The sequence below is a fragment of the Ruditapes philippinarum genome, unplaced genomic scaffold (genome assembly GCF_026571515.1).
Source record: "Ruditapes philippinarum isolate M1 unplaced genomic scaffold, ASM2657151v2 ctg4312_1_1_1_1, whole genome shotgun sequence".
Taxonomy (NCBI): domain Eukaryota; kingdom Metazoa; phylum Mollusca; class Bivalvia; order Venerida; family Veneridae; genus Ruditapes; species Ruditapes philippinarum.
In genome coordinates this window covers 1-70,831 of record NW_026862290.1, presented here as the reverse complement: position 1 = coordinate 70,831, position 70,831 = coordinate 1, and the positions used below count along the sequence as shown (strand labels likewise).

Sequence of the window (70,831 nt, the reverse complement as noted above, 5' to 3'; positions counted from 1 at the left end):
AAAGGGGGTTTTTTATTATTTTAAAATAATTTTTGATTGTTTGTCAAATTTTCATTATTAGTGTGCTTTTAGAATTTAAGTAATATAAAAAATACTTGAAGGTCAATCAATATGATAAATTTTGTTTCGGTATGAGAGAAAAAACCCTTTATTTTATTATAATGAATATGTGGAGTGTATTAACGTAAGTCGCTAGACAATAGTATAAAGTTCTCATGTGTGCAATGATCGAAAGACTTAAAGACAATCAATCCAATATGTTTTCTAAGACTTATTATCAATCACAGTGAAAACTCTGCTCTTAATTCCTGTCCACCTTTTGATATTTGATAAATATACAATATGTTGATTTCTCGTGACAATATATCACCACTTGACACAATTCCGTCGATATTTTTCAGCAATAAGGTCCAATATGACAAATCAATGTATAAATGGATACAAAAATTCGTATTTGGTTACATTCATTGGTTTTATTTAAGTTATAAATAATTACAGGAATTACTTAAAATTTAAGACTATATTCTCAATTGAAATGAAACAACTAATTTTATGCGCACGCGCAATTTACAGTCTACGATATATTTTGAGATTGGGAAAATTCAATTTAGCCAGTGATATGATAGTACACCTAGTGAATATGATTTATAAATTGTTCTGTTGACAACTGCAATTGCAGCTATATTGAGCTCATATGATAAATCAATATATAAAAATAATACATGTATATACTGCATATACCTTGATAATACATAATGATGTAAAACAATACGGTATCCGCTATATAATGAATTAATCTACATGTATCAAAGTAGTGTTAAATATTTTTTAAATAATATTGGCTGTTTATCCGTTACATGACAATTATGATGAGCAAGAAATAAGTGCATACATATTCAGTGCAAAATGAGATGTAGACTAAACGGACAATCTGATGTTTTAAAACAATGCTTATGCTAAGCAGTGTATTCTTTGGCGCGTGGAGAATTGCTGAGCATGAAATATTGGCAAACAAGAAAATATAGAGAAAAAATGAACATATTCATTGAGTGAAAAGAAAACACAATGTTGTAAGTGATGTCACCAAGTTATGAGGCCATTTTTTAACTTATCCTAACCGATAGGATTAGACTTGTTACGTATTAATTAGGAATGTTTTTAATTAAATAAAATATTGATGGAAAGGACCTTTTGTGTTGGTTGATATCAAATGCAGAAAATGAACTTGTTTGCCTTTTTAATCTAATACTGGGGCACAGATGGAGAATTTTAGATATTTAAATTGTCATCAAAATACTTTTATCCTTTTAAATTTTTAGAAAAAAAGTTAATATATGTATTTGTAATATTTATTAAAAACCAATGTCTTTTATAATGAATGAAGTGAACATAATAAAATAAAATTGATATTATTTGATTTATATGATTTCTTTAAGAACCTCAAGATTATAGAAAATTGCAAAATTTACATACTGATAACATTTACATTAAAAGGTTGGACACTATTTACCGGTAAATGTTATTTATTACCGTGGTATTTAAAATTATAATCACGTAGAATATCTCAGTCAAATTGATATATCATTGGCACCCACTAATGAAACGCTGACATTTATATATAACATTGGACTGCAGTTATTCACAACTTAATATCTTCAGCCAAAATATTACTTGAATTCTTTAAAACAATACTTCAAAAATGGTTGTATGACAACAAATTTGGTCGCATATTGCCTTAAAGGGAATGAGCAAAATAATTGCTAAACTGTTGATAAATTTTATAAAAATATGTAATTTTGCAAACACATTTCCCTTCTTCAAAGAAAATGGAAATACTTTAACAGTGTCAGTAATCGGATTCCGCCTAACACGACCTTGAAATCGACGGTATTCAAATAAACATCCCAGTTAATACGTATTATAAATTGTATGTTAAATACTGTGTTGACATTCAATATCTCAGCAAAGAATGATAAATGGCATTTCTTTATTGGGTTCTTATCGGTTTATAAATGCAACGTTCATCAATTAAAACAAATTCCTCCTTATTTCCTCAATCGATTATTATAGCATTGGTATCCTTTGCAAAAAAGAACTGCAATTATAAACAGTATAAATGGCAGGCTTTAAAAAGAACTGGTGTAATTATTTGTAAAATCGTTTCTTTCCTTTTTTATTGTGATCAAAGTAATAAATCGTGGAAATTCGTAATAACCGTACATTATCAAAGGTTTATACGTAGATGAGTTATTTGTAAAGTGGTGAAGCTAGATTCATTTGTAATATCTGAATGGTTGAAACTATGGAGTACGGAAACATCATTAGGACAATGAACGTCACATACTTGGTTCTAAAACTCTTGTTGTTGAGGACCAATCATTAACTGGAGTATAAAAAACTTTCCTTTCTTTCACATGTGAAATACCGATAAAGACATGTTTTGCAAGAAGTTTTAAGCTAACGTTGTATTATTTCGTTTTCATGATCGATTTGTAGATTTGATATACGTATTATTTTCATTTACCTTAAAGATTATTGTCAAGTTAATATTAAGCAGACACTTGTTAGAAGAACGCTAAGTGCTTGTTTAACCTTCCTTAGAACCAATGCAATTAATATCTGAGAGATACGCCATATATGGTATTGCAATCCATTGTACTGGTTTAGAACGAACAAACAAGAAGGTTTTCCTGAAATGATTATTCTGTTTAACATGATATAATATTTTATAGCGTAGAACACGGATGCAGAATACTAATAATTGTGTATATATGGCTTGGTAAGTTTATATATATTACAAAGTTAAGACAAGACTGTGTTTAAGTGCGTAAACGTATATATCAGTTGCCTATTACTAACTACCTGCTATAGAAAGAATAATTCTGAAATACCGCCTGTATGAAAAACAGATATGTTAGTACATTTCTTTTTGAGCGAATGGCGCATGCGCGATATCATTGCTAAACTGCTAAAATCCTTCTTAAAAAGCAGCATAATATTTAGTTCCTGAACATTTTATTCAAAATAGGCAAACTTTTCAATGTGAGTTTAAAAACATTTAACATTTTATATAAAACTTTTTCGAGTATCAGATATAAGGGTATGGAATTAAAGTAATATTTTCATAATTCATTTATAAATTTTATAAAACATTTAATCAGATATAGCTAATATCAGAAAAATGGTATAAAAACCAAACAATACAAAAATCTTTTCTATCACAAGATGCGTCGATTTTATAAATGATTTCCTCAGATATTAAAGTGTCATTATGCTCACGATTTAGTAAATCTAATATATTGCAAATGATTGTTTGACTTATAGATGATAATGGAGATTTAATATGGTACAAAATATAATGCCCGTTGGTGACATTGCTTATTAGGTATTTTGTCACTGTAAAATATAGAAGTAAGCACAATAACTACAACATGTCAAGTTTATTTATAGTTTACCTGTCTTTTGACCATCTACACTTGAATAGGCATAATGTCACTTTAACTTGGTTGTCGTAATATTTCCAATACAAAAGCAACGACATCTGTTAGCAGACGGCATCAACACGCACATTGTATATCGAACGTTTATTGGCTAAGAAGCTATACTTATAATCAGAAACAGTGTATTTAAAGAAAACCGATTTAGTAACGAAAGTGAATGGTATAGTGTCATTGATATGTTTCAAAGTGTTTTCAATGCTACACATGATATTGAAAGTTGGTGAGACCTGTTGTACGTTGACTTTTTAACTTTAAGAGTTAAATATTCTGTTATCATGATATTGACAGAACTGTGCAAAAAGTTAGGAATTTAAGCGGAAAGGACGAAAGTGTAAGCTCACTGTTGTTGTAATATTTGATGACTCGTTTGAAAAGGACTTCAATGTTTCATAATCGATAACTCGAGGAATTATTAAGGGAAAGAAATTGAAAAATAATGGTTAGCAAAAACGTTTGATAACAAATAATCCTGTCATCTACAAAATGAATGTGAAATGAATTTAACAGAAGCGCCACCTGCTGTTTCACAGAGTTATAGTATAGCATTGTCAGTATTCAGTGTTGTAGCACCTTTGATATTTATCTTGGTTATAATAATGCTTATTCTGTTTTTCTTTGCTCGTATTTTACGATTATAGCAAAAACTCTAGAAAAGCGGATCGTTTTTCTTTATAAAAATGTAATTGTGAAAGTGCATATACGCGCATGAAAATAATTACGTAATTCGGAATATTGTGGATGAATTTATAGACATGTTAACAAATAACATTAATTCCTTGGTTATGCTATACACAAACGTGTTCTCAAAACAAAACTACATTAAAAAATTGTTCAACCAGTTTTGAAATTAGACATTAGATTGAAACTTTAGTAGAAATGAAATAAATTATGAACGGAAATTTGCAGAAATCAAATGCATGTCTTGTCGTCCGCATGGAAGACAAAAATACACGAGGGAAATAGAAGGAAGGTATCAAAGAAATGATTTTTATAATAATAATATAATGATACATGTACTATCATATTTATAAAGAACATAAAGTGCGCGAAAAAGAATGTATCATTTCCATGTGTGGATTATTGTACAATAATAAGAAAGAACGTCTTCATAACTTAATAGAATATTGCATTGGCAAATATCATCTATTTTTATATCATTATATTTGATATTCTTTTGAATGTGATGGCATTTTTGTTAAACGAAGATTTAGAGTCGATCGCGGAAAGACTGTCATGGAACTGAACATATTATTTAACATTTGATGAATTTCTTTAAATATAATATGTGTTTAACCAGCTAAAGCCAAATAAATTATGACATATCCGGAGTATGGGTTATTTTTTACATTAAATTTCTGAATAAAAATGATTCTTGTTTTGGCGAAAAGAAATAATTCATACCTTGGGGGAAAGAGTCTAAATTTAGAATAAACTTAGTTCACATGTTCACATACAAAATTTCATATTGCACATTTATAATCCTAAAATTCATTTTTGTTGAGTACTCGTTTAAGTTCACTATCAAATTTGATATGTTTTTTAAAGGGCAGCAAATCCTGAAAGTCATCTGGCTTTATAAAAATTACTTCCCTTTCATTAAGTCTGATTGACTTTTGCTGAAAAAATGCGCTACAAATATTCATTTCAAACGTGATTTTTTTTTACTATCAAGGGCAAGCCAATAGCGTTTTGTAGAATTCTACTTTCTTTTTATGTTGCTTATGTTTAGGTATCAAGCACTAAGAGCAGTGAAGCATGCAATTCGCAGATTTTTTTTGCTGTTTTAGGTCTGTTGCATGTAATAATAAAGTGTTAGATCTTGTTTTGTGAGACTGAAGTCTATTTGGTAGGACCATTTTTCAAGCGAAGCAGCGTTGAAATCAACTAGGTCGTCTATGATATGGAATCAGCAAGTATATTGTATATCGGAATCTTTCAAAGAGAAAGCTGCACTTATCATGTGATGACTTTTCTTTGAAATTAACGTAATTAGTGCACTATACAATTGTTGGTACGCTGTTTCATAAATGTTTCATATCCGACACATGATATGGTAACATGTTAGGCGCTATTGAGCGATAAATACTTTGGCATTGACTGAAGGGCCTGTATTGATTTCTTCAGAAAATGGAGAAAGGTTGAGGGAAAGAAATGAAAAACGAGTCTGTTAGATTTTTTGAAAGCACACACATTTCAGTATTAATAGTAATAGTAATAAATATATACCCAAATCTATAAATCTAAAATGATTTCATGTAACAAACGTTTAAAATGGATTAAATTACGCATAGCATTTAATTGTCAGAATTCAGATGTGCAATGATAACAACTATATAACTTTTAATCATTATTGTAAAACTATACAGAATGATTATGTAATAGAAAGAGCATCGAAACACGAGGCTATCTGATTCGTAGGAGGGGGCGTAGCCTCCGAGTATATATCAGATTGTCGGGTGTTTGATGTTCTATCTCTTTTGTATCATAGTCAAAAATAAAAGCACTTCCCTTTTTGTCACAATATGAAACCCCAGAAAAAAGTAACCAATGAACGAGCATCTGAATGTGATATTTCTATCGCTATCCTGTTCTCTGTTGTCACAATAAGTAAAGCCCATATTAAAATGAGCCAATCAAAGGGCATGCTCTGGAGTGCGGGAAACTAATACCTGCACTCCAGTTAACGCACTGTGCATGTATTTAATCTTATATGCTTATTGGTATGAATCATGCTGTCATGGATTAAACGTTTACTAAGCAATGTTTATAGTAACAAATCAGTTTAGCCAAGCACAGAAAGACAAAAAAAAAATTATTTGTTGCATGAGATGGAGCCGTTTATAGTCAAATCATAAGGGGCTAGGTATTCCATCTTACAAACATAAGGGTGGACGGCTAATGAAACACGTATACATTTGTTTTATTTCTACTAGTGTAAACTGGCAAACAGTCGATGCGCGCAGGTATACACACGGCACACTAATATCTTAAAGTAACTGTAGTGGGAAAGTCTGGGACATAAAGTTAGAGTTAATTTTGTAATTTTTACCCACACCGAAGTAATAAGAGCATACAAAAGTCGACATTTGTTCATGCAATAAATGCAGTAATAATGCCTATACACCTGGGGTTCAATATGTTACTTCCTGGAATGAGCTTTTATCAGCAATAAACGTCTACTTGTAGCTTATTTTAATTACTCACTCGTTGTAGTAGTTTTGTCAATTAGAGAGTAGTCAAAAGCGTACGTAATGTTTGATAACTTTCTACTTTGCTATTTGTTGTCCTTCCTGAGAAAAGGAGAAACAGATATTTACTATAAAATTTCAAAACAATTTCTCATTTGACAATACCCTTAGACATGCTTTACTTCCATTTCCGTTTGGCAATTAGTTTTAGTGATTTGTACTGCAGACAGTCGAAATAATGCATTGGTTAAATTGTTACTCCTTTAAACAAATCATTTCATTTTCAGAAATGCATTATACTCTAACCTGCTCTAAAAACAATACTTTACATTTATCGAACTTATGCTTGACCATGATTCGGTTCTGAGAAGGCATAATGTGCCTTAAAAACAAAAATGACAGAAACATATCTTTTGTACTTACATCGTTAAACATAACGGAACATACACTTTATGAACGCATGTACTGTATCTTCAAAAACATGGCTAATATATGTTATGATATAGGCAAAAACAGGATGTTGTGCAATTATCACACGGAATAGGTAACTATACTGGCCAATTTGTGATATGTCTTTTGCTTCATTTTATCGCGCGGAAAATGCAAAAAACACAAGGGTACTATAACATTTTTAGAAAATACGAGACATGACGAAGATCAACCGATACCAATTTACACCCAAAGAAATAAAGGCACATTCACTGCGAAAAATGTATGGATATACTGAGGTGTACGGAGTTCGGTACATCATAAATATACGGGTAGAAAAACGGGAATCGTGAAATACAGAGATGTTATGGAAGTCCGTATATGGTTAATATACGGTGATCCGTACATTCGAAATCTGCGGAAATTTGTTGTACGAAGTCTGGTTTTTACTAAAATACGTAATTTTATATACTTATATTACTAAACTACGGAAACGGTATTCTTGAAAATACGGATGGATTTTGTATATAGAAATATAGATCTGAATTGCCCATTCCTTTATACATGTTATAAGGAAATCTAACATGTGTCAGGATAACAAAAATAGTAAATTAAAACTTTAACTCGATGTATATTTGCTGGATTCATTTGCATGCAAAAATATACCGTTATATACAGCGCAAGAAGACGGTATTCTAGCTGAAGGTCACCTGATTTGCTTTGTAGTCAATATTCGGTATGTTTATCTCCTGCAGGCATGTATTTTAACACTTTTAGCATATATCATGCCTTAGAATATTACAGTTCAAAGTAACATGTATGTAAATGACTTGTAAGTAAAACGATATCTGAATGTGTTCCTTCATTCATTCAATTATTCCTTCATTCTGATGATTAATTCAATTCAATCCTTCATTTCTTAAAGGCACATTAATATTATACCACAGAAACGATATAATGTGTCCTTGTTTACAAACATGGCAAATATTACCTTTATAACCTTTAAAAATCATAGTTGTACATCATGATAGATTCGCAACACCTGCAAAATGTAGCGCTGAATGTGATATTGTGTGTCATTAAAGTACAACACTATATTAACAGAACTAATTGCCAGAAAAAACCTACAAAAGCAAATGAAGGTTCAGCTAATAAGCCTGCGAGTTACTTTTTGAAAATTATAAAAGGACATTACAAATAAGAGGTTTTTGAGAAATAAAGATAAAAGCATTACTGAGGCATGAGGTCTCTTAAACGTTACATTAAAATTATAATGAAATACATGTCCGTGCCAGAAGCAATACAAGTTGTATATGTAAAGATGTTTATCGTCCAGCCCACAACCAATGGGGTTTAAACTCGACCAGATAACATATTCTTTATTAAACGAACAACAACTTAAGAAGAACTAGGAACTCCACTAATAAGGATTGGTATTTCATCTCGAATGTTTCAAATTGGTTGATTTCTGTAAGTGTTCTTCCTAATAATATGCCTTGAAGTTTCGGTAACAGTGTTATATTCTTGATATAAAGATATCATATTATATCAAGTATGCGATAAGACTGGTTAGAACAATAGTCAGAACTTTTGCAGACAAATTTATTTATTTTGTTGATTGTTTGTATGAATACGTAAATTAAGATATCCATGTCGCCTGATTTACATATGCGTTATATATATATATATATATATATATATATATATATATATATATATATATATATATATATATATATATATATATATATATATATATATATATATATATATATATATATATATATATATATATATATATATATCGCTTTTTATACATAATTTACATTATTTTACAATTCTCCTTTGCCATGGCGTATATTATTAAGATACTACATGTAATTTTCGGATAAATGATTTGTTTGAATTCAATAACATAAGACCTATAACAACAACTGGAAAGTGATACAAAACATTGCATTACAAGACAGCTTTGTTTCTACAGAATTGTTATGCTGACTTTTGTGGTAATATGTCATATTTTAGAGATTTTGAGCTAAATGTATCAGTATGTGCGACGATAATGAATACAATGATTAATTTCATTAAATTATACATATGTTAACATTTGCTTTAGGTCTGGCCCACTGTCATTGTTATCATATATATATGGAATAGTTAAACAGCCTGATTCTCTTATGTATAAATTGTTAAAGATGTAAGATAGAAATAATCAATATGTTAATAAATGGTCGATTGAGGTTAGAAAATTGTTTCAGAATTTAGGATTTGCTAATATTTTTGATAATCCCAATGTTATTGATTTAAAAACCATCATTCAACGTATATATGATCAATATATTCAACAATGGTTATCGGAAATTAGTAATTCATCAAAATTAGAAACGTTTAAGATTATAAAAGATAGTTTTGATTTTGAAAAATACCTTTCTTTAGTAAAAAATCCAAAGTTTAGAATAGCTTTGTCACGGTTTAGATGCTCAGCACATAGACTTATGATAGAAGAAGGTAGATTTAGGAATATTGACAGAGATCAGAGAATTTGTTTAAAATGTAACATGAATGAAATTGAAACAGAATATCACTTTTTACTAGTTTGTCCTTTTTATAGGGAATTTAGGAAAGAACATTAATCAAAATATTATTGCTCTTGGCCTACCTTAAATAAATTTATATCTTTAATGAAAAATTCTAAGCATGGAACTGTTAATAGATTATGAAAATATATCTACCTTGCAAATGCATTACGTGATATAACGAATGATTGATTGTTTTCAAAACATGATATTGGTATATATAGCATACTATTATTTACAAACATAAATTGAAATACAATGTATAATTATGTGTTCTTTAAAAATAAAAATGTTAATGTAAAAATTATTTGTATACAGTTACATACTTTTCTCATATACTATTTGTAACCGTCATTCTGTTTATAGCGACGGACATTGTAAAATGTTTATGCCTTTTGAAATAAAATCTTGAATCATATCATTTTGAGACAATCGGAGTTCAGACACATTTTGAACAATTTAGTACAATGACAACCACTGTAACGTGCTAAGGACAATAAGCCAGAGGAAAAGCGTTGATTTCTCTAATATGTTACTAATTGATTGACGTCATAGTTGCGTGACATCCTTTTTCATAATTATATATAACATTGTATTCTTACGGTAATGTTTTTCCTTTCTTTTAAATATTTTGTTTTATCCGAGAAAATAGTATTTAGGTAACAAACATTATGCACTGACGCAGAAATATATGATTCTTTTACATAAATAAATATGTGTGATACTTTGTGAAAACAAGTTCCTCTAACACAGCAAGTCATACTGCTAAATGTTTTGCCACTGAAATAAACATGCTTTAAGATTATGTTAATGTCTGCGCATTAATTCTATTCTAACGTCTACGGAAAGGAGACTACTCACTTTCAACGATAAATAAATTCTGTTTTGATGAAGTCCCTTAGAATATAATTATGTTTTTTACTTTGTTTCGGTTTAGTTATTCATGTTATATTCATATATACATATCGATCCTGATAAATAATGTTAAATAATATTAACTGCAAGATTTAATAGTTTTCTGCATATTCAATTTTATATAATCATAAAAAATTTCTCATCTGTATTTGTACAACTTCTTTGTCAATATTTGAAATATCGTGAAATGGTTGCATACGTGTTCAAGCGAGCAAAATGGTTTCAAATCTGATAAAATGAGCACCGAGTCATGAAAAATGTATATTACAGTATTCAGTCCTACGCATTAACCCAAGATTTCCAGTTTTATAAATAAAGGCATATTATGTCTCATCCATTAATATTTTTTTTCTTTTTTTATAGAAGGTGCAAAATAATGTTTAGTAATAAAAATGGGTTCAAAGCATTATTGATGCTTATCATTCAATTTGGTAGAAAAAAGAGCTCTGATCGTAAAAAAACGTAAAAAATGTAGCAGAATGTAAACAAAGTAGTATTTTGACTTCCGTACAAAATACTAAATCATTTTAACTATACCAATTGCCAGAGAGCAAACAATAGTAAACAATTAATGACAGTTAAGTTATTTTTAAGAAACCATAACTGGACACCAAAAGTAACAAGAGCTGCTAGATAGGACAGGACAGGACAAGACAAGCTTGGCTAATTAAATACTAGACACAGTAACGGAAGACCAAACTGTGAAAAAAATACTCAAATAGGATAAGCTATAGATTTTTTCCTGTATCAGTAACGAGAAAACACTCAAATGTTGAATATTTTTGCACCTCATAATAAAATTTGACCATGTCATTATATGTTAAACAGACATGGCCATGCTCTAATGGAAAAGACAATAATTTGAAATCTGAAAACTATTCCTTCAGTGAAAGAAAATAATTAGAGAAAAAAGTATATTAATTTAAAGTAAAAAGTATATAAATTTAAAGTAAAGTTAATAACTTATAATATAAGTTCAAAGAGGAAATATCTCTTGAAATGAACATGCTAGAGTTATGAACCTTGTCAGACATGATGTAAGTAATGACAAAGAACACTTATTTTAAGTCAAGTATAATAACAAAGATAATACTTAGAAATATATGAATTTTCACTGAATCCAAAGTTCAAAAATGAAATGGAGATAATTCTAGAAATACAGGAGCTAGAGTCATAAATCTATTCGCACCTGATATAGGTGTTAAGAAACATATTTTGAAGTCTTAATTTAATGCGGAAAATTCTAAGTATAAAGGGCTGATGATTCAGAAAAGATTGATGCTAGAGTTATGAAGCTTGTCATGTTATTGTTTAAAATTACAAGTAAATTATTTTATAAATAAAGAAGTTAGAGTAAATAATATCAATATATAAAAATAATATATAAAAAAAACATCTAAGTTCAAAGGGAAATAATTCTGGAAATATTCATGCTAAAGTTATGAATCTTGTCACACATGTATAAGGAACATATATTTTAAGTAAGAAATAGATACCTTAAGAAATAAAAAAGTGAGTAAAAAGTAACATTTTGAAAAAAAAAATGATTCTGAAAAACTATTGGTGCTAGAGTTTTCAAAAATTGTCACATATAATGTAGTTGATGGTAAGGTACACATATTTGAAGTTTTAAGTCAGTCCCTTATTATGAAATGAAGATGTAAGAGTAAAAATAACATTAAATTATGGAAAACTATATGTTCAATTTTTCTTTGAACACCTTTGGTAGAGCTTTATGCAAGGAACATTCCTGCAAAAGTTTAAACAAATTTGACTTGCGTGGTTAAGGAGAAGAAGTTGTTATAAGAAATTTTTGACTCATGGACATTGTCCTCAGGTGAGCTAATAAAAAAGTTGGAGATAAAAAAATACTGCACATATGCATTAATAAAAAATTTACTGCACATATGCATTAATTTAAAGTATGTACGCTGGCGCCGACTTACAAACCGAGGCGAGTAGGACAGCTCTCCATATACTTTATATAGTCGAGCTAATAATAAAATATCACTTACCTGGTCACTAAGTTAAGAGTCTTGCACTTTGCAGTAAACAAATATATCTGTAACAATGTTTTTTTTCTGTTTTTTTTAGCGTTTTTTTTTTATTTTTTTTTTTTTTTTTTTTTTTTTTGGGGGGGGGGGGCGTGGGTGGGGCAGTTCACTCAGTAACATGAGTGACAGTGACACTTAACTATGGAAGTTTATTAATTAAAAAGATGATTATCACTTATAAAGGTATATCCCAACATATAATTCATTTAGTTGCATCTTGTGATATAAGTTCATTTTATCCCAATGTACATATCCAGGCGGTGAGTGGGGCGACTTGTAACTTATTTTGGAGGTGCAGTAATCAAAAAAGGGACAAATTCCTTAAACAAACAAACTTTAAACCTTCTAAGTAATTGTTCCGTGGTATACTTCTTTTCACTCGACATACCACCTTTTATTTGACCCATTTGTATAATGAGCATTTACTAGATTATTTTATTACGTCTCCTTGTGTTAAGCAGAGAATGATCTGTGAATATGAAAAAATGGTATTGTTCAAGTGTATTTCGCAGAGTGTACGTTGAAATCTTTGTTATGAATGAATTAAACACAAATTTTATATTTAAGTATTTTTATTGCAATTATGTTTTTAATAGTTCAAGAAATAGATGTTTATGTATGACAGCCCAAATCCAATGTTTTGTATGACAGCCCAGACCTTAGCGTAGCATTGGAAATTGTGAATTATTTCATGTATTTGATTATATTTTAATGCAGAATTAACTTAGACCAGGGGTCAAGATTATAGCCGAGGGCTTGTTATTCAATTTCTGATATGAATTTGTTTCTTCATGTATATTTATATGAAGACAGTGTTGTCTTTTTTGTATTCTTATAGAAACATCATAATTTGAAAGTTTGTTTTCTTGGCCATGTGTTATTATTTATTGATTGCATATCTTTCATTAATAATTAATGAAAGATATGCAATCAATAAATACACGTTTTAGGCTTATATTCATAGTCCAATTTAATTGATTATGTTCTTAGGTTTTTATTTGTACAACAATTCATGTCAGGACACTTACGGAGTGTGGCTTATCTTGACTCATTGTTTCATACTACGAACCCCCTCACACGTAGGGTTGCGTAGCCGACTCATAGCATACTGACTGGGGAAGTACAAAATAATTTAGCTGACACTCCTGTAAATTATCAAAATATTTGCATTTTGTGTTAAATAGCAGATAATGAACATTGAAATATATTTTTATAATACAGTTAAAATTATGATTATGTTTCATTGCTAATGTGTGATAGATAACCTGCAATGCATGTAACATGAAATATAGCAAATATGAATTTGTTTCAAGTATTACGTTTTATAATTACAGTACATTAAAACGATCTACACCAAGGCTCATCTACTTAACAAAAATAGTCGGGAGTTAAGTATGGGGGAGACAAAGCTTTGAATTTTCTAATAAGGGAGTGACTGTTGTTTAATCTCTCCTTGTTTATTCTCGATATTGAAACAATGCGAATACCTATTCTTGTGTTGTTGTGTAACCTGCACTCTCACAACTCTTATAGGTTATAAATGATTACTTTCGTTTTAGCCAAGAAAATTACAAAGTAAAGGACTATAATATCATTATGGCGGGGGTATACTCTTCATTTAAGCAGTTAATTATAAAATTCAAATAACTTTACATTTTCTTTTTGATAAAAAGTCACTCTTCATTAAAATAGAATGTAGAATATATCTACCAGCAAGACAAGTTTTATACAGGGAAATAACCGTGTATGTTGTATGTATTTCAAATGCCTACTTATTGATCGTTTTGTCTCCCTCCACAAATATTAAATAGTTCACATATTTAAATACTATACGATTAACTAGGTGCAATATATCAATATCCATACGGAACATCTCGGATTTTATTAATAATAACCTTGACCGAAGTTTTACGGAAAGGACCGAGAAGATTCAATTGGATCATAAACTTTTATCTGATTTACAACAACCCGTCAGTGTTATTTGTGTTAAATACTTTATCTTGAGTGTTTAACTTTACGTGTTGAATGATATACTTAAGGTTAGAATACATAAAACTGCCTGAAGTATTTAGTTACCCATATAAAGCTATATTTCAAAATGTCTTGGATTTAAAATTGGATATGAATTAATTCGAAATGAAACCAAAAGAGGTTAGTTCTTTAGAAACTTGTTGCAATATATATATGCAAGAGTCATATGATTATTGTTAAAAATTCATTTTTGAATTTTCTTTTTTATACAGGAATTTAATGTCAAATTTTGACCTGGATTGCTAAAGGACGATATTCATAGAAACCATTAATTTGTTGCAAGTATCAAGAACTTATAAAATTAAATAGTCTTCATAGAATTTTAATTGGTCGACTACCGATAAGTAGATATATTAAACATCAGGTACATTATCCCTTTAAGCGCCCCGCAGTACTGCGGCGATTCAAATCGATAGTGTAATATATAAATTTGGATATAATGGTAGGATACTACGTAATCGCGCACCTGCTGAATGCCTGTTATTTATCTTTTCCACACCGTATTACCGGCGGCAGTGATGACAGATCACTGCAGTGATGGCAGATAGATAAAAAATTTACCGCTCGGTACAGGTAAGTTATAAATTTGGTTGGTATTATTATATTACAATAAATACGGCCCATTTCATTGCTATGAAACTTTTGTCCATTGACTGGAGATACTATTAGGAGGTTAATTTGGACTCGTTTTTCCTGTTTTAGACTATTTTGAGCTGGTTAAAAGTGGCAGCTTCGGAAAAATCCATGAAAATGTCTGTTTTTTGTTCAAAATATCTCAAGTTTTAACTAAATGGCAGGATTTCGTGTTATAAATATAGACGTTCATCCATTGGGGTCACGCAAGCCAAATATCTACCCCGCCAGTCTTTTCTTGAAAGTTTTACATACGTTCAATCTGGTCCGGTCGAAGAAAAAATGCTATCGTTGTAGGCAGATACTTTATTTTAAATGCTGCCGTCGATGGCAGAAATACCATGAAAGTGGCTAACATTCTGGCAGAAAATCAAGGTCAATCTTTTATCAATTCCTCTTTTCTTTGCGTCCTTTTAGTCGGAATTGAGACGTTAAACTATCATTTCTAATATTTTCTCAAGAAAGAAAAGTTATTAATGCGGTATGTGCATCGAAAAAGCTTTTTAGCAACACGCAGATACAATACAAATTGTGATGATTCAGTACGACCAAATTGCACTTTAAATAGAGCAATTAAGATGAAGAAATTCAGTTTTCTATAGTCATGCATGTGAGCTTGATCTGTTGTGTCTGTCAGTTACATGCATACAATACCATATATATCTTAAGTTTAGCAGCGCATAATTCACTGCCTTTTCAAACACAAGTTGACGGTATTGGCCTTCTGCAAATGGAAAATTAATACCGAAAAATTAATTACCAGTCCCGATATGCCAAAAAACGCAATGGAGTTCTATTAATATGAAGGAAGCAGGCTAAAATTAAATTATTCATAAACACGTAGTCTCTACATAAAGGGGTTACATTTTGTATCGGACAAATTTAAGGATCGATATTATAGCTGTTGCATTGCATTTTCATAAAGCATCTCAATTTTTCAATCTGTTTTTTTTTTTTTTTTTTTTTTTTTTTTTACTTTTAAACGCTAAGAAACAAGTTTGTTTAAAAAGAATTTAAATGTAGATCTACAAATATTTTTTTTTTTTTCGTGATTATTTGAATAGTGATATGCGGACATACTGGTAGTTTAGGCTTGAAAAACTTTAATAACCGCCTTTTACGAGGGATGTCCGGAAAAAACATATACCTCTTCAATTCTTACTCTAAAAAAATACAAACCTCGTACAAATTTTGTCAAAAAATATACATTTCTAGCGAACACATGTTTAAAAAAACCGACCTGTGATTTACGATTGTACTTTGAAAAAAGATAATAAAAGTAAAAAGAAATAAAATATAAAGTAAGCCTAATAAAAGTATTACCCATTTTGGGATTTGAACGTACGACCTTCCGCATGCAAAACGACACCATAACCACTACACTTACAGGCTATATAACATTATTTCAACTGTTTGTGCGTTTTCGAATAATATTATAGCCTATTCCTGCCACCCCTGTGTATCTTAAATTTAAGATTTCCCATTCTCGATCAAATTTAAGTCGACAGTATTATTTGGCAATATTGACCTGAGCCATTTGAACATTCAATGACCTTTCGTCGTTAATATTAAATAAATAATCGGATTCCGAAGTAAAACGTATAACATAACGGTATACATGGTTCATGTCAAGTAAGGAGTTAAAACTCTGTGTTTATAATTCAATGTTGTAGGTTCGAATTTTAATGAAAAATTATTTTTATGATTTGTTTTTAATTAAATTTTTCGAAACTTGACTATAACTAAGTTTTTTTGCCTTCCAATCACCCAATTGAACGACTGTACAAATTGAAACACTGAAAAATTACATATACATCAATTTCTGTATTTTAATGTAAGTATTTTCTTTTAAGCAAAGACATAAGAGACTAAAGAATTTATTCATCCACTAATGCTGCATATGACAAAATATAATCAAAGCAATTTGAAAAAGAAAATTGAAGGTTTGAACTTGCAACTTATCGATTGCTTTGCTATCAAACTTTCAACCAGGCCATCGGAACGCAAGTATAAAGTACCGAGAACTTTTTTAATCTCAAAATCAGTTAGTAAATCGTAGTAAATTACGGAAACACACGAAAAGAGCTCCCGAAAATTAATGAGTCTCGCGTTAATGTCGCCAAACAATACATTTAGAATAATTATTGGTGCATTTAAATAAAGTCTTTATATATTGTGAAATACGATACATTAATTAACGTCATTATTCACTTATTTTATACCTGAACTTTAAGCCGAACTCGATTGGTGTACATTAATAGTTTGTACCAGTATAATAAAATTGGTGGTTAACGTTCTCCAATTATTACATTTTGAATTTTTTTTGCAAAAAAGAAGAATAAGTATAGATATGGACACGTAAACCCGAGAAGCGTATTGGAAAGAGTTTAGATAATGAAGAACTCAGGTTATAAAGAAACATGTTATTTTCGAGTTTGAGTTCAAATCTACAACACATGCACATGCTTACTTTCAGGAGTGTGTCACGTAACTTTTCATTTTAACACTTTAAAGTTAAACTTATGACGGTTAAGCAAAATTTAATGTACTTTATTTGTCATTGAACAGATTTAATAGATAAGTATCATCAATGTCATTCTGTTTGAAACACTGAATTACATTCGCCACATTTTTAACAGTTTTGGCTCAATAATTTGTACTTATATGTTTCTTCTATTGTTCATTTTTCACCCTAATCACGACTGTGCTGTTTTGTCTTATACTTAACCTGTTGTATGTGAATATGTTTCTGAAATATCATTGTCTGAATGTGATTATATGGTATCAAAATTTCAATTCGTTAAAATAAAAACGAAAAGAAAGGAAAAATGCCTTTACCCAGATTTGATCCATGGGCTGTACACTCAAAGAGCGAATATTCTACCACTGCGCTATATATTATGCTAAATGCATAATAACTAGTAATTGATAAGGTAGTTAAAGATTTAGGCTATAGATATTATACTTTTAGATAAGGAATATTGACACCCCTATACTGGTATCGAAGCAGTTTCCGATAAAAATATGAGGTTATTGAAAAATTTCTCAATAACAACGTCTCCAATTTAAATAAACTTTTGATATGACTAAATACAGGTCATGCATTGTTATTGTAAATAAAAACCGGATTACTGAGTAAGACATGCGCATCAAAAATGGGGCTCCAACTGGAGGTGTAAATTAGCCGTAATTGCCTCGCTACAGAAGCAGTTTCCGACACTTTTTTTTTAATCATCGATTTTGCGGGTTTATAAATCGGTATCGATGTTTTTGTTATAATAAGACTTTTTGAAGGCCTCTTTAGACAAATAATATTGCTTTATTTAGGGTTTTAATCGTAATAATTCAGAAAACCTGGTAGACATAATATGACATATGCAGTGATTTTTACCGAGATTATTATCAGACCGGTTCCGGCGCACTGACCAGTTCCGAACAATCAAGCGAGCCATTCACGTAACCGACAATAAATATAGAAAATATAGAAAATATTCACTGGTTTTGTAGTTTATTGACATTAACAAATAAATAATTAAATCATCATTCTATTTCGGCTTCTTATTTATAATTTTCGTCTGATTTAGGCAAAAATGCTAAATTTCATCTCGCCAATCTTATTGGTATTGGTATATCGGTACTGTAAAACTGAAAGAAAGGGACACAGTTTATATATTGAAGGAAAAGTTGTTATCTGCCTTACAACTTCATCCAAAAATATTTGCAAAAATTTAACATAAAGATATTCATACCTGTTTAAACTAGGAGACCTTATTTAACTACATGTAGTTCCGAAGCATGTATTTTTAATGACAGGATTTCTGTCAATGAACATTTTTCCATGTGTTCTTATTAGAAATAAAATGTTATTTGATAATGGAATTTATGAAAGAGTGTGTAAAAAAAGTTTGCCAACAACTTTGTTGAGATAAACATCTTTTGAAGTAAAAGCATAATCATTTATTTAAAAAGCGCTAACTGTTTAAAATAGTAGGATCGAGTCTTTAAGATACGCTATGCTCTTATTTATGGAAAGCACATCTACGTGTAGTGTAATTAATATACATTTAACCTCTGAAAACTAAATGATAAGATAACATGCAGAAGAAAGAACAAATAAATATCGATTTCTATGTCAGTGTTAACAGTTATTACTTGATCTAAAAATTGTTGTTAACATATCTGTTTTATGGATAAAATCTGGGACAGAAGATCGTTCTGTCCCAGATAAAATCAACAGTAAATAATAAGATTATCTATAGAAGGTATTTATCACTAATGGGACTGGAATAAATATTGTTCGAGCACAATCGCAAAACAAAATTCTATTTTTTATCTTGACCATGTCACGATTTTGTGATACGTACGGCCAACTGGGCAGGTCCTAGGGCTTGAGGGGGGATACTCGGAAGAACAAATTTTCGTTCAGCGATGCTCCAAGAAGCGTTTTCCGGTGTATTTTGCACCGTGTAAAATCTGCAACTAGTGAATATTATTTTGGCATATGTAAATAAGTTTTTACAACGATCGTGCATCATAAACTTAATTAAGGGTAAAAGGTTGACTTTTAAAGATCGTATATGGTAAGGACAGTTGTCATATATTACGTGCAAGAACAGAAGTACGAAGGTTGTGTTCACACGTTGGTTAAAGCTAATCAATGGTCGATCATATGTGGTGCAAACAGTACATTATAAGTCAATCACTTTCGTTTAGCAATTGTTTGTATTTTGTTCCAACCAATTTATTTACAGCAATGTTCTTGTATTTTGTTCGCAAGAGTTTATCTTACACAGCGCAGAGTCTGAGTTCATGTTATTTTTTTCAAAACACATCGCCGTCGTTTTCTGGTAGTATTGAACTCCCCTCGGCCATAACTGAACCATGTAAGTTTAGTAAAACTGCCGGGTATACGCAATTTAATGATAAGATTGTTCAAAGGCAGGTCTGTACTTATTCTTGTACTCTTTTTAGGTAATATTACAAAAGGTTTGTTGGTAATATTACAAATGGTTTGTTATGTGCACCGGAACTGGTAAACCTCCGGAACTGGTGAAAACAATCAGATTAAATGAAGCGGTGTTCTTATTAGAAAAAAAGGTTTGAAGTGGAATCAAATATCTACTAGCAAGTACATTTGGTCTTGAAACAATTTGTTAATTTGTATGCAGACAACAAAGTTGACAACCTGTGTCGGAACCGGTCAAACAACTGTACGAATTTTAATGTCTATTTGAATACAGACATTTTTGATGTGAACATTTGTACAAAAGAAAATAAAAAGAAGGAAAAAAATGAATTTTTTTATCACGGTCATTGGTCAAAACTCGACTTTTTACATTTCACGGACATATCGTATGCTTGTACCACGAGACTTATTGAATTCATAACACATTAATTTCAAGTACGAAAATACATAAACGAAATTATGTAAAATTATTCTAAACACCCCATAAGGTGCCCCATAATAAAAATAGCCTTCTATACGGGAAACAACCTACTGTTAGAATATAGACTATAATAAACAGTATTGCCTCCCTTGGTTAGAAGAAAATTGCTGCGGGTTTCCCATTTCTGCCATTTTTGCTTTTATTTCAATATTTGTTGAATAAAAATATCAACAACACATAGCTCTAGCTTATATTTATTGACTTTTATGAAATTTGAATGATAATTAGCGACTTTTGAAATGTCGTCTGTATTCGCTTGCAAAGGGGGCAAACTTGTCTTAATTTGTGCCTAATGGAGTTATCATTTGCGCATGCGCAACAGTAGCACGTGAAATCCCTCATGCGGAAAATGTAAACACACCTGCTTGTAAAATATAAAGGTGAGAACGATATATTAAATGTTTAATTTAGATTGAAGAAATTCTGTCGAACGTTTTCCTTGAATGATATTGTTCTCAAAAAACTCACCTTCAATTTTGAAGAGTTGCAGTAAACGAACATAACCGTATTGTCGGGTACTACTAGCCGACGGATACTGCTTCGATACCAGTACATAAATATTGATGTAAACAGATCATGAAAAGAAAAGCGCATTCAAGTTGTAGCATATAACCTATTCCAGTGAAAATATATTTGATAAGACTATTTTGATCAAAACAGACTAGTTCATGGTTAAATAGCATAGTTCTCGTTAATGTGACATTATGGTCATTTTTGATATGCCAAGTTCAGATGAAATTAATACATAGTTCAAACGAATGAATAAAATAGTAAGTGACAAACAATAGATTTTAGGAAATGTTTAGGATAAAATATAAATTTGCCTTAAATATAAAAAGACTGCCCCACTCATTTTATTTATTGAACATAACAAGTAGTTTCCGATAAATATTTAAAAAATGTCGTTGGCCATGTGAGTGAATAATCGTGCATGCGAAGTTAGCTATAAAATTGTAAAATATAATGGCAAAATGTAAAATTATTTTGACCTTCACCTGTTCACTAACCATATATCCTTGGCTAGGCATTATGTCACTATAAACAGTTATAATAAGTGCTTAAAATGTAGTAATATTAGTAAATAATGTTATTGTCGTTTAAAATGATTTTTAAGCTACAGAAAAACGGAAAATAGATTAACGTAATTATATCAAGCTGTGTGGATTTCAGAATATCTTCTGTCATTATAAATGAAATTCAAAGTTAAACATATATGCCTATATTGAAAGAGCCTCAATTGAAACTATTTATATTTTTAGACATTTAATAACTGCATGTTAATTTCTTTAGAAACAATCACTATTATCTTAAAGAGTATGAAAGCAATTGCATTAATTAACAATGCAGTACATAATGTATATAAAAACCTTGAATACATATCTAAATTAAATTGTATTGCATTACACCTTTAAATGATAGTGAAAGATCGCTCTTGAAATGTAATAATATACTATGACATTGTACATAATTATATTTTCAGGTTTACCTCAGAGCTTAGCTTACAAGACACGCCAGTGTATATAATTCTTTAAGTTGGAAAGACATAAAGTTTGCAAGTAATGGCTTCTTATAGACCTAAACTTTTAGAAAAGAAATACAATAACTGGGTTAAAGCTCAGTTAGCAGTGTTGTTTACTAAAGAAGGTATTGAACCTTTTGTTTGTAATGAGATCAAGCAATTTCAATTGCAATGCTTAGATGATATATGTTACCAAAATGGACTATTAAGCGGGACTTTGTGTTCAAATTGCCGTACGGAAAATGTTATTAAATGTCCAACAAAAAGAATATGTAATGTTGGACCTGGAAAATGCAGTTATCATCGAAATGCTGCAACAAGGTATAACCCTGCCGGCTGCCCTTACAAGATATGTAATAATTTTACAACTGAGATACAAAATGTACATAGGTACTCTGGTCCATCTTACAAAAACACTGATGCTACCAAGTGGTGTAGTAATTCATGGGAAGTGGCGAAATGCTTCATGCCTCCAGATGGGTATAAAAATAAAGCATCTGCAGCAGAAACAGATTTCAATGGTATAATCAGCATTATTCTCAATTACAAAGACTTCCAGGGGAAAATACACGAGAACCTGAATAATAAGAGGAATATGTTTGAGGAGGTAAACAATATTTAGATAATATTTAGGAAGACCTACGTTTGGTCCTTTTTTACCAAAAACGACATTTATATATTTCAGTGACGTTAAGTAAAATACAAAAGTATTGTATGATAGATATAATAAACTTAGATTGTTGTTATGCTTTCTGAAAACAAAGCACATTGTTACATTTGGGATTGTCGGTAAGAAGGATTTGTAGGTGATCATTAATAATTTATTCTGCTCGCAACGTCTGTGTTTTTAGGAATGTTTACCTTCTTAGCAATTTTAAACTTAATTTAAAAGAAATATAACTACAAAGTATCAAGATACCTATTGAGATGGTTTCGTGATAAAAAGTATTAAGGGCGGAATAGTGATTTTTTACCCCAAATTAATATTCTGAATATAGAGAAATGATCTTCAGTAGGTATTAACTCCTTATCTGGTCATGGGGATTACACGGTGCATATCCATATCGGTACCCTCGTTGCGAAATCTGCTCAAACGGTACCCTCTTTGAACATGCACAGGTCATTCTCTGCTAAAAACAAACCAGCGATGGATAACAATCCAGTAAAATGTCATTATAATAAGGAAAGGAGGTATGACACGTAGTATGTCGCTGAGTATGTAATATTTACATAAAAGTAAAGAATATTACATACATACTGAACAAATAACGCAAATAAAAGCATATGTCGTGCTTTGAAGGTACCTATGTGTTAAAAAATGAGAGGGTTCCTCTGATATAAAACTTCAAATGAAGAGAGGTAGCCCGTGCCGCTGCAAAACCGAAAGTAGGGTGTTTTTATGAATTTTTTATTTATTTTTGACAATATACTGTCATTTGTCCGAGGATGATATTTATATGAACATATTAAATATGTATGATGCATATATAATAAAGCCACTGGTTCATTTCAGCCCGAAAAATATGTCGAGGTGATGGGCGCGGCAAGACATGTCGATATTTTGTAGCTTATTGTGAAGTTGCAGTACATGAAAATCGGGCACATGACAAATCAGCACATAAGTAAAACATTAGAGTGTTCCGTGGTATACATCTTTTCTACGTGTCATACCTCCTTTCCTTATTACAATTACATTTTACTGGATTGTTATCCACCGCTGGTTTGTTTTTAGCATAGAATGACCTGTGCATGTTCAAAGAGGGTACCGTTTGAGCAGATTTCGCAAAGAGGGTACCGATATGGATATGCACCGTGGATTAAACCAAATTCATCTGAGCCTTTGTGCATCTGAGCCTTTGTGCATCCTAATTATTTTTCGGTAAATTATGGCCCATTGTATTTTTTTCTTTTTTGTTACATTTTTCCTTGTAAGCAAGCACTTATTCATTCCTCCGTACGTTTTTTTACGGAATGTCCATTTTTGAGACAATTTTTATATCGATTTTGATATCATAATTGTATTAACCCATTACTTCATGAGCATTTTGTGAAAATTGGCTGTTTTCATTGAAAAGTCTCCCGTTACAAGTTCAAATTGCTATAATACTATAAAAACTGCTTCAACACTAATCAAACTTGGCACAAATGTTGACTGGACCATTGCCCTTGTAAAAACATGCTCAGACTTAAATTTTCTGTTACCAAGGCAACGAGGGGACATCTCAAAATTGCCAAAAATCATTATTTTGCGTTGATTTTTTCCATCAAAATTGATTTCAAAGTGCTGCAACTTCTCAATGGATTGAGATAGAGTCAAATGCTTTTCAGCGTTGGTTACACGTTACCTTATGATCAATCTGGGGTCATTTATAGCCTCTCACAAGTCCAAACGTTTCTTGGCGATGAGGGGGACTCCGCCCCCCTTCATACCACCCCAAACAGAAGGGGTCATACCCCCCTTCTGGCAACCCACTGATGTATCTTTTGGTTGGGGGGCCGCGCCGAAAAAGAGGTCACTTTTTTAACAACATTTCTCAAACAAAAACAAGTGTTGGGGGCCTAAATAAGGCATTTTTTCACCATTTGAGACAACAAAATTAGGAGGGGGGTGAAAAAGGCGTTAAAAGGCGTGTATATAACGTAATGGGTTAAAGAGGGATACTGGTGCGTAAGACTACACAATTATTAATACTCTAGGGAAAATATGACAACGACCCTTCGCAGACGGGAGTGGTAAATGCAACCAGTAGACTTTTCCCTAGAAGAAAACTCATCTATCAAACCACTCCCCTAGCACACAACACCCCTAGCAGACCACACCTCTAGATACGACACAGCTCTTATCGTGTTGGCAATTCATTATATGTACAAGTTCCAGTCAGTATTTTTTTCTACATGTATAACGTAGTAGTTTCTCAGTAAACGTATATTTTATACTCAACCTATAGGTTTTAGGTAAAAGTAAATAAGAATTCTTATTCAATTTTGACCAGGCAAGAGAAATTGGAAGAGAAGTGCGACATTCTTCAACACTTGAAGTAGAGGATATAGATCTTCAAAAATACTTCAAATTATTACAGAAACTACTTTCTGATCGAGTATATTTAGCTACAGACACACATGCGCAGAATGCTAAAAAGAAATTGACAGAGGTAAACACTGCTACTTCTACTATTACTACTTGCGACTTATTCTTACTACTACAATTACAACTGCTACTTACTATTACTACTACTACTACTACTACTACTACTACTACTACTACTGCTACTGCTACTGCTACTGCTACTGCTACTGCTACTGCTACTGCTACTACTACTGATACTGTTACTGCTACTGCTACTGCTACTGCTGCTACCACTACAACAACTACTACCACTACAACCGCCACCATTACCATCACTACCAATACTACCACTACTACTACTACTACAATTACAACTGCTTCTTACTACTGCTATTTACAACTAATACAACTACTTCTACTACTTCTTTAACTGCTACTGCTACAGCAAGTGCTTCTGCTTCTTCTGCTGCTACTGCTGCTGCTACTGCTACTACCACTACTACTTCTACTACTACTAATCAAATTGTTCATATTGCATATTTGCATTGTATTTATAATTACAGTTAGAAAATGACACTTTAGTCATTGGTAAAGATGATATAAGAAAAGTACTAGACGATGTGGCAAAGGCAATTCAAGACAAGATGAAGGCTGGATTAGAAGAGAAATATGACAGAATTAAACTAGATATGATAGAAAGAAAACAAGAAGATCTTCTATATCTTCAGTCAGAAATCAGCGACGGAGTGACACAATTAAAATATGAAGCTGGTGCGTCTGTAAAAAGACTGCATGAAGAATGCGACAAAGAAGTTCGAAAAATCCGTGAACAAGGAGATAAAGAACGAGCAGACCTGGCTGGGTTAGGAGAGTCGTCACATAAAAAAATGAAAACAGCAAGTAAAGACGGGAAAGAAAAAGAATATATTGATTCTAAACAAAGTAAGTGATATTAATCACATGACTTCATTTGTTTTAGTTGATCCAATCCAATTGTTCTCATTTTCATTTCTCGAGTCCAGAAGTTTGTATCACATTCATATTGTACGCAATCTAGCCTCGCTTTTATCCCCCAAAAATATAATCAAACCATGTTATCTACCTCTAGACTCATTATCACTTTCTGTGTCAAAAACGGTCATATCAAAAAAAAATTCATATTGTACTCAATTTGTCTACATCGTAATAGATATTTATACCCCCAAAAACGAAGTTTGGGGGGGGGGGATATAGGAGTCACCAGGTGGTCGGTCGGTCGCTCGGTCCAGACGTCCGTTGCATTTTCCTTGTCCGGTGCATAACTTGAAAACTAATGGTTGGAATTTAATATAACTACATACAATGGTCAAGCACATTGAGAGGAAGTGCAGTGCACAAGAACCATAACTGTATCTTGACTAATTACAGAGTTATTGCCCTTGTTACTTTTCCTTGTCCGGGGCATAACTTGAAAACTACTGGTTGGAATTCAAAACAACTTCATACAATTGTCAAACACAATAAGGAGAAGTGCAGTGCACAAGAACCATAACTCGATCTAAAGTAATTACCGAGTTATTGCCCTTTGTTGCTTTTCCATTGCTTTTTTTGTCCGTTGCATTTTCCTTGTCCGGAGCATAACTTGAAGACTAATGGTTGGAATTCAATATAACTACATACAATGGTCAAGCACATTGAGAGGAAGAGCAGTGCGTAAGAAACATAACTCTATCTTGACTAATAATAGAGTTATTGCCCTTTGTTACTTTTCCTTGTCGGTGGCATAACTTGAAAACTACTGGTTGGAATTCAAAACAACTTCATACAATTGTCAAACACAATAAGGGGAAGTGCAGTGCACAAGAACCATAACCCTACCTAAAGTAATTACAGAGTTATTGCCCTTTATTACTTTTCCATTGCTTTCTTTTGTCCGGACCATAACTTGAAGACTAATTGTTGGAATTCATTAAACCTTATACAATGGTTCAGCACATTGAGAGGAAGTGCCGTGCACAAAAAACCATAACTCCATTTTGACTTATTACAGAGTTACTGCCCTTTGTTTCTTTTCCTTGTCCAGAGCATGACTTTAAAACAACTGGTTGGAATTCAAAACAACTTCATACAACAGTCAAGTACAATAAGGGGAAGTGCAGTGCACTAGAACCATAGCTCAATCTTGACTAATTACAGAGTTATAGCCCTTTGTTACTTTTCCATTGCTTTCTGTTGTCCGGACCATAACTTGAAGACTTATTGTTGGAATTCATTATAACTTTATACAATGGTCAAGCACATTGAGAGGAAGTGCAGTGCATAAGAACCATAACCCCATCTTGACTAATTACAGAGTTACTGCCCTTTGTTACTTTTCCTTGTCCAGAGCATGATTTGAAAACTACTGGTTGGAATTCAAAACAACTTCATACAATGGTCAAGCACAATAAGGGGAAGTGCAGTGCACAAGAACTATAACTCCATCTTGACTAATTACAGAGTTATTGCCCTTTGTTACTTTTCCTTGTCGAAAACTACTGTTTGGAATTCAGTACAACTTCAGACAGTTGTCAAGGACATTCAAAGGAAGTGCAGTGCACAAGAGCTATAACTGCATTTTGACAAAATGCAGAGTTACTGCCCTTTGATACTTTTCCTTGTCCGGAGCATAACTTAAAACGTACTGGTTGGAATTCAAAACAACTTCATACAATGGTCAAGCACATTAAAAGGAAGTGCAGTGCACAAGAACTATAACTCTATCTTCAGTATTTTTAGAGTTATTGCCCTTTGTTCTTTTTCTTTGTCTTTCTGGACTTATTACAGAGTAATTCAATTAAACTTCATCAATGGCCAACCACATTGAAAGGAAATGCAACATACATGAACCACAATTATCTTTAATTGCCCATTACCATAACTCTATGTTTCAATTCTTTTACAAGGTATTCTGTTACTAGTAACATCCTCATTTCTGAAGCAGACTTGTGGGGGTATTAATCACATTTAGTGATAGTTCTAGTTATGTAATACTGAAACACCGTAATTGTTGATCATGAGTATTTTTTTAAATTTAATGTGTTTTTACCCTTAGGTGTTAGGTGCTTTCACCCCCCCCCCCCACACACTACACACCACCCACTCTACAAGCATCCTACCTCTTAAATCCATTTAAACTGCAGTATTTTACATTTGAAACATGTTTTGATATTTTGTAAATGTTTTTAATTCAATTTCCTTCACTTCCCACAAAAACATATACAGATACATATATATTTAGTAAAGGTATGCAACTCGCCGCTCATTTTTCAGCACTCATCTTAATATTAACTCCATAACTCCAACAGTTTGTCATCATGGTACCAGATGGTAGGAAATTGATTACTCTTGAAGAGATAAAGCTGTCATTACAATCATTTTAAATTATAAGAAGCTATGTAATCTCGAAGTCACCGCAAGTGTAAGAGACCTGATTGCAGGTGTTTGTCAAAATTACCCGACTAAACGGCAGTTTATTCAAATTTTTGCATTGCGCATATAAATATGATAAAATTATATTATTGTTTGTAATAAATGTTCAATCAAAACATCATATGAAACTATAACGAACCGTGTTTTCCGATTTGCCAAATTCACAATCCAAAAATGAGAGTAATATGAAAACCTTAGACGAATGAAAATATTCCGTACAAAAAGGGGCACTCTGCAGAACCCGATAATGGCTATTTGACATATCGGAATCACAGTGCTGAAGGCACTGCAGTCGAGACGATCTTGAAGGATCAAAAATACCATTTCGGGGGCAGATAATTCAATGAGTGAAGAGTGTTGTCGGTTGATAAATATAAAGTGCACAATTTAGTAAATGAACAGTAGTTGATACAATTATTCTATGATATACATGTTCAAATATAAAATATATGTAGGTCCATCACAGACTATTATAGGCCGTTTTTGACAAGAGCAACAAGTGAAATAAGAGCTGCCGGAGGAAACTGTAAGCTCGACTTTTTTAACACATGCCATAATAAAGGGAGACAAAACTATGAAAAAATAGTAAATTATCAAGTACCAAGTATCAAGATAACACTCAAATTGTCAATATTTTTGCATCACATTATATGAATGTGACCATGTCATTAAAACTGATGACGACTTTTGTACACTGCACCTCTCATGCTTATCTCTTTCACTGTGTGAAGTTTTAGTCAAATTTCTTCAATTTTTTTAATCCTTTCTCTTAATAAGTTTCATGAAATAATATAAACGGAGATAATTCAAAAACCAAGCAATGTAAAATTTTGGTTATTTGACACACCACTTCAGCTCACTAGTCTCTACAATTGTGTTGAGTTTAAGTGAAATATCATTGAAAATATATACATCAGACAACAAATATGTTAAATTTTTGTATTATAAGAGATGATAATTGTAGAATTAGGCTATAAAAAAATTCTAGTTCTTTGAAACAACACTTCCTTTCACTTGGATGTTTTCGCTGTGTAAAATTTAAATAAAATTCCATCAACTCAAGTATTTCTCTGGACAGGCATTATAAAGTACATGTATTATAAAGAGAGATAATTAAAAGACTACGGAATGTAGTAATGGTTCCTTGACATTTTGATAAATTCGAGTTTGTACAAATGGGTGTAGTTTCAGTGATATTTTGGAAGTAAAACTCCAAATAAGTATTTTTAACCTAAGGGAGTTACTTAAAACATTAAGCAAGGTAGAGTTATGTTTCTTGAACACTGCACTTCCTCTCAAATGTCTCTTTCTCTTTGTGAAGTTTACATGAAATCCCTTCAATAGTTATCTAGTTATATTCATATTCTGGACAAGAGTGTGAGTCTACCTACGTTCAGAATGTGGGTTTTTTTCTTTATTCATCTAACATATCAAAAACATCATAAGAAACATATTTTCCTCCCATGAGCAACCTTTTTCCCCAAAAAGAACATACCTGTAAGGAATGAACACAGATATGTATCTATAATAATACTTGAGTTCATACAGGCAGATGGTTAAAGCAGCAACTGTATTCTCTTCCTTTTGGGAGCATAAATTGTAATAACATGCTAAATCTCTATATGGTGTATGTCATGTATGATGAACCTTGCTTTTGTTCCTTTTGAGTTATATCAGAAATCAGATTTCATTGACATACAGAAAGGAGTCAGCCTTTAGTCCCCTCTTGGTGAAAATGGAAGGGGACTTATTACAATACTTTATTCTAGTTTTAATTCTCAGGTTTATTACTTTCCATTAAACCAAGCAAGCTAAGATACATGTAATAACTTATGAAGTATGCTAGCTCTGAATGTATTCATTGCTAAACACTACACAACTTTGCTAAACATTACACAAAATTTTAATAATTGGAATGTGCAGTCATATGTTACACAATCCCAGAAGCTTCAATTCACGGAAGCTTTTGGTTAAATCAGTCAAAATATCACCATTGATTTAATTTATCACTGCTGGGACTGCTGGGTAAGTGTGATGGTTTTGTTTGAAACCAAATCAGCTAGATTAAACATTTTCCTTCAACACAATGCTATACTATAGATAGTGAATTCAACTGAAGTGCTAACTCGGACTGTCCCTCTAAAATAGTCCAACTATTCCCAAGTTTTCATGGTTAAACAGTTATTTAGCTTATACAGTTATGATCACACTGTACAGTTATACATCTGGAAACTGGAGATTCTCACAGACTGTAATGCTAATCTTCACTTGATTGACAGTGATGCATGACCACCTTAAAAATGCATTAACAATTATATGAAGTTCAATAATTTGCAAAAATGCTTTATCTTATTTGTCTTTTCTTACATTTATAATGCAGACCACTAGATTTGTGTGTCTGTCATACAAAATGACTTTCAATAACACTATCTTAATATATTTCAAATACAATTTCTTTTAATAAGTATTCATAGTAATACTAAATTACTTTTTTGTGATATTTTTTTCTGTCACATAGGTACAGACAGTATACAATTTATTTGTTTAGATCTTTTGGCACAATTGTAAATAATAAATGGTAAGAAATGGTTAGTTTAATAACCAATATGAATGTTTAAAGATTATACCTTCAAACTTTACAAACAGCCTGTCAATTAAGCAGATCTTAGCAATTGAGGCGCACTGAGCAGGAAAAAGGTCAACCGAAGAGTAGGTCAACATTTTATACATATGTAAATCATTTGGTAAAGAAACAATCACTTGAGTCTCAAGGCGTCGACATTAGCGATGGTCCATTGGTCCGAGACCACCTGATTTTGGCAAGGACCACCTAATTTTACAGGCAACTGTGTCGTTAGACCACATCTGGGAGAATGGTTATTTGGTCGAAAATGTGGTCTATAGTTGTTGTTTAAAACCATTTCTCCGATGTACAGGTATATGTTCATTCATCTCATTAGTTCAAAAAGATCTTAAGACATCCATAACTTTTTATTAACTCGCTAACAGTGTGGTTAAAGAAATAGAAAATTATTTTGATAATTAAAGTATAAAATTCATTCAAATGTCTCTAGTACTGCATTGAATGCATAACATTGTATCACTATCGGATATCGGATAATAATGGTGCACACAAAGGCAAAGGAAAAATTAAATATCTAGTAATCTTTGGCTATTTTTTTAAATGATCAGAGATCCATTTTTTCTTATTTAAAGTACTTTAAAAGGTTATAAATACATGTACTTTGTCAAAAATAAATATATTTCAACAAACAAGCATGTATAATAAATCTGTGAGGAAGATAAGTTCAATTTTAATGTAGGAATTTTTCTGATTATCAATAATATTTCATAGCAAAAATGTCAATCTATAAAAAGCAATTATTTTTCCTATAAGATGTACCAGGAAACAGCAATGAGTATTTCAATAACATTCAGGAAATAAGTCATTCACAAATGGTTTCACTATTCTCTAACTTGAGTTGCGAAAGAAGTCACTTTACCGAAAAATGAGTTATGTCATGTATTTCTCAATTAGATATGGATACTAAATAGGATTACAATGACTTACTATTTGATTAGATTGAAATAGAAAAAAAATACATGTTTTCTTCAGTTGTTATAAATTTAATTATTAATATGTCTCTGTCACCAATTTTAAGTGTACTTCTATATCTGAAGTTTCCTTAAAAACAAATGAATACAAAAAGATGGACCACCTGTGTTCAGAAAGGACCACCTGAATTTTGGATCCAGTGGTCTAGCATACCACCTGCTGAAAAAGTTAGTGTCGAGACCTGACGTCACATCTGTGTTTTGCTATTGAATGTTTTCATTTGTTTCAATCTTGAATAAACAAAATGTAAACAATGTTCATAAGGATTTACTGTATTGTAAATTTTGCATACATTTTGAGGACTGTCTTCATATCAAAATACAACTAACCTCTTCATAAAACTGAACCACCAATGTAAATCGTGGATTCTGAATTGCTTTTATCTCGTCAAATGCTGCTTGCAATATGTTTTCCCTGTCATTGTGGATAAAAGTTGTTTCTATGTTTTCTGCAGTTGAATCAATATAAAGCGTCCTGCTTTTTACAAAAGCTGACTGCAAATATCTCAGGATTTCAATTGGATTTTCAATTTTTCAATAAGAATATGTTCAATTGCATGTACAAAAACAAACTTTATAAATCAGCAGATTGCAAATTTAATACACCATAATTGTATTTATCATCAGACTGATCTACAGTGATTTCAATATGAGATGAATTAATCATATCAAGTAGTTGAAGACAAGTACAAAAATAGATCAATTCGCCGTATAAAGCGAAAATAAGATGGGGGTCTACAAAAATAGGATTTATTTTGGATATAATGTATTAAAATGTTTTTTATTATTATATGAAATAATAAAGAATGAAATGTTTAAAATATTAGACGTTTGCGCGGTAGATATGGTAAATATGTACATTGTCCCATGCTTTTTACACAAGTTAATTCAGTATGTTGAACCTACGTGTTGATTGAGTTGTCTTGGACTTGGGTGAGTTGATCAATCTCTCACACTCTCTCCCTAGTCTTACTCTGTCCCCAATTGCTGGTACTCCTACATGGGATAATTCCGTATCTAACAGAGACAATTATGTCTCGAATTCCACTCGTTGAAATTTAAAATTGTCAAAAAGAACGTGGAGGCCAACTTCATGTAGCACCGCTTCCACGTTTTTCTGAGACGCCATTTTCAGTAAAGTTGGTAACCTCGATTAAGACTATTCACTTAAATATGCAAAGCATAATCAAGAGATACAGTCTTAAACTGATTTCGACCATCGTATATTAAAATATGCACATCATCAAACAATTTATCACATAAATCGCGGCGCGGGAGTGTAATTAAAACCATTTTTTAATAAAACGATATTACACTAGTGTAATAACACTTTGACGTGACGCCATTTGCGCTATATATGAACATAGCGTTAAAGCGCGCTATTGTTAGCGTTACACTATAGGCGCGTCAATGAAAATTGATTCATTTTTAACAGTTTACCGTTTGTATTTATATTATGTGATAAATAGAATAGGATATTTGTGCAGATTCAATACTTAATTTATTGAACTCGAGTATAAAACAAAGATTTTGCTCGCCAGAGGCTCGCAAAATATGACTTTATTCAACTCGTTCAATCAATTTAGTATTAAACCTACACTCATTCAATATCCTCTATGTCTCGGCATCTAAGCATACCGTATTATTATAAAAGACGACAATTTGTCACCATATAATTGCCAAAAGAACGTTTGAAGAAAAATAATGACAAATTGACATAATACAATGCAAAATGAACAGTATGTTATAACAAACACATATGCTATAGTGTGAATTGATAGGTAAACTATTGACATTTTATAATAAAATGTTTACAGTAGAAAAGGATAACTCGCAAACATGTATGAGAAAATGATAAATGTAGTTAAAGATTTGTACTTCAATGTACTTTTTAGTTATGTTTAGGAAATAGATATCAATTCGGAGTGCATTGTTGTAGAATAATGCACGGTTTGAGTTCAAATGCGTATTTATATAATCACAAAGGCCCATAGGCCTGATGATATATGCAAAAAAATAGTGTTTTTTTACCAAAGAAAAAATCTTAATGAAGCTTAGTGATTAATTTATCACTTGAGATAAGGAATTTGAAAATGTACGAAGAAAAAGGCTTATACGAGGGATGATCAAAAATTAACCGGACTTTGTAAATGATTCTTTACCCGTTAAATGAATTTACATAAAAATACACGGAAAATAAATCGGAATATATCCCCTGAATGATACAAAAAATACCAACAAGAAATATTAACAAAGGAAAAAGTTGTGCTGTTATTGGCATGTATATGTCAAGCAATGCGGCGCACGGTATAACTTTAAAATTGACGTTAACGACGTCACAAGCGTATTGTCCATAACAGAGCAGCTTTTTACTCATTCACGGAGTAGGCCAATATGTGGTACAGTCATGTTGTTGATGCGGCGGATCCACTGCCTATATATATATCTGTACAAGTGGGTATCATATTGTATTGTAAAAGAATGGATGATGATAAAGAGCTCATGTAATGACGCAAACTTCCGTTCTTTCCTTCTGTAACTTGATTGTTGGAAAAATCGCACATGCAATAAACTATATTATGTATTACAAATAATGTAAAATAATGTTGCTGAATGTATCATACATAAGAAAAAATAGAAGAATAATTCAACTATGAACAAAATTGTCATTATTTTAAAATAAATAAAACGCATTGCCGATTTTGAACAGTGACTGTCTAATTGTTGACACAATTTCTCCTTAAAACTTCTGCGTAAAATAAGAAAATAATTGAATACAATTGTTAACCAAGAATACAATATATGTTATTATTGCATTAATTATTATCATTTTAAAATCCTTAGAGTTGACTGCACCGTCCCGTAGCTACTGTCGAACATCGTTGACAATGTCCGCAGTCAATCGACTGCCATTTTTCAACGTCTTGGAGATTGACGTCACCAATGTCCTTGATTTTTTTTTGTCTCTCCCTTACTTGTTTTCTATTTTTCTATTGCCGTTTCTTAATTCTTTATGCCAATCAAAAAATATGCTGTGGCTTTCTGGGACTTTTCCCTTGATAGCCATAATCTTTTTCTTCGTTTTAAACAGTTTCTCGTCTTACTTTTGACAAATTTTTCTTATTGATCGATTTTCTAGACATGCCGACGACATAATTTTAACGGGAGTATTTCATTAACATGTGACGTTTGAATTATGATAGCAAATATAAATATAGTTTAAATGAAGTCATTTTTACTGACACTGTAAAAGATATGGTTCCTGACGTTTTGGCGTATTTTGAAATCTAGTTGAGCCATATTGTAAAATATACGCAGCTTAAAGCGCCTGATGTCTAGGCGAATTTACGCACTGCGCCGGGTGTGCGTTACCATGGTTTTTGAATTCGCTGTAACGGACAACCTGTTTGCGTTATCAGATTAGATAAGGCATTAGTTTACAGATATTGTTTTCCAATTAAGTGTGATATATAACAATAAGTGAAAGGTTGAAAATTCTTCAAGTGACAGTCACAGTCCGGTTTATTTTTGATCATCCCTCGTAATTTCAAAACAGTTGATAACAGAAATTCAAATTTGAACTAAGGGGAAGAGTTTATTATGTAAACTACAACTCCGCGAGTCGGATGTGTCGCCTTGTGAACAATGTACATGTAGTTTAGGAGAAATGGCCAGGACAAAAATGAAATATGAAAAATAACAAAGGGCAATAACTAAAAAGATAATAAGTGCATAGCAGCAGTCTCTGCGCACTGCACTTCTTATCAATAAGATCTATCATTCTATGATGTTTCAAGTCCATAGCTTTCATACTTCAGGAGAAATGACCTGGACAAAAATAAAGTAAGAAAATCAACAAAGGGCAATAACTCAAAAAGTAAAAAATGCAGTGTATCAGTTGTTATATGCACTGCACTTTTTCTTAATGAGATCTATCATCCTATGAAGTTTTAAGTCCATAACTTTTATACTTTCGGAGAAATGGCCTGGACAAAAATTAAGTATGAAAATTAACAAAGGGCCATAACTCAAAAATTAAAAAATGCAAAGTATTGATTCTTGTGCACTGCACTTCTTCCTCATGGGATCTATCATCCTATGAAGTTTCAAGTCCATAGCTTTTATACTTAAGGAGAAATGGCCCGGACAAAATTAAAGTATGAAAATAAACAAAGGGCAATAACTAAAAAAAAAAAAGAAATGCAGAGTACCTGTTCTTGTGATCTGCACTTCTTCTTAATGAGACCTATCATCCTATGAAGTTTCAAGTCCATTGCTTTTATACATTAGGAGAAATGGCCCGGACAAAAATAAAGTATGAAAATTAACAAACTAAAGGACAATAACTCAAAAATTAGGAAGTGCAGAGTACCGGTTCTTGTGCACTGCACTTCTTCTAAATGAGATCTATCATTCCATGAAGTTTCAAGTCAATAGCTTTTTTAGTTTAAAAGAAATGGCCCGGACAAAATTAAAGTATGAAAATTAACAAAGGGCAATAACTCAAAAAAATAAGAGCTGCAGAGTACCGGTCCTTGTGCACTGCACTTCGGGTTATTGAAAGTAGCATGCATACCAAGTTTAAAGTCAATCAGACTTATAGTGACTGAGTTATGCTCCGGACAAGCTTAAGGGGACGCCGACAACGACGCCGACAACGACACAGACGCCGCCGACGCCGCTGACAAATGTAACCCCTATATGTCACCTTCTCAAGGTAAACAAAGCAATGTGATCACATGGCAATCCATGCACATGCAATATGGAAATCAATGTGTTACTTACTTGATATAACAGTTTTTCTGAGTTTTGCCATAAATCCAAATTTGAATCTTACTAATTGTAGAACAGCTATTAAAAGTTCATAAATCCAGTAAATTTCACAACGAAAACAAACAAAAATAACTATTTACTCTTTGACTGTATTTCTCACTTTTGTAAGTTATCAAATTCACAGCACATTATATTCAAGTAATAAATTGTACTTTTTCCATTTTAATGGCTAAGGTCACCAAAAGTGTCCAGTGTAGGGTTGTCCTGATGGATTAGGATACCTTTCCCTTACTTAAGTTAAAACACAATCGGGCATTATGTCTCGTTGGACAAAAACAGTGCTCTCGTCAATTCTTCCAAGAAGTCGAGCTTTTTTTCTCAGGTACTTTCTTTAACGCCAAGCATTTCTTCTTTCCAACATTGACAAAAAATTTTTGTATCTGATTTTTCTTGAAATCCTATTTGTTGTATTTGACCTTGACCCCTTTCCCATCCAGGACTGTTCATTTGCAGTTACACAAGGAGAACAAAAACAGTATTCACACGATTTATCATCTGTGGAATCAGAAACTGATTCACTATTTTCCACTGATCTTTGCCTTGTATCAGTACTTGTTCAAGCTGTCTCTTTGTCAGTGCTATCTATATGTCCAGTTTCCTGTGATATGTTGTGAGCTTCGTCAGTGTCCTCATTTCTCTCCTTTGTTGGTGAAACTGTTATAAAATTCAATTATTGTTGTTGAAAAGAGCTTCAATTGTAAGTTTTTGCTCTTCAGTGACAACGTAAGGCAAAATTGGATTTATGTGTCAAAATGAGCAGAAAAAGCAGGATATTTTGGACTTTGTTAGATATATAAAACCACATTTAGGTGAAGGAAATCCTAACAATGTAACATCAAAACAGTTATTGTTAGAAGTTTTGAGTTCGTACAAGGCTCGATATATTGAGACCAATCAATCAACATCTGAGAGTCAAGAGAATCAAAAGGGTGACAGCTATTACGATACTTCGTTTCAAAGTATTAATGAAGACTATGGTGAAGATCGGTTCTTTCTTAAATCTTCAAGCAACATAGATAATTTAATAAAGCGTGTTGTAACTCACTCAAAATCATGTGAGTAACAGCTCATATTATCCTCTACCAATTACTTTGGACCTGTGGGTGTCCTAAAATTTACATGCAAAAGCAAACATAGTTTGACATGGAGTAGTTGGGACAGAAATATTTGGCTAATTTTAGAATGCTGCATGGATACTTCGTGTCAGGAATATTTCCTAATCAGTTCTGTAGATTGTCATCAGCTGCTGGTATAGGCTGTCTTAGAGAAAGCTGCATTAATGAAGTGTTTTCGAAATACAGCAATGTTGTACGTGAAATGACAGAAGAAGCATGTGATCTTGCAATAAAGTCAGAAATACAATCAAATGCAGGAGAGGAATTCATTAACATGATGACTGATGCACGACATGGCACAAGAAAGAATTCATACAACACAGATGTTGTGTGTATAGGAGCAAATACACACCGAGTCCTTAAAACTGTACCTGTAACAAATAAAGATTCACAGTCATCTCAAAAACATGAACTAATAGGAACCCAAAAATTATATGATTATTTTGATCGGTATATATACTAAGACAAAAGCATACAAGTAACACTACATTGCCAAGACAAAAATGCAAGTGTGAACAGATTTATCAAAACAGAACTCTGTGGAACAACATCAACGAATGATACCTGGCATGGAACAAAAAACCTTACAAAACAAGTCAAAACTGTTTGTTCAGGTCCAAAATATAAAGAAGGTTCAACTTGGCACCAAGAATTATCAGACAAAGCTGCCAGCATCAAAACGCATGTCTACTGGGCCATGAAAAACTGTGATGGTAAAGAAGAAAACCTAAAAGCTAGCATACTAAACATTGTTGAACATTATAAAGGCAACCACAAGAATTGTCATGAAACATCAGATGCAAAACAGATAGAAATTAAGAAAAATTACTGACCCAAAAGCTGAAAAACTTTTGAAAACTGTTCTTACAAACATTCAAATCTATAAAACTGCAAAAGATTATATACATTGCATTGATACATATTATGTAGTAAGTTTCAATAATGCATTGTTGCAATATCATGATAAACGAATAAACTTTTCTGAAAAAGTGTACAGGTTTAGAATAAACATTGCAACACTTGACTGGAATGAACATGTAAACAGAAAAGTGACATCAGAGAAGGATATAACTGACCCTTTGACATCAAGGAGAAAAGTTAAAACTCAAGTCCTAAAACGGAAAACATACAACTGGTGGTCAGAAATTTGGTTAAATTTTGTTGACTCTTTGAGAGAAATGCAATAAACATCTACATGCAGACATGTGATTATTAAAGTTAGATTTATTTTTTTGTAAAAACCCATCGTCTGCTTCAGCTATTTTTAGATATACTACAATGAGTCAGAATAGCTGTGAGAAAGAGTCCGATAGTCTGATCGGATGTTGGGGGGTTTAAAGGCTGTTCCAGTAGGTTGGAAAAAAATATCGTAAAATCTACCGTGTGTAGAAACATTTTAAGAATAACGAATTTTGAAAACGTTGATACAACTTTGTTTGTTTATTTAATTTCACTCTATAATTTTTCAAGCGAAATACAAATTATTAAAAGTGAAATAAAATGTAAAATTCAACTCGTTTGCGACAGTAAAATCGCGTACTTGATTTGATTGTTTTGCACGTTGTCAGAATAATCATACAGTTTCGCTGTATATAGTTTTTTTACAACGAGTCAGCGATACACTGAAGTTGATCAGATTTCAATGTACAGTTTTATTTATAAACCTGTTGCTGGGAGTATAAAATATATCTACATGTAAAGGTCAAATCGTTTAAGCTAGTAAATATGCGAGGTTTGAGAGAGATTTTACATCAGTTTAGGAAAGACACGCTGATAGCGTGTAGCGTTTATTTTTTGTTGATATTTTGAAGGTTTGTTGAAGTTGGTTGAATGTAATTGTGGTGATCTTAATTGATCATGGTTTATTGGTTGTAATTAGTTGTATTGGTGGTTGAGTTATATCTGTTTGTGAAGATATAATTGGTTGATATTGGTTGTATTTTTGTCTGGTCAAGATTATTTTAGTTGATGCTTTGTTTTGAGGATATATGTAAATATTGGGTGCTTTAGTTTGCTTTTCTGATGCTGATTAGATTGTGAGTAGTAAATATTGTTGGATGAATGTTTGTGGTTTATACCGTATCTTAGAGTTGTGGTCGAGGGGTTAGAGTCGATGACTTCTAATCAAGTTACCTCTCTTGCGTGGGTTCAATCCCCGGGTGATACTTTGGTAGTTTAGCGCGGAGGAAGGTGGTCTAGTACTGGTGTAACTCTCATGGAACGATGGATAGGAAACTATCCGCCTATATGACTGAAATACTGTTGGAAAAAGGCGTAAAATGAAACAAACAAACAAACAGAGTTGTAAAAATAGTCATTTCTGTGTTATTCATTTTGTGGTGATTTTATTGTTTTGTTTGATCATAAGTTGTTTAGAGCTTGGGCTCGCCAGGTGTCTAGTATTGTTTCGTATAAAAGACGTATACGTGAAAAGATATTTCGTATAAGTGGCTGATAAATTACGTGTGTTTTGGGTGTAAATAATGACCAAAGTTCTTTGTTGTGGGTGTAAATAATAATCATAGTTTCTTGTTTAAATGTATAAATTGATTTGAGATGGAAACAGATAAAAAAAACTAAAAATAGTGTTAACTAAACAAATACATGCTAGTTTTCCAACTGAGAATATTTCACTTTCATGTCAGGTGGTGCTGCCCAGCCCCCATATCTTGGAAATTGCTTCTAGTATTTATTACTGAATTTTCCTTAGATTAAATACCATCAAGGCAGACATTTCTCCTGACACACGTGCTGTTTGGCGCTACATTGTGACGTCACGTAAACAACACTTAAAACGTCTGTAAACGACTGAATAAAAGATACTGGTGTTCGGATTGTTTTTCTCAGTTAGTGCATTTTCTTTCATTCTAGATATAGCTTAGTAGGAACGAAGGCCTACGATGCATGTCAGGAAGGTTTTTTTAAACCAGGCTTATTATGTTCTTGAATGTCTAAATTTGAAAAAAATCTATGTTCCCAGAAAATCAAGGGTTCCCACGTTGTCCAAATTCAAGATGGCCGCCAAGATGGCCGCCAAAAATTAAAGAAAATACCATTTTTGCTTAAAATACAAATACAACACTCTTTTTTCACCGTTTGAATTCATTTTTTTATCAAAATGATCGGAACCGCGTAGAATTTCGGATATATAAGCAAAGTTTCACTATAAAAAGCGTAACTTTTTGAAAAATGCCTTAAAATATGCCAAAAAGGGGGTAAAAACGTGTCTTTTTTGGCATCTGGCTGCTTCCAATTCGGCTCAGAAACTTATTTTACCTCTTATACTATATTTTTTCACATTTATTTACAGATATATGTTGACCAAGTACAAAGAAAAACATAAAGTTCAGATATGAAAGGAAATATGAATTTAAGGGACTCTCAATATAAGTCGGGTAATTACCTGAAAATACCCGAAAATTACCTGAATAATACATGATGTATATATAATAATTTATTTCTATATATATAAGAGTTTTATTATAACTACAAAACATGTATGTTGTCATTGTATTTCTCTTTTAGTATTGTCTCGATATAAAAGTAAGTCAAAGCCATTTTTATAGATGGAAGGTAGATTCACAAATTACGCAGTTACTCCCCTTTGATATAATTAAGCCATGAAATCATCTGAAAGTTTCCAATGTCATTGAAGAACACACGAAGTTTACCGACGAATTTGCACAGATTTTTAGAGTAGATTGTACCAGAAGGTATGAAACATTAAAAGCCCAGTATTTAATCTTTAATTCTCAAAGAATTTCTTATAATTTATTATTATAAAATGTCAGATTTTAATGTAGAAAGAAATGCACCAGAACTTCACATAAACAAAAGCTTTTGAGCGGTTGAAATGCTGCAAATTTGTAAAAATATTTGAGTATTAATGTTTATAGCTATGATGTATTATAAATAATCATTTTTGTAAAAATATGGACATTCTCTAAGAGGATCCCTGTTTAATTTTCTTAAAAAACTTGAGTAGTAGTCGGATGCATACAATATCCGGATAATTTGTTTTTTGCCCTCTTTAACAATCTGAAGGGGTTTGAAGACATATCATGTCAAGGTTTACATGTTTTTTTTGTTTTCAGGCAATGATTGAGGATAGCTATTCATACTGATAATTAATCTGACAAGTGGCTGTAGAGTCCCAATGCACCACCATGTTGACATGGTACGTGCCATAAATGCATTATAATTTATTCTCATCTGTTTAGAAGGTATGTTGTGTACCTTGTTATTTTTATTAAATTAGATTACCCCTAAACATTGATAATTATTATTAACAAGCATAAAATAATTGCATTTACAACATAGAAGTTATTTGAATATAACATATATAATCATTTATATTTATCAATGCATGTACATGTAGGTAATGATAAAACTATTTATGTGGGACATTTCATATTCTTTATATATTTTAATGTAACAGTATTTTAAATTGAATTTATACAAATATTTACTGTATAAAATATATTTGACATACTTGAAAACCATTCTGTCAGAATTACTTTATTTCAGACACTTCATTTGGCTTAGTCAGAATGGGACCTTAAATGAAGATGCATTATTGTACCGTATATGAAACAACACAAGAATGATCCAGAAGGTCTGTGTTTTTCAAATGTGTAATGTCAATAACTTTTTCTTTAACTGTACAAATATAAATATTGTAGGTTTCTTTTCCTGAGGTGTTAGTATTAGACTTATATAAAAGAATAAAAGATAATTTACATATTATTGCTATTTTATACCAAAATAAAACCCTAAATTCCTATTTTTTTTTGCTTTTAGAAGTAAAACTACTCTGCACATACTCCACTACTGAGCCCTGCCTTACAGGCCTTGTTCCCAAGCTAATGCCAGCTGAGCTGTGGATACACCAGTAAGTTTGAACATAAAATGTGTAATTCAACCATTGGAAGTGTGGGTTGGTTGATGTTGTCTCGCTCTCAGACAGTTTTAATAATTTATTAGAAATGTGAAAAATGTGCATTGAAATAAAATTCTTTATGCATTAAATTTGTAGAAATAATTGTTTTACCACGAAACAGGTGCAATTTAAGTCCACAATGCTAATTACTATACTTAACAGTGTCACAAAAACTAATTTAACTTTGTATTCAATGTATTCAATGATTAAAATACGTTTATTTTGGATTTTAATTTTGAATTTCCTAAGTAAAAAATAATTTTTGTTTTTTAGATATGTGGAATGCCTTCATCATCAATGACGTGTAGTGTTAAATATTAAACAAATGAGAAAATGTCCAATAGTAAAAAACGGAAGTACGACGAGCAGCTGAATATACCCACAGACTTTAGGTGCATTATTCACAACAGTGGACTTAGCAATCATGGTGACTGTGTAACACTAAATTCTACAAAATTAAAAGTCTCTGCTGAACAAAAACTAGATCAGCTGCACTCAATTCGCAACAAGCGATTAGCTGAACCATGTGACTCACCACATCGCATGCATGACATATGCAAGAGCATTCCTGCCTCATTATGTGGAATAGACCTGAACATCACTGGTTACCACCGTGGGTGCTACCAGGCCTTTACCAAAAACCTAGATAGGTTAGGTAAAGCAGAATGTACAAAACATTCTCAAAAACACCATTCACCAAGAATTTTTGCTAACTGTAGTAATCAGTTTCCACCAGAATGCATCTTCTGTAAAAAGTTGGAAGTGAAACCAAAGAAACATGCAAATACAGAGCGGTGTGTTCAATTCACAAACACAACATGGCAACAAATTGAGTCGCAGGCTTTTGAGGTGGGCGATTTTGCCTTATATCGATTAGTACAAGGTGAAGACCTGGTGGCCAGAGAGGCAATGTTTCATACTTCATGTCGGAAGGATTTTGAATTGAAAGTGTTGGTGGGAAAGGAAGCCAAGCAAAGATTCATAGCCGAAAGACTTACACACGGAGCATCGCCTATCAAGTTCTTTGACCCGATACCGAAGTCAAAATTAAAGTCAATGGAAGCTTCGAACAAGACAGTGAAACTTACTGCTCCCCAGGGAAAAGTAATAACTACGTCTTTCAAAATTTCTTTTGTGTCTCGTATTAAATTATTAAATTTTAAAATGTAAGTGTCGAATTACGCTGAACCATGAGCTAGGCGGAGAAGGATTGACAGCTGTCAGCCTCTTAAACCAGAACAATCAAAGCGTTCTGGTGACATTTTCATATATCTGTTGGGTGTCATTGTTTAGATTGTTTTGCTACATTATTTGTTGATACATAAAGTTGACTTGTTTTACTTGTTTTATTTTAGATTTAATTATTTGTAATATATCCATTACAGGTGATTCAGTATCAAGAACAGAGCAACATAGCATTTATGCTTTTGGTAAAAGCTCAATCGTTGAACGAACAGTTGGACCTTGAAGAACTGATGCGGTTTCCTTTGACTCCCGTACCTCATAGCCTTGGTACAAGGCGGCTTTAATGAATGCCATATTGCAGGATGTGCCACAAGCGACAACTCCTTCAGAATCCACCATTTACATCCAAGATGGTAATGCTCTCTTTCATGAGCTTACAAACCTTGCACCAACGTTTGGCGGAATATGTCTGCAGATTCTGGACATCATGGTTGCAAGGAAGAACTTTATTTTTTCGACGGACAGCTACTTCCCGAACTCTATAAAGGCACAGGAGAGAGTGCGCAGAGGCTGCAGTCGAAAATTCATCGTTGATGGACCTGCAACCCGTAGACCAGCGGACTTTAAAGAATTCCTATCCAACGATGACAATAAGACACAATTATGCAATCTTATTCTGCGTGTTTGGGGCAGTGAGTCAGCAGCATCCAGACTAGATTGATGTGGAACAGCAGTGGTGGTCGTTGGTGGAAGGGCTTACCAGTTAAAAAAGACAAATGGTGATGTAAGTTACAATAATGTTAAGCTTTATACCACAGTCTACATAAATTGTAATGTTACCTACTAATATTTTAGTTATTGTATACAAAAAATATTTTATCCAGGCAAAAATCTAGTGGTCGTTTTGTTTTCGTTTGCTTCAGGTGAGAACGGAGGAGATCTTCAGTTTAGTGTCCAACCAAGAAGAGACAGATACCAGAGTAGTTTTGTACATGCACTACGCATCAACGATTGGCTACCAGTCAGCTATTGTGCGTACACCCGTGAGACTCTACTAGGACTGCATGTGTTCACCGGTGAAGATGTCACAAGTGCATTTAAGGGCAAGGGAAAGGTCACACCGCTCAGAAAGCTGCAGAGTAATCCTAAATACCACAAAACATTCAGGTAAAATGTTTGTAACTGATTAAAAAAATGAATTGTCTGAAACAGTAACACATTTCTAACAAATTATGACAGTAAATAAAAGTATAATAGTCATTATTTTTAACTGATATGTCTGTAGGATGCTGGGTGATACTTGGACAGTTGAAGAAGATGTTATGCAGATGTTAGAAGCGTTTGTCTGTGTGATGTATGGGTGTCCAAGGGAGAGGTCTGTGAACACATGTAGGGCAGTTCTTTTGAAGAAAATGGTAGGAGACGACGAACAGCTGACCATGAAGTCAAAGGTGGAATTATCCAAACTGCCACCTTGCCAGGATAATTTATGCCAACACATCAGAAGAGTCAACCATCGTCTCGGCATCTTGAAAAATGCTCATACACCAGTGATAGAACATCCGGAACCACATGATGAAGGGCAAGGGTGGACCAAAAAGAACGAAGTGTTAGAACCATTGTGGGCTGAGGGTCCCATTCTTCCACCAACGTTAGTTGACCTAGTCGAAAATGTTCAAGCAGAGATGGAAGAAGAAGATGATGATGGTTGTCTAGAAATTTCAGTGTCAGATGATGATGAGTGACATTCAGTAACCGTAAACTTTTGTGGGAGATTAGTTATGTAGTGAGATGATTGGTGATAGTTATACTTCCAATTGAGTTGATTGTGTTTTTATAAATCTGTGGATTTGTATTTATTGTCTGTCTTTTCAGACGAATGAATATAGCTGTCATAATCAGAATGTATGGCATGTTAATGAATTCTTTGTTTCTACTCAGTGTATTTGTAAGATATTGTGTTATGCTGAGTCAACATCGTACTGATATTAATTACTATAGTTATAATCCGAACGTTTCAGAAATAGATTTTGATCCCCATGAATGTAATTATATAATGCAACTGAGGGTATTTTCTATTATTTTTTTTACAATGTGTCAACATTACATTTAATTATTAAAAAGTTCACGTAAATTGATAAGTTCCTAAATCCTCACAAAACGAAATGAGGAAAATGTAGTTTGTATAATATCCCTCGCACTATTAATACTAAAGTATACAAACATGTGAACTAATGGTCAAAAGCATCATTGTGAATTGTTCGAGAATAACTGTGTATCTATGTATTTATTTCATTGGTGATTATTGCCCCACCCACTTTTAGAGATGGGCATTGTGAACAGTTAAATGTGACATATTCTGTTGTTTAAGAATGTCTTAAGAATGTCTTTTCTTCATTTTATTGTTGTATGTTCACATTGGACGATATATGGAAGAACATTTTGAGAGTTACGGTAAATTAAGAAATAAGTCGTTCCCGCGATTAAGAGACATTTACCATAAAAATGTGTTTTTGCCAATTTTGCTGCAAAACGTTAACCTTAAGTTTTAAAAAAAAATTGTTACTTCTAATAAATTACTGAGAAAATATGGAAATGTCACAAGAAAGATAAATAATGTTTTGGAATTGACAGAGAAGACTTCCATAACTTGTATATATAATTATGCAGGTTTTGACTTTTTTTCATGTAATTGTATGTAATTACCCCACCCACTTTTTATGCTGCACTTTGTTAAATCTGACATCTGTACTTTTAAAAATATTTATATCTTTGTATGCTATTGTATTTTGATGATTAAAGATAAACTCAACAATTTAATGAGCATTTATGCAATTTTAAGGTAAGATTGAGATGGGCTTTTCATTAAAAAATGAAATTTTCGGCCATTTTTAAGGCAAAAAGTTCACCTTAATGTGTGAAAAAATAAGTTTGCACCCTTTAATTACTAAAAAATAGATTAGGAAATCTCAAGAATGATTAAAACCATGCATAGAAATTGCTGTAGAAGACCTATATACTTTTTGATGTATTTTAAGTACATGGCGTATTTTTCACAAAATGGATGGCACTTACCCCACCCACTTAAATAGTCCCTTAAACTAAAATTTAACTTTTTATCTAGACTTAAATATTTTTTTTCAAATTCTTTATCATGTATCTGTAAAAAAATGTGAAAAAATATTGTATAAGAGGTTAAATAATTTTCTGAGCCGAATTGGAACCAGCCAAATGCAAAAAAAAACACGTTTTTTACCCTTTTTAAGCATATTTTAAGGCAATTTTCAAAAAGTTATGCTTTTAAAGTAAAAAAATTGCTTATATATCAGGAATTCTATGTAATTCCGATCATCTTGATGAATAAATGAATTTAAAATGTGAAAATGAAGTGTTGTATTTGTATTTTAAGTAAAAATGGTATTTTCTTAAATTTTTGGCGGCCATCTTGGCGGCCATCTTGAATTTGGACAACGTGGGAACCCTTGATTTTCTGGGAACATAAATTTTTTTCAAATTTAGACATTCAAAAACAAAATGAGCCTGGTTTAAAAAAACCTTCCTGACATGCATCGTAGGCCTTCGTTCCTACTAAGCTAATAGTTTTCACAACAAATTCGACAAAAATTGTTTTTGATTTATCAGATTTGTCAAACAAAATGGCGCCCTCAATGTGAAAATACACAGGGTGATAATAAGAACGGCGAGTACATTGTTGTAGAATAATGGACGCTTCGGGCCTTCTTCGTTTATATAGAAAAAAATCCGATAGTGTTACAATTAGCATATTGAAAAGTATGCTCATGGTACAAATACAAATAATGTAAAATCATTGACCAATCAATAACTTGATAGATGGCACTTTTAAAGGCAGATAAAGTAGAGGCATCCTTGTACTAAGGCACAAGTAAAGTTAATTAGGAAAATTCATATAAATCGTGTAATCTGATTGGTTATTTATCTCGTGCACACGATTTAACTATCCTGTTCCAACAACTTACATGTAGTAACTCGTGACCACTACATAGTATCTCGTTCCCACGATTTAACTATCTCGTAGCCACGACTAAATAACTCGTTGCCATAACTTAGTAACTCGTGGCCACGACATAGTATCACGTTTCTAAGTAACCCAATAACTCGTGGCCACGACATAGTATCTTGTGCGCATGACATAAATAATACACACACATGTCACCTTTGTGTCCCCGCAACAAGATTATATTCGGCCGAGATTCTTTCTAAAACATATTGCTTGTTTCTTCAAAAGTAAAAAATAAAATACATTATCATGGAACGCCATAGCCGCTTCCTATATACATTCTAAAGTGTAGATGTAATTTTGATAAAAGATGTTGTGATTTTGCTAATTTGTGATGTGGTTATGGTCGGAGGTGATATATCTATCCTTATATGGTGCCGTCGTTTGGATAGATGGTGCTATCGTTTTCATATATGGTGATGTCGGTTTGATAGATTGTGATGTTATTAAATCATAATTATGTTGCTGTCATTTTATAGATGGTGCTGCGGCTTTAATTATAGATGGTGATGTCGTTTCAATATATAGTGATGTCATTTTGTTTGATGGTGATGGAGTTTCCATAGATTGTGCTGTGGTTGTGATATAGTGTGATGCGGTTCTGCTACATGGTGCTGTGGTTTTATTAGATCTAATGCTGTTGTTTCGGTGAATGGAGATGTCATTTGGAACCATATATATGACAACGGAACCATATATAAAAATCACAGAACAATATATCAAAATGAAATTACCAAAATTACGAAAATGATAGCATGATCTATTAAGACCAGAATGCCATTTTATCGGAAACATATCACCATCTTTTAAAACGGCATCGACTTAATTAAAATGACATAACCTTATACCAAAATGACATCACAGTATATGAAAAGAGAGCACCATGTATATACATAATGACAGCCACAATCTATCTAAACGACAGTACCAAAACTACTTCACCATATATCATAACCACGTCACTGTATATGAAAACGACATCATCACCTTTCAAAATCATATAGCACCAGATCCATAAAAGCAACATTAATTACTATTTATCATAACCACAGCACCATTTATCTAAAAGATGCTACCAATTTAGAAATGTATATATACTGAGTTCTTATAATATCACGGGTTCTATGATATCACGGTATTTACATTTTTTCTGCAACTGCTAGTACAAACAAAATATGACATAGCCCAACAAATTATGCGCTTTAAAAGGATTATTATTATATAAACGATGGTTGCCTCTCGTAAAGAACAACATTTGTGCCATGTATCAATTTGTAAATTGAATCCCTAAATAAAGCCCAACACGGCAAAATTGTAAAATGTTGCAGGCTCGGTTTGATTGAGCTTGTCCATAGACGGTACTGTAAAAATTGCAAGTAAACGTCCACGACCCCTAGCACCGGCTTATGCATAATTCAACATTTAAACACACAGATGGTGACATTTTGAATTTAGAAACATCAGCAGATGTGTTCATACGGCGGTTATCATGGAACCTTCAATGTGACACAGTAGTGTCATTCCATGAAAAGCGGCGTATGGTGTCGAATTAAAAAAAAGCGTATGCCCTAAACAAGACAACAATTGGCGGAAATAAATAAAATGGCATTTTGAAAGGGGATCTGAGGTAATGAAGCCTATATATCACAGACAAGGCGTCAAAAGACAAATTTAAAAAGCAGGCAACATATCCTAAGGGTGATTATACAGTATTTAGGTAGGAATACTTGAAGGTAGGAATACTGGTACCGCCCAAGTTGAAACAGAAGAAGTAGAAGAAACTAAAAATACCATCTTAAATGTATACACAACAATAATGTCGTGCTGAACGATCTTGAAGGATCGAAAATATAACATCATTGATTAAATGTACGGGGATAATTTTTACAGCCGCCACATGGCCTTAAATAACACGGATGTGACAATAAAATATAGAAAAACAGAATCGACACGGCAAAATTGTTAAATGTTGCAGGCTCGGTTTGATTGAGCCTGTTCTTGGACCGTACTTGAAAGTGCAAGTAAACGTCCACGTCCCCTAGCACCGGCCTAAGTAGAATTTATCATTTAAACACAAAAATGGTGTTATCTGAATTTAGAAACATCCGCATAAGTGTTCATACGGTGGATATCATGGAACCTTCAACGTGACACAGTAGTGTCATTCCATGAAAAGCGGCGTAAGGTCCCCAAGTAAATGTAAAAGAATGCTTGTGCCCTAAACGAGAAAACAATGGTCGGAACTAAAGAAAATGGAATTCTGAAAGGGGATCTGAGGTTATTGAGCCTGCATATCACAGAAAAGACGTCAAAAGACAAATTTAAAAAGTAGGCAACATATCCTGAGGGTGATTTTACACTATTTAAGTAGGAAATAGAGAATAGTTGAATACTTGAATGTAGGAATACTGGAACCACGTCGCTTGGTCTTGCAGCCGAATTATTCAGATTACATATGACAATGCTATTACTTTTAAAACTGTCACATAAAATTCCACAGCATCTGCCAATAAATTCAATTTTGTGAATTATGAATATTCGGGGACATAAACGTTTTGAAAAAATGTCCATATATGACTACCGTATCCCTATATTGTTATTATGTAATAATCCAACATACTGGCATATCATCTATTCGTATAGCTTGAATTTTATAGTATTTTTGGGGAAAACTGTGAACCGTACTAACCTCCTCTGAAATCACCCAAAATGGTAATCGCAACGTTTTTGCCCTTTCCGTCAATCTTGGGATTTAGACCTCGAACACACTTGTACGGATATGGTATTTGATATGGTATAACTTACGCTAAAAAAACTAAATATGTAACAAATAGTATTTTAATGATGGGAGTTGATGACAAGCCAATTTCCAATTTTGGAAGTAAAAGTCCACCTAAAAAAACAAAAGCAAAAACTACATTATTTATATATTTATTATTTTTGTTGTAGTAACAGACAGTACAAAATGTTAACCTGTTGACATTGAGTCGGATTTGTTTAAATTGTACAGCATTGGGTATTTCTACATTTAAGATGGTCCTCCTATATTTTTTCAATCATAATTGTACCGAAACAGACTTTATGTTTCTTTGGATGTCAAATATAGAAAAAAACACCCTCTGTGTTTGTTAATATCTGAAACCACGTGGTAGAACTAATTTCAATTCGTATTAACTCCGAGGTTATAATTGATTATAGCCGAGGATGCTCCGATTGCCAAAATGACAAACAATAGAAATAGTTTGTTTTTAAAAGACAATTTATAACTAATACGTTGATATAGACTTTGGCAAAGAGTTTTGGAAAAGGATCACTTATTAGAATGAGGAAAAATCTCATTCATGTATGATTTATATAATATTATATATTTTTCCGATAAACGTTAAGTACCATGGCCCGGGCTATAAGGCAATTATAGTGTTCCATAGATATCTTTCGGCAGTCCTTGACACCTGTCAACTGTGCATAGTTACTATTAATATTAATAGCTTAATGTTCATTACAGTTAAGCTAGTGCATTTCAAATTTAATATTGACCGAGGCAACCAGAAAGTGACTTTTTTATAGAAAGGTTGCATAGAGAAAAATATCATGTGACATGCTCAGTGAATACAGCAAAAAGGTATACTTGAGACATTTTGTGTGAATTTCAGTTATATATTTCGTACAAATTATTAAAAAAGTGTGTTCGTCTGCTATCTAGTTGAAAAAAAGGCAGACGAATACAATTGGTATCAATTTCAACATTTTTGTATGTCCTATTTATTTAGAATCTAATATAAAGTTATGTTAAGGAATAGTTTCATGGAAGAACATTTTTTAACATTTTGTTTCTGAACGATTTTGTTCGCTTTTCTTTTCTTTAATAGTGGGATTAATTGTATTTTAATATATATGTTTTATAATAGATATGTACACACTGATACCATTACAATTAATTAATCATATCAGTGTTTGTTTTTATTTCATCACCTAGATCAGGGTTTTTCCTGCCTAAATAAAAAATAATATTATTTCTATTTCAGATCTTAAGGATGAACTTATAGCATGGTACACCACAAATCAGAGTACAGTTCCTCTTTCACCACTTACAGATGATTTCCATACCCCTCTAGCTGGGTTCTACATTATGCCAGAAATGGACATACAGACTTATCTGCCAGGTGGAAGGAAAGAAACAACTAGAGTTAAGTCGTTAAAGGACCTGTTTACTCCCAGGAAAGAGGTTTCACGCGAAATATATTTATCAGCGGCCGCTGGATTTGGAAAAACATCTTTTTCAAAATATTTCGCCATCACATGGTGTCAAGCTCATAAAAATGATGAAAATTATAGCAATTTTAAAGATAAAGAATTAGAGGCTTTATCTTGCTTTGAGTTTTTATTTCTGGTGCAGTTGAGAGATTCAACTAAAGTCTGTGATGTCGACGACATGATTGAACAACAAGTCATACAATATCTTGCGTGCTCATCTTCAATGCCGAAAGGTATTTTGAAGGACATTTTACGTGAAGAAAACTGTCTTGTTATATTAGATGGACTAGATGAATGGACTCATCCTGAAAACGATTGTACAAGACTTCCAAAAAGTATACCGCATCGATATGCACGTGAAAAGTGTGTAATCTTAACAACAACCCGCCCATGGAAGCTTGGAATGTCAAACTTGAAGACTAATCAAATAGACAAAACAGTAGAGCTAGTTAAAATAGATAAACAAAATGTAAGGCAGTTTTCCCTAAACGCAATGAAAATATTGAAAGGCAACATTGAAGAAGAAAAACTGATCTATGAAGTTTGTAGATTTGAAGAGGAAATTAGACACCATGACCTTGATGAGATGGAGTCTACTCCTCTCCTTTTACTATATCTTATATGTTTATGGACTGCAAAAATTCCAATAGGAAAATCAGCAGTAGAATTATATACTGGCATTATTGAGCTCCTTCTATCTAGAACTGAAAAGTTACATGGAATGTTTCATTCATGGTGTAAAACATCTCCAAGTAACATTCCCGTATGCTTTAGAATGCATCAACATTTCTGTAGTTACTACACATTTCTGATGACCATTGGGAAACTAGCTTTTTATACATTGTTCAGTAAGAAAAAGGAGCACACATTAGTTTTTGATAAAAATGTTGCTGAAAAATATCTTAACCAAGAGGATTTAAAATCAAGCTGTCTATCAGGAATATTATCAGAAAGTAAAGTGAAAACGTTAATAAATGAAAGTTCTAAAATATCATTTTCACATAAAACAGTGCAAGAATACTTTTCAGCATTATTCATAAGTTTTCAAAATACAAATGATGTTCAAAAAATCATCTTTGAAGAGTGCAACTGTTTACAAAATATTCTAGACATGTCAAAAGTGTTTGTCTTCATCAGTAACATGAACCCTGAATTAATGTCTGCAATATCAACTGATTTGATGCCTGTAATAAACAATGATGACAAAACAAGCAAATACAGAACTTTGACATATTATGATTACATGCACATTAAGCCATTACAAGACATACAAGACATGTACATTTCTTGTGTCAAAGAAGGAAAGGAAAACAAAGAACTTAAATTGTGTTTACAAGATTTAATCATTGATGAAAAATGTCAACAAGAAAACTACTTCAAACAATTACAACATCTGTGTCAACAAAATAAAGAAAATATAAAGTCAATAATGATACGAAATGAAGGTATTTGTAGTTTACAAAAAATTGTCAATTTGTTTACACTCTCTGATCTTCCACAGATAGAAAAATTATTCTATTATGGAGAAATTGTAAAAAAAGAAATGATGAGCTTGTTGTTGAACCCTTTAAAATGTTTAACTGTGTTATCAAGTAAATGGGAAAATCATCAATTTGTAGAAAATAGTTGCCGGCTGTCTGCAGTGATAAATAGACGACTGGTACAATTACATCACCTGGAGGTTTTAAATATACATTGTTTCACTATGACCCACAAGGTAATGAAGACATTGTTAAATTTCCTCACTAGTAAAAAAACAATGAAAGAAATAAGATTGTACGGTTTATACTGTAGTGATCACAAGAATACTTCATGTAGGGGATTCAACATTGACCTGTCTCAACATTCAAAACTAAGATGTTTAGGATTTGGCGAGATACCTGTTTCACAATTAAACATGGATGTATCGTTGTTAGAGGAGTGTGATGTAGGTAATTTATATAAACCTGGTGTTGTGTCATCTTATCTCAGTCAACTAACAGCTGCCAATAAACTACAGTCATTTGAATGTAGTTATCTAGAATCTTCTAGTGACATAGACACAATGCTTCAAACATTACCATTTTTATATCACATAAAAGATGTTAGGTTACAGAGAATGAATCTAGGTGAAAGATCATTAACACTGACACCTAAAATGAACAATATTGAATTTGTTAACTTGTGTTATATAACAATGTTTTGTTCAGCGTTATATGGTCTCATTACTGTTATAAACAAACTACCACATACAGTGACAGTATATGTGAGAGGTTGTGATATAAAAACAGAAGCAGAATTTAAAGAGTTTAAAACATTTATAAAAAAAAAATCAGACAATTTTGTGGTCATACGTGATGGCAATTTGAAGTCTGGAGTGTACGTGTTTGAATTCAAAACAACAACAACAAAGTACTGAACTTGGAAATAGATTATGAAATAGACATCATTTGTTATTATTAATCAAATATTTACTGCAGTAGATAGATAAGGAAAAGCTTTAAATGTGCACATAATTAGACACCTTGGATTATCTTATGGAAGTGTTATGGATGGAGTGATGTTTCTGTATATAAAAAATAAGTTATAAAAACTAAATAGCACTAATGCGTATTCTAAAACCTCTGCCTCCGAAAAAGACATTGTAAACAATCATATTACTAATATTTCCAATCTTAAAGTCCAAATTAATGAAAAAGAACTCAAACTTCCTATTATGTATTGGATTCCTAAATTACATAAAAAACCTTACAAAGCCAGATTTATTGCTAATTCTACATCTTGCACTACAAGTAAACTTTCTATTTTATTGACGTCTTGTTTGACTGCCATTAAAACACATGTAATTAGATATTGTGATAAAGTCTATGAAAACACAGGCAAAAATCTCCTTTGGTCAATTAAAAATTCTGTTGAAATCTTGGATAAATTCAAAATTAATAACTTTCAAGCTTCAACTGTCAGTACATACGATTTTTCTACACTTTATACAACTTTGCCACATAAATTAATCAATGATAAACTAATTTCCCTAATTCAGAAAACTTTTGCACGGGAAAAAGTTACCTTTCTAGCATGTAATTCGAACAAAGCTTTTTTTACTAACGGTATTGTTAAACATTATACTATGTGGACCTGTGACGAAGTTTGTAGAGCACTCTCTTTTCTTTTAGACAACATTTATGTCAGGTTTGGTAATACCCTATTTAAACAGATCATAGGAATTCCTATGGGTACTAATTGTGCACCCCTGGTCGCCGATTTGTTTTGTACTGCTATGAAAGAGACTTTATGTTGAGTCTCTCTGAAGAGAAACAACAAGATGTTATAGTCGCATTTAATAATACTTCCAGATACCTTGATGATATTTTTAATTTAGATAATCCTTATTTTGATCAAATGGTGTCTGACATTTATCCGCATGAACTACAACTTAATAAAACGAACTCTTGAAATTTTAGTACATCATTTTTGGATCTTCATATTACTATCAACAACAATTCTATTCACACGAAAATTTATGATAAAAGAGATGACTTTGACTTTTGTATAGTTAATTATCCACATTTGGATGGAGACGTACCCCATGCAACATCCTACGGGGTTTATGTTTCTCAGTTAATTAGATTCGCTAGAGCTTGTAACAACGTTAAGGATTTCAACGAGCGGAATATTTTTATTACCAGCAAGCTTCTAAAACAGGGCTACCGCTATCATAAATTACGGAAATATTTTACTAAATTTTACAATCGTAACTTTGATTCAATTTCTAAATTCAATAGTGATTTAAAAACTCTTCTGCGACAAGGGATTAGCCAGCCTGGTCTTTATGGCGATGTGGTTTACAACTTCGTAAGATTTTGGGTCATGGTAATTTTTCTGCTGTTTTTACTAAAATTATTAAACGTTTTATTAAAAGAGGTTATGACCCTACTATTTTAAGACATACTGCATGTTTAGTGTTCAACCCTTTACAGTTGGACACTACGCTTTCCTCTTTTGATTGCATCTGACGGACCAAGTGGGAGACTCTATGATGGATAGTTCGTAAAGCCCTTTGGACTGAATTGTCTTAATGTTCGTCTTCTGCCTTGCTTCGTCGGGCCCTTGTAGGTGATTTTCTTGTTGCTCTGTCTTCCTTTAGGACATTGAGTACTTTTTGTTATGGTCATTGGGTTTACTTTTATATGTTTCTACATGATCATTTTAGTGTTTTACTTATTTAACCTTTTGTAACCATGACAACTGTTAGAATTTCACTTGGCGGGGATTCATTTTATTTACACTGTCTCGTTTATAGGAAAATGGTTGGGCTAAGAGCGAGGTTTGGTGCACCATTAACCGGTTTAAACTCCCCAGCAGTCATTATTATGCTGCTGACCGTTCCAAGGCGGCGCCCCACTGTGTTCCTCAGATGTATGTCTGTGTTGTTTCATACTGTTTTGGTGACACTTTTGCTTGTGTCCCTTGTTGTTTTCTCGTCTGCGGTAAGTGTCTTCCCCATTGCCTCTAGTTTTTATTTCTTTGATTAACCCCCCCCCCCCTTCCCCCGGTCTCCTGTCCCCTTCCCCTTTGTGGGCCTATTATTATTTTCTTTGAATTCCTAATCAGTTACAAATTATTTATCATTTAATGATTAACGTGTCGTTGCCCTGTCCTTTTTATGTTTGGGGTCCGCCTGGGCTCCTTGCCATTGGTTCTTGTTGCTGGGTCATATGGGGGTTGCGTTCATTGAACGCCGCCTTTCCTTGTTGATCTTGTTTTTCATATTTTATCTATTTTTATTTTCTTATTATTATTTTAAACTTGGTACATTTTTATGCAGCAACAATAAATACAATTGATTTAATGTTTTATCTTTCCGTACTAATTATAACTCCATAGTTTTTTCATCAATCTTCAGCACGCCTGGCAAACTGTCGCTCCACTTCAAAATTGTGGTGTACGGTAAAACGAGCGAACGGCATTTCCGAGATAGAGCGGAAGGCCGATTTACACAGATAATTGTATGTGTTGTTTATGTTTTTGTCTTGTTATTCATTTAAGTTGTATTTTTTCGAAAAACGGAAAATGTAGTTTCGTGTAAGATTGTTTTAGGCTTTCAATGATCTAAGCTGTTACATATCATACAATACCATACCATACCATACCATACTATACTAAACTATACTATATACTATATACTATACAATATACTATATTACTCTTTAATACTAGTATACTAGCTATACTATATACTATATTACATGTATTATACTATATACTTTATTATACTATACTATACTAACAAAAAAGCTATACTATACTATACATGTATACACTACACTACACTTGATAATAATAAGAATGATTACTGTTCCTTTGAAATGCTGTAAGATTGGCATTATTGTATCTTACATTATTATTATGTATCCCATAATTTTTTGGAGACATATATTGTTTTTGTCTTCGCCTCTGTCTGTCCGTTCAAACCTTAAGGTACTTGTGTGACTTGGAGATCAATAGGTAACAGTAAATTCTCTTTGTTTCTATTCATTCCGTTTTTACTTGTGTGTTTTATTATGCCTTGTGTGACTAAATATGGCTCAAAATATCAAAGGAAAAGTAACATAAGTACCATTTCGTCAATACGTTCGTCTGTCCGTCCGTCGGCATTAAGCTTGTCCGCCCTTCACAGGTCGAGCTAATAGTGGGATTTCAACCAAACTTTACAGGGGTAATCAGGAACATCCCTAGTTGTGTAAATCACCGTTACGTTTAGCTTCGCTGCCACCAGATCTAAAAATTGAACAATCTTGTCCGCCCTTCACAGGGCAAACTTCTGGCGGGAATTCAACCAAACATTACAGGAATGATCAGTACCATGCCTAGTTGTACACGTCACCGGCAAAGTCTGCTTCGCTGCACAAAATGGCTGCCAGAGCTGAAAATAGAAAAATCTTGTCTGGCCTTCAGAGGTAAAACTTCTAGTGGGATTTCAACCAAACTTTACAGGAGTAATCAGTACCATTCCTAGTGGTGTACATCACCGGTATATTTTGCTTCGCTGCACAAAATTGCCGCCAGAGCTAAAAATAGAAAAATCTTGTCCAGCCTCCACAGGTCAAAATACTGGTGGAATTCCAACCAAACTTTTTAGGAGTGATCAGTACCATCCCTACATGTGCACATCACTTTCATATTCCGTTTCGCTGCACAAATTTGCCGCCAGAGCTAAAAATAGAAAAATCTTGTCCGACATTTACAGGTCAAACATTTGGTGGGATTTCAACCAAACTTTACAGGAATGATCTGTACTAACCCTTATTGTGCACTTTACCGGCATTTCCCGCTTTGCTGCACAAAATGGCCGTTAGAGCTATAAATTGAAAAATCTTGTCTGGCTTTCACAGGTCAAGCTACTGGTTGAATTTCAACGAAACTTCACATGATTGACCATACATCGTTTTGGAAGACATATGTTTTTGTGACATTTTAAAACCCTTCTAGTTTAATATATTAATATCTAAATTTAGGCACTGTACAGTATGCTTTACCAATGAAAGCTATGCAGTTAATTACATTGTATCTGAGATAATATGATATTGTATAAATAATCAATATATATTTTTTATATTTAGGTATGGGTTTTTTTAATCGGACTTTAGAGCGATTATTGATAGAAATTATTTCAAGCTTCTGTGGTTCTGTATATAGGGTCAAGATTAAGGTTTAAATAGACATGCAAAGAACAATGCTAATTGACACTATACATGTATAATAATATATATATATATATATGATCTTAAGCAAAGATATTTGACATGATGCGGTGTCTAGTTGTATGAGCTTAACAATTTATAGTAATTTCAAAATGTCTGTGCCTTAGGTCAAAATTTCCCCACCCCTTGGTCAGATTTGTTACACCCATTTGTAAGAGGACTTAAGGTCTAGAATATTTTCCTTCTAGACATTAGTGATCAGAATTTAGATATGTAACACTTATAAGGGCCTATGGATCTCTGCAAAGTCTATGAATATTGGTTCCAGGAATTATTTTCTCTGCCCTGGGGTCACTTCATAGTTAACGTATATACAATTCATATACGTATATGTAAAATATTATAAACCTTATTCTCAAATTGTCTTGTCAAAGAGCTTAATGTTTGACACTTAGATCTTTTATTGCCTTATGGACCTCAACCAAATTAATAGGAATTATTCTACCATGATCGCAGTGTTTTTTATTGGTACAGACTGGTGAACGTTTCTTTTGTCTAAAATAGCGTTTTTCTTGCGTGCGTTTTTCGTAATACTATAACGTGCATGCGTATATATCGTGCAACATGCGTTTGATAAAACGCTTTCTCAAGCGTGCATCGTTTACAAGCATTTAAAGTTTACCGTTTTTCGTGTTTCGTTTATCTTGTGTTTGAAAGTGTGCGTTTGTTATCCCAAGAAACGTTTTGGGTGCGTCTGCGTTCGTCTAAACGTTTAAGTACCGTGTTTTGTGTCTGTTTCTATTGAGAAGATATATCTTAAATAGGTATATTTTGTAAACTTCGAGTTTCTTTAACATGTAAAAGATGTTCATTGTCTCTTTTGAAGAATAGAAATATAATATAAAGAAATATTATTGTGATATGTACATTAAAGTACTATTTTGGATATTTAATTTAGATAGTTCCTTCCCTTTTCCTTTATTTTCTAATTAGCAGATATATATTTATATGTAACAGCCTGGCGAGGACTCGAACCCCTGACACTCGGAATACCATTCCGCGGCTCTTCCCTCTGAGCTATTCGGCCGCTTATACATTGTATTTGCTTAAATACTGAATGGTTCTAAACCTACTGTATATGGAAATATTTCTTCGAATTGCCTAGGGTTACAGAGCAATGTGAATTAAACTCTGGCTGGGCTATATGTCAGTCACAGAGTGAGAAAAATGTGCAGCCTGACATGGACTTGAACCCGTGACCCTAAGAATACCATACCGCGGCTCTAGCAACTGAGCTGTCCGACCGCTTACATATTTTATGTGCATAATGGTGAACACCTCTAAACTGTGACTGATACGGTAAAATAGTTTAAAAAAAAAACAACAGGTAAATGAATTCCAAAAAAAAAATAACAGACAGACAGTGACACACACATAATTCTCTTGACAAAAATTACAATAACAATATATTACGAGTTTTAGACCTATTTTTTACAAAAATAGGATTAGGCATTTATTGGTAGTTTCATAGTTATACATGTTTAGTGAAATCTTTTTCTAATACATTTGTAGCCAAGGGTCGCCGGCAGGGTCTTCGCTTTGGGTTTGTTTGGGGAAATCGAACTCGCTGGCGTAGTGAGCGCCCTACGCGGAAACCCTCGGTTGCTTGTGGTATGGGATACTGTAGTATGATTTTCTTTTCTCTACTCAGTGACATCCAGTATCCTCTTTGTTAATGCTTGTATTTTATAACACGAAAGTCCAGCGTTGATGTTATTTCATTAATTTCTTTAGCTGTGAAAATATATATATTGACTATAAAATAATAATATAGTCAATATATATATTTTCACAGCTAGCACCTGAATTTGCCTAAGTTTATTTTACTTATTTATTTTCTAAGTTAAGACTTGATGTTAAACATCCAGAATTCAAGATAAGACTTTATACATGTTGTAAGTTCCGAAATCAAAATAATACTAACTTAAAATATAAAAATCAACAATGTTGTCATATGAATTAAGCCTTAAGCTATATAAGCAATAAATGTCAAAAGATAATCAAGTATGACTTGTTTGATAGATAGATTAGGAAATTGATAATTAAGTCATAAAGTATCAAAATTAAAAGGTGATAATATTTCCTTTTGATATATTTTGTAAATTATTTGCGGTAATGAAGCATGATAAACTGACAGGTTATATATGTAAATTATTACCTACAGGTGTTAAATAAGATTCGTCACATACTTTCGGGACGACCCTTGTATATCTTAGAAATTGTAATATATTTCAGACTATGTTATTTATACATGTACCATTTGTAATATATATCTTAGACATTATGTAATATATGCATGTACCATTTATCTATGTACAATTAGTAATATAAATCATAGACAATGCTACATAATTATACATGGACTATTTGTAATATATATCTAAGACAATGCAATATATGAATGTAACATTTGTAATATATTATCTAAGACAATGTAATGTATACATGTACCATTTGTAATATAAATCTTAGACAATGTTATACGTTTATTAATATTTGTAAGATATGTCCAACACATTGTAATATATACATGCATCATTTGTAATATAATTTCAGACAATGTAATTAATATATACACATGTACCATTTTTAATATATATCTGAGACAATTTTCTACGTGAGACAATGTAATATATATTTGATTATATTATATTTATATATGCAAGACTTTATACAAATATGGACTTTTTCGCTGGTGAATACGATGTGATATGTACTGAAAAATTTAATATTGAACGAGGTGACAACTGAGGTCAATACTAATTTTTTAGTACTTATCACATCATGTTCACCAGCTAAGAAGTACATACCTGTTGTATTTTTGTTGGTTTTTTTTTCATATAATTTATAGATAACTGTTATTTGGCATTTCAAATCTGCATTTGAATAAGTCGGAATTCAACATTTTTCAGCCTGTCTACTGTTTCCATAATTTGGCCCTGTATTTTAAATCAGCGCATTGGCACGCTAAATTCATAATGTTTTTAAAAATATAAAGACGGTCACTTAAATAGAATAATTTGACTTTTATTAAAAGGGAATCCACTGAGGTTTTTTGACATGATGGGACTGAAAATATTTTTTCCAGATAAACGTACCATTTAATGTAGGTTTATACCGCTAATCTTTGTGCAGAATTTCAGATCATTCGCCCTATTCGTTTTTTTTTCAGAATTGTAAAAAAATGACCAAAAATTTTTCTTATTTATCTTTGCATATATTTCTGTTTAAAGTGTAAGAAACTCAAATGTTTTGTTTTTAGGCTTACAAACCTAAGTGGAGTCCCTTTAAGAGTAACTCATTTTTTTGCAAAAAACTTGGTCTGACGTCACATCATAGCCTTGCATCTTTGAGGTATTTCGAGAAAATCTATATTTAAAAGACGAAACAGTGAATATTTATAGGTGTTTATACATTTAACTGTACAATGCAGGAATATATTTAAACGAGTACACAACTTTAAAAGTCATATTGGATGAGCCGATACGCGAGTCCAATATGTTTTTCTAGCTGTGTACGAGTCCAACTATATTCCATATTGTACAGTGAAATGTATAATTACCTTTTTATTGTATATCTTTCGTTAAATTTGAAGTATCATCATTATCATCACCCCCCCCCCCCCCAAACAAAACCACCACCAATATCATCCACCACACCACCACCAACACCATCAATATATCCACCAAAACCACCAACACAACCACCACCATCGATAATAGCCCTGTGACCCCTGTCATTTTTTTAGAAGAAAAGGTATTATTCAGTTATGGTTTTGTTGTATACATACATAGGTGTTAGGATTTGACAGATACAACGAATTATTTTCAAAAGTTATTTATTTATTTATTATTTTCTGTGAGTTCTAGAAAAATGATAGTTAACATTGTCTAAACAAATTATACATTTAAAAGCTTACATTTATAATTAATATCTGTTTATTTAACATCATATCTATACAACAGTTAATACGAAAAATATAATATTGACACCCCTTATCTCATTTATCACATTGACAATAGTATAACGCTAACATTTAGCGCATCTTAACGCTATGTTTATACACCGCAAATAACGTCACGTCAAAATATATGCATGGACGATTAGTGCACATGTAGCCAACTGTCCAATATGAGCATAATATATCTTGTTGGATCTAATACGAGAATATATTGGACAGTTACGAGGTACAAATACAGTTTGTAAATACAGTTTAAAATATATCTGAGACAATGTAATATACTTCTGCGATAGTGAAATATATTTGAGACAATGTAATATATATCTGAGACAATGTACTATATATCTGAGACAATGTAATATATATCTGAGACAATGTAATATATATATCTGAGACAATGTAATATATATCTGAGACAATGTAATATATATCTGAGACAATGTAATATATATCTGAGACAATGTAATATATATATCTGAGACAATGTAATATATATCTGAGACAATGTAATATATATCTGAGACATTGTAATATATATCTGAGACAATGTAATATATATCTGAGACAATGTAATATATATATCTGAGACAATGTAATATATATCTGAGACAATGTAATATATATCTGAGACAATGTAATATATATCTGAGACTATGTAATATATATATCTGAGACAATGTAATATATATCTGAGACAATGTAATATATATCTGAGACAATGTAATATATATCTGAGACAAGTAATATATATATCTGAGACAATGTAATATATATCTGAGACAATGTAATATATATATCTGAGACAATGTAATATATATCTGAGACAATGTAATATATATCTGAGACAATGTAATATATATCTGAGACAATGTAATATATATATCTGAGACAATGTAATATATATCTGAGACAATGTAATATATATCTGAGACAATGTAATATATATATCTGAGACAATGTAATATATATTCTGAGACAATGTAATATATATCTGAGACAATGTAATATATATATCTGAGACAATGTAATATATATCTGAGACAATGTAATATATATCTGAGACATTGTAATATATATATCTGAGACAATGTAATACATATCTGAGACAATGTAATATATATCTGAGACAATGTACTATATATCTGAGACAATGTAATATATATATCTGAGACAATGTAATATATATCTGAGACAATGTAATATATATCTGAGACATTGTAATATATATCTGAGACAATGTAATATATATCTGAGACAATGTAATATATATATCTGAGACATTGTAATATATATCTGAGACAATGTAATATATATCTGAGACAATGTAATATATATCTGAGACAATGTAATATATATATCTGAGACAATGTAATATATATCTGAGACAATGTAATATATATCTGAGACAATGTAATATATATCTGAGACAATGTAATATATATATCTGAGACAATGTAATATATATCTGAGACAATGTAATATATATATCTGAGACAATGTAATATATATCTGAGACAATGTAATATATATCTGAGACAATGTAATATATATCTGAGACAATGTAATATATATCTGAGACAATGTAATATATATCTGAGACAATGTAATATATATATCTGAGACAATGTAATATATATATGAGACAATGTAATATATATCTGAGACATTGTAATATATATCTGAGACAATGTAATATATATCTGAGACAATGTAATATATATCTGAGACATTGTAATATATATATCTGAGACAATGTAATATATATCTGAGACAATGTAATATATATCTGAGACAATGTAATATATATATCTGAGACAATGTAATATATATATCTGAGACAATGTAATATATATCTGAGACAATGTAATATATATCTGAGACAATGTAATATATATCTGAGACAATGTAATATATATCTGAGACAATGTAATATATATCTGAGACAATGTAATATATATCTGAGACAATGTAATATATATCTGAGACAATGTAATATATATCTGAGACAATGTAATATATATAACTGAGACAATGTAATATATATATCTGAGACAATGTAATATATATCTGAGACAATGTAATATATATATCTGAGACAATGTAATATATATCTGAGACAATGTAATATATATCTGAGACAATGTAATATATATATGAGACAATGTAATATATATCTGAGACAATGTAATATATATTTGAGACAATGTAATATATATCTGAGACAATGTTATATAATCATATCTGTGTTCTATGTTCCGAACAGGTCATACATTTTTGCTAATTCCATTTTATTTTCTCAAAGTCCTGTTTTGACAACATTTCATTTTGTATGTAATTATAATGGAACTGTTGTCATGACCGTCCCATCTGCGTCATCATTTGCATTGGTAAAGGTTTTGATAATAGTCCATTTTTCAGACACTATTAAAGCTATTCACTTCTTACTTGGTGTACATATTTATTGTTATAAAAGGCATGCTATTTACAAAATGCAGATAATCCTACATTCATTTTTGGCAATTCAATGCCCCTTCTAAACTCTAATTTTATCAGTCTGTTTGTTTGGAATGCATTTTTATAGGACATGTTACTTTGTATATATTTTTCTCAGTTGATCCCTTTTGATATTTAATTTACTGGTTGACATTTTCGTTAAGGTATATTTATTAAAAACATCAAACATATTTATTTTAAATTAATTGTGCTTCTTATGTATCAATTTCAAAATTCATTTTAAGGGAGCAGAATGAATGTCCGAAAAGCCATGTGTGCTTATTTTCCCCTGTTTTGAATCTTTGATTATTTCTCAAAACCATTAAAGGTATTCACTTCAAATTCAAATAATCCGAGAGCAAATAAGTCTCCTTAGCATATTTTTATTTTGATTTTATGAAACTTATAAGCACTGAGAAAAGTCAAGCACACCATCTACGGATATGTCTATTGTATGCTTATTTTCCCCTGTTTTGAATCTTTGATTATTTCTCAAAACCATTAAAGGTATTCACTTCAAATTCAAATAATCCGAGAGCAAATAAGTCTCCTTAGCATATTTTTATTTTGATTTTATGAAACTTATAAGCACTGAGAAAAGTCAAGCACACCATCTACGGATATGTCTATTGTATGCTTTGAAAATGGTGTAATTTGTGAGCCATATCTCTCCTATAGTTCTGAAAGGATTTGAGAAATACTTTTCCAAATGTTTACCGCATTTGTATGTCCAAGCCTTATTTTTCATGTCCTGGCATCAGAATGATTTACATGTAACTTGTCAGACTTTTAACAAATTTAGGAAATATGTTAAAGGGACTCTACTACAAGTTTTTGACCTGACGAGACTGGACATGATTTTTCTAATTAATACTCAATTAGAATTAGATCTAGACTAATTACTTGTGTGCAGGATTTCAGAGCATTCGCTCATTCAGAGTAACCATGAATTATTCTAAAATAACATACTCAAAATTGATATATATATATTTCATACATAGTAATACTGTGAGCTCGAGTTTGGTATATTTTACTATTAAATTTTAAATTGAGCTTTTTTAAATGCATGACAGACCATAGAATTCATAACCTGTTAACCTTTACAAATACAATAATTGATGACGTGTTAACAAAAATTATGTTCTTAAGTTAAGTTCTTGACACAAAAAGCTAGTGTGTGTATTTTTATCAATAACAGGCAATCTTAAAATATTCTTCAATGCATACTTTAAATATAGTTTGATTTATTATTGTTTGATATTGTTTATTGTAGGTTATGCATTTTTCCAGTATTAAGTGTATGCTATGCATTTTCTCGGTAGTTATGTTATGCTATGCATGTTTTCAGTACTTATCTTATGCTATGCATTTTTCAGTACTTTTCGTATGCTATGCATGTTTTCAGTCCTTACATTATACTATGCATGTTTTCAGTATTAATTGTATTCTATGCATGTTTTCAGTACTTACCTTATGTTATGCATGTTTTCAGTACTTATCTTATGTTATCCTTGTTTTCAGTATTAATTATATTCTATGCATGTTTTCAGTATTAATTGTACGCTATGCATGCTTTCAGTTTTAATTGTACGCTATGCATGTTTTCAGTAGTTATAATACGTAATGCATGTTTACAGTAGTTATTGTACGCTATGTTTACAGTTGTTAGCGAACGCTTTTCATGTTTTCAGTTGTTAGCGAACGCTTTGCATGTTTTCAGAAGTTATCGTACGCTATGCATTTTTTCAGTAGTTATAATACGTAATGCATGTTTACAGTAGTTATTGTACGCTATGTGCACAGTGTTTTTTGGAAGTTATCATACGTTATGCATGTTATAATTAGATAATATTCAGGAACCAGACATTCAATAACGTAATCTAACAGTGTTTTGTATTATTATCATCTCTTTTATATGTACATGGGATAAAGAAACACATGACAATACGAATTATTGTTATAACTTCATCATACTGTTTATTGAGGATTGTTTTCTACATTATCCTGCTATTTCTAACACTTATTATTTAACAAAATGCTCAAACAAAACTCAAGGTATTTGTTTGTCTGTTTTTTTTTTTAAATTACAACTTGATGTAAATATATGTTTTGTCCAAAATACTCTTAATAGATATCTATAACTTCGTCTAAATTCAGATAGTATAAATTAATAGTCTAGGAAAATAAGTAAAAAAGGGCATACTTCATATGTTCATAAATCCATATTGACCGTTTATTATAAAAGGGAAGTGAATGCTATAAATAGCTTTTTTAACTTCAGTTGTTTCCCTTATGTTGCGATAAAAGCTATATTTTTCATTGAAACATGGTTTATTTTTTGGGGGGATTTTTTTTTTTGGTAGTCAGTACAGAAATTACCCATATGAAACAGGATTTACTGTTGTTAAATTGCTGTAATGTTAGTTAATGATGGACAGGATATGGAACATTATTTATATATACATGTACGTATATTGAAATGTTTTCAAGGTAATTTCCTGTCTCATCATTTCAGTTATATTTTGTTCATATAATGATGATGTGTCATTTATCTATCATTTCTTGTATATGTTATATGATGATGAGCTTGTTTTGTCTAAACTAAGTAATAACATTTCTGTTATGTTATTATTTTTGGTTGAAACAAATGAATGAACATGTTAAAACATTTTTTACTAAATTACATTAATTAAATATGACATATATGTTAATTGTTAATTTTTATATTGGGCCTTTTTCAAAAAAAAAATGTTTTTGAAAAGTGTGTTTTTTACTTTTATGTTAATCACGAAAAAGATGTCTGTTGTTTAAACAGGATTCATAAAAAATCATTGTTCAATTTTGCACGTCTATAGGTTTCCTAAAACCAAAACTGATAAAGCTGAAAAGGGCTTTTTTCTAAATAAAGCTTTAAATAAAACACAAAAAAAACGAGGAAAAAGAATGTAAAACCGTTCTTTATATTACCTGACCTTTGTTACATAATGCAAAAAAGGTCATATTTTATGGTTTTTCCCTCTCAACCGAGAGCTGAAGGATTACAGTTCCGTTGGAGTTACCATAATTATGATTCCTCACATGAAAGACTGGCTATTACAAAGACCCATACTGCAGAATGACAGACTGTTCTCACTACCCCCATCGGCGCTCCAAACGACCATATCTACCCCCATAAGAATTCTTCGCAAAGATCACCGTCCCAACAGATTTTCTTTTATTACAAGTCGAACACGATACAGTGCTCATTATTTGGTAGAACCATTATGATTATAATATGTTGTGCAAGATGTTTTATAACATTTTGTATTTAAGATCAACTTCAAAAAATAAGAGGTATTGTTTCAGTCATGTTGCTGTTGACAGTGCCGCTTGTATCTTGATGTTCTATGTATTTTGTCTTCATACTTGGCCACAACGACCGACTAGACTAACCTTGACCTTTATTCATGAATGACATTGGTATTGAGTGTTTTTTTCTCTTTTTTTGGTGATTGTTTGCTGTTAGAGGCTATAACTTTGTTATTTTTAAATGAATTGTCATAATTCTTAAACATGATAACCTTTTAAGATAGACCTTCATTTTACCTGACAGTCCTTGACATTCACTCATAAATGACCTTGACTTTGAAGGTCAAGTTATTGAAAGTATCATTGTTTTGCTGTAACTGACTATAACAGTGTTATTATTAAGCGGATTGACTTCATGACATTAAAGAACATTCTTTAGGATAAGACCTTCATGTATATTAAACTCAAATTGACCTTAGTTTTTTACGACTTTGACCTTGATGGTTAGATTTTTGCATTTTTACTGATTTACGCTATTGTCAGTTGAACTAGTTGACCTTTAAATGACATTTACCGTTAAATCAAACTATTAAATTTTGTTTATATTGTCATACTTTTTTATTTATGTACTGATTTGATTTAAACGTGGACAAAATAACACTTGCAACCAAACAAACATAATGGTGACCTTTACCTTAAAATGGATTTTTGCCAAGGTCAAAAAAAACAATCCATGTTTTTTTATAAATGGGATAACTTTGTTATTATTATGGAAAAACTGATATTAGACATAATCTTTTAGGTTTGGGCCTTTGATAAGCTTTGGCAAAGGATCAAGGGATGAAAAATGTTGTGTCGAGTTCAAATCCCCAAGGGTGTTTAAAAATTTTATACTTTTTCCCGTTTTGAAAGCTTGCGTTTTTTATATATTTTTTCGTTAAATTTACATATGATAATAAAAAAAAAAAAAAAATTTTTGATTTATAAGGTTTAATAAACAAAAACAGCTTTGCATAGAAATGTTTGCATTCATATTTCATACGATTCGGTATTTTAAAAATTAGCGACCGCGATATCATTGTAATAATTTCTTTTTAAACTGGTCAAGTATATCAAATAGCAAGGAAGCATAACTAGAATATAAGAACATACGCTGATTTGGTAGTAGGAATTTTACCGGAATACTTGAACCATCCTAGTAGGAAAAGCAAAATTGAAATTACGAGAATATTACAAAAAGAACAATGATGTCGTGTTCAAAAGATTTGTATTTCATATGTAATGGTTAAAGTTGCCTTGTTGCTTTGTTTGAAAATGATAAAATTTTACTTTTTCTTGTATTTCTCTCTACTTCGTACGGGTATATTATTGGTTGTTCTAGACTCAAGATGCCAGCTACTCAACACTTTATTTTGATTGAAAGTAGTGTTAAAATATAAGGACATAAATTTCTATCCCAAAAGCGACATGTAATATATAAACCTTTTTTATTACAAAATTTAAAGCATAGCATTAGTAGAAAAGTGTAAAACACCCTTAAACTCTAAACTGTAAAAGAAA

At 31.9% G+C, this 70,831-nt stretch overlaps 3 protein-coding genes across 7 annotated transcripts; all 3 read left to right on the top strand.

Moving 5' to 3' along the window:
• The first annotated feature begins 14,570 nt into the window (after positions 1–14,570).
• LOC132718574 (uncharacterized) lies at positions 14,571–56,496 on the top strand. Of its 2 annotated transcripts, none has more exons than XM_060702290.1 (5): positions 14,571–14,813; positions 22,254–22,899; positions 25,286–25,444; positions 25,923–26,301; positions 52,561–56,496. In XM_060702290.1, exons 2-5 carry the CDS (start codon positions 22,333–22,335, stop codon positions 55,185–55,187), a joined length of 3,732 nt encoding a protein of 1,243 aa, XP_060558273.1. In that variant the 5' UTR covers positions 14,571–14,813; positions 22,254–22,332; the 3' UTR covers positions 55,188–56,496. The 2 variants fall into 2 exon arrangements, with proteins under 2 accessions (XP_060558273.1, XP_060558274.1); XM_060702291.1 differs by lacking the exon at positions 14,571–14,813 and adding an exon at positions 14,828–15,266.
• Positions 41,819–45,206, top strand: LOC132718572 (uncharacterized). 4 transcript variants are annotated; one of them, XM_060702284.1, is made up of 6 exons: positions 41,819–42,085; positions 42,467–42,549; positions 42,900–42,987; positions 43,173–43,263; positions 43,585–44,415; positions 44,697–45,206. In XM_060702284.1, exons 5-6 carry the CDS (start codon positions 43,645–43,647, stop codon positions 44,838–44,840), a joined length of 915 nt encoding a protein of 304 aa, XP_060558267.1. In that variant the 5' UTR covers positions 41,819–42,085; positions 42,467–42,549; positions 42,900–42,987; positions 43,173–43,263; positions 43,585–43,644; the 3' UTR covers positions 44,841–45,206. The 4 variants fall into 4 exon arrangements, with proteins under 4 accessions (XP_060558267.1, XP_060558268.1, XP_060558269.1 ...); XM_060702285.1 differs by having other exon boundaries at positions 42,467–42,595; XM_060702286.1 differs by having other exon boundaries at positions 42,467–42,987.
• On the top strand, positions 45,546–46,426 carry LOC132718573 (uncharacterized). The gene is made up of 2 exons (XM_060702289.1): positions 45,546–45,663; positions 45,782–46,426. Exon 2 carries the CDS (start codon positions 45,783–45,785, stop codon positions 46,239–46,241), a length of 459 nt encoding a protein of 152 aa, XP_060558272.1. The 5' UTR covers positions 45,546–45,663; position 45,782; the 3' UTR covers positions 46,242–46,426.
• Positions 56,497–70,831: the final 14,335 nt, after the last annotated feature.

What these genes read in the sequence shown, in the direction of transcription:
- LOC132718574 (XM_060702290.1), top strand. Translation starts at nt 22,333, where the DNA reads ATGGCTTCTTATAGACCTAAACTTTTAGAAAAGAAATACAATAACTGG. An exon ending in AGAGGAATATGTTTGAGGAG is followed by an intron (nt 22,900 to 25,285) that starts GTAAACAATATT and finishes AATTTTGACCAG; the next exon opens with GCAAGAGAAATTGGAAGAGA. An exon ending in ATATATTGATTCTAAACAAA is followed by an intron (nt 26,302 to 52,560) that starts GTAAGTGATATT and finishes TTTCTATTTCAG; the next exon opens with ATCTTAAGGATGAACTTATA.
- LOC132718572 (XM_060702284.1), top strand. Translation starts at nt 43,645, where the DNA reads ATGTCCAATAGTAAAAAACGGAAGTACGACGAGCAGCTGAATATACCC. An exon ending in TTACTGCTCCCCAGGGAAAA is followed by an intron (nt 44,416 to 44,696) that starts GTAATAACTACG and finishes TATCCATTACAG; the next exon opens with GTGATTCAGTATCAAGAACA.
- LOC132718573 (XM_060702289.1), top strand. Translation starts at nt 45,783, where the DNA reads ATGCTGGGTGATACTTGGACAGTTGAAGAAGATGTTATGCAGATGTTA.